Source organism: Diabrotica undecimpunctata, chromosome 1, assembly GCF_040954645.1.
Source record: "Diabrotica undecimpunctata isolate CICGRU chromosome 1, icDiaUnde3, whole genome shotgun sequence".
Classification (NCBI taxonomy): domain Eukaryota; kingdom Metazoa; phylum Arthropoda; class Insecta; order Coleoptera; family Chrysomelidae; genus Diabrotica; species Diabrotica undecimpunctata.
Genome location: NC_092803.1, coordinates 82,912,771 through 82,984,859, shown reverse-complemented (window position 1 = coordinate 82,984,859; position 72,089 = coordinate 82,912,771). Strand labels below are relative to the sequence as shown.

Genomic DNA, 72,089 nt, shown 5'->3' with positions numbered 1-72,089 from the left:
GATGTCCCTTATTTTTTCAAAGCCTCTTTCCCCTGAATTCAAGACCCTTGCGATCATTTCTACCTCTCTTTCCATAAGTTTTTCGGGAGAGAACTCCTTGAAGTCCACCTGTGTGGACACGCTTGTTGTCTCCTTCGTCCTTGCCTACTCGCCGGTTTTCTTTAATATCCTCCGTTTTCCAATGCTGCAGAGAGCGACTTGTCTGAAAGTGCCCTCCAGGTCTTCGGTGACTCACTTAAGCTTTTTATTTGCATTCTTAATTTCGACCTTCGTGTTTGTATGGCAAGACATTAGTTTTATTAAACTATTAGTAACTCTGATAAGTTTCTCCATTGACCTTACCATACCCGTTATTTTGGAGCTCTTCTCCTCCTCCCTAGCCCTTTTCTCTTCTAGTGAAGAGTTTCTTTGCAAGGTTGCCTACTCGGAAAGATCCTTATTGACCAGGTCTCTATGCCTGATTGGAGATCTTGCAATATATGCCCTTTTTCCAAAGATTATAATTTTCTCCTTTCTCTTTTCCTCTTCGCTGAGGACTGTTTCTTTGTTACCTTCACCTCTGATGAATCCATGGCATCGCATTCATAGCTTATTCCATTTGCTCTACCACTTGTGACTTGCTCCACTGTTTCTTCGTTTTCTTTTTTCTGCCTGTTTAAAAACGTATCCATATAGTTCCTATCAGTAGGGATGAATTGTACTGTCTGGCAAGGTAGTGCACCCTTACCCACCGGTTCGCCGGTTATCCGAGGGTTCCGTTTATGGCCGTCTAACGCTAGTCCATTCAACACGTAGGCACGGATCTTCTGATACCGTTTGGTTGAGTTTTTTTTTATCATGGTTTACTTTTTTAAGAAGCAGCAGTGTCGTTTTATAACCGTGATACGCCGAATTTATGTCTATTCCTTTCTTTCAAAGGATTGTGTACGTACCTAATAAATCGATAAATGCAGTTAAACGTTTAAGTTTTCTTTGAAAGCTAATTTCAATATGTATAGTTAATGGTATGATAAGACATGATAAATACAACTTCATTTTAGTTTAAAATCTGTTCTTGAGCTGGATCAGTTTCACGTATTATTAGACTTGAGTAGGTACTGTGTGTATAAGTTACATATCAGGAGCCTTCAAACGGTAGACAACAAAGAATATTGGGAATCAACTTAGTTATAAATGTTAAAATATTAAAAATATTAGAAAACAAATAAGAGAAAAAATAAAAATAATACGAATTTTTATAATACTTACCCATTAGGAAATGTTATCATTTCAGAATCATTTATTTTACATTTCTCGAAATGTTATATTTGGTGATAATATGTGATAGCTAACAAAAATAGGTACATTTAATCAGTAAACATTATCGTAAAAATGCAAATATTAATTATTGTTAGTAGATAAGAGTATTAAGGTGAAAAATAAATAGATCTAGTAAGAATGTAAAAATAATATTCTTTGTGGATAATAATTTATTAATTAGAAATATTAAAATTAAACTGTTATTTCCATTTAAAAGTACCTACATAGTCGGATTCTGACATACATTGCTCCAAGAAATTAACGCACTGCTTTAGAACTTACCATAAAACATGAAAATGTTTACTTTTGTAAAACAAACAGATTTGGTGATGTCCTCGCTAACCATCTTTAATGTTCATAAACTTAACACAATCTTAAAACAATGAAAAACAAAACCGCTAATTCTAAAAATTTAAATTGCTCAAATTTTTTTTGCTTAATAAGACGTATTTCGAACTCTACGAACATGCTACAAATAACAGCTTGGTATCGACGATTTCACGTATCAACCAGTTCTTTCCAAATTTTAACAAGACGTTGTTCCAGTTCCTACAGAGTGTTTAGTTGATTAGAAGAATTCCACAGACGTCTACTAAGCAAGTCTCAAACATTCTCTATAGGATTGAAATCGGCACTATTCGCGGCGTATCCCATAACGTTGATTCCATTTCATTATCGTTTATGAAAACAAAATGTTCACTAATATAAGGGGCAAATGGCAGAACATAGTCATGGTCTCGTTCCTCACATGTTACACTGTGCATACCGTTTGTTCTGACATCGGTATACACGAATACGCCTATCACAGTTTGAAAGAAAGAATAGACTTTAATCTGTAAACAGCACTTTATTCCAATCAGTCTTCAACCAATAGACATGATTTTGGATGGACAAGTTACCTTCCTGGAGACGTTGGCGGACAGTTTCACAGCTGATTCGAACGTTATGAACATGTTCAAGTTGGGATTGTAATCTTCTGGTAGTTACAAATCGTTGTCTTAAGGTATGAAGTCATAAAAATGGTATTGAACAGAACTTACAAAACCACTATTTGAGCTCACTCTTCATTAGTAAAATTGCTCGATTCGCGTTGCATTTTCATTATAACAATAGCAAAATATTAGCAACAAACAGGAATAGTTCACACAACGACTTAAAAATGACACTAACTTCTTATTGACATAACACATTTACAGCTATTTTTTTGTTCCTTAGAAATCAGTTAAAACAAAAAACAAACAAGTAACCTGATGAAAACATTTCAAATACATGGTACACTTCCCGTCATATAAAAGTGGTACACTTTTTTTTCCCAAAATGTAAACCTGTGTTCAGACTGGACAGAATGGTCCGTGAATCAATTCGTTGTTGCCATCACAGATAACGGAATTGCACAAAATCTAAATATATAAAAAATAACGTTCAAAAATGTATAAAGTTTTTAGATAAGTATTATTTTTATCATTAACAACAAAAAACCGTATCTAATAAATTTAGTAACCAGAGATAGGGTTGAGCTAATATCCAAAATGTTTGAATGATCTTTAATCCTAGGGTATTGGCACAGGGAACATTGGAATGCATATACTGTAATTTTATACTTCAATTACCTACCGAACGCGAATTGTATTTTGTGTCAATAAGTTTAGTAACAGGCAAACCACCAAAATTAAATTATTATTTATTACAAGAACAATAAATGTGAAAAACTAACATTATACTTTATCCTACGTATTATAAACTATAAAATATCCGGGACAAAAAAAAAACGCTTTTCAAAACGCGACAGATACAATCCAATATCTCACTGTAATGTTTTATGATAATAATTTAAAGTTATGTCTAGATTGATTATTTATCATTATTTTTGAATTGAAATATTTTCATAAATTATAATAAAACACAAATCAATGTGTGGGTACTTAATTGAGATTATGGAAAATTATAATAGTAATAGGAGAATTTTTTAGGATGCATGTAAATAAATGTGACTGACTGATAGTGAATGTTCGATAATGTTTTAGTTTTTAGTACACTCAAAACTGGCGGTTTGTCGCACAGCCCTGCTTTTAGCTGGTTTCATATAATATTTTCGTTGAGCTGGCAACAGTGCCCTGTAAATTAGAATGACACATGTGACAAGACCAACGTACACAACTTAAAAAAGACGGTTTTTGGTTATAAGAGATGTACCAGTTTTTTATGACGCGAACGGTACATTCAATTCGCCCCGTGCGTGACTGACGCGACACCTACCTCCTTCATCTGATAGTTTTGGACCTCCCAATTTGATGTTAAACTTATGTTAAATACATACGAAATTGACAGTTATTAATAATTAGTTTTTTTATTATATTTAGCAGTTTATGTACAAAATAAATGTAGTATTAAAAACTGGATTTCTAAAAATTCATCATAATTTATCTTTTCAACCCCAAATGGGAAAGAACGGGAAAAATCTAGTACATATTGGCAAATCAAGTTTTTCATAATAATCAATAATAGTAAAAGTTATGATACAAAAGCTAAAGTCAACAGGCAGGCTGTAGTTAGCTCGAAGCCTTATGAAATATCATTTAAGGTAAATTATTTAAATTTTCCAATTTCAATTGCATTATGCGTAAAAAGATAGGTCCAATTTTGTCATATTTCGCCGCTACGTACGCTCTCATCGTTTCAAGGTACCTCTACCATGGTTACGCACGGAGCGAATACAATAATAAAAACAATTAAATTTAAAACAGCAATCAATCGCTTATTTTGTCTTTGTAGATGGTGCGTTAATTTCTTGGAGCAGTGTATTAACAATCAAGGAAAAGATTATAGACATTTTGCTGCCTCATGATAAATCCGCCACCATTATTTTGCAACGTTAGCCAAGGTAGTAATCTTGATTTTTTGTGATTGCCTCTAATTTTTCCTGGGGTACGAGCTTTTCTCACTCTTCTGGTTTTATTGTTTTAATTTTAGTTCTTTGATTTATATGCTATTACTATCTGCTAAGGTTCCACTGCCCTTGCATCTACATAAACAATTATTATAATAAAAACCATCCCTCTAGTGTGACTTTGCCAGTCTGAGACTGAGTTTGTCACTATTGTACGCAAGACAGAGATGGGTATGTTCCCATTCCACATTTCTACAACAAATCATTAGATAATATGACTCAAACCGACAAGATAATTAAACTTAAAAATAATAGCAATAATTTGATTCTAACGTTGCAATTAGTACCAGAAAATAGAAGTCGTTTATTGAGCTATTAAATATTTCTATAACATATTGATTATAGACAATTTCCCATAATATACTAATTATCCAGCATAAAAAATAAGTTATAACTGACTATTTAAACGCAGCCCCAGATCCCAGGGGCATGACAAGGTACCTTCTTTCTATTTCACAGAAACACATCTTACATTAAGTGTTTAGTTTAGCCAATATTAAGTTAATATATTAAAAAACGACAAGTTCTCTGATGCAAGGTTAACTTGAAGTCAATCTAAATGGTCAAGGAGACTACATAATTATTTTAATGATTTGTTTGTTGTTCTTACGACAAGTTTTATTAAAAGAACGATTCTCGTTCTATAACGCTTTTGCACTACTAAATAAATAATATAAAATTTTATTAAACTGTAAACCTCTTCCCCAAAAATCCTTTATATTTACTAATGAATTGTTACTAATATTGTTGATATATTGATGAAAATAATAGGAAGTAATAATACATAATAATCATTTAAAAATAGATAGGCTAAGAAAACAAATTTCCAACGGTTAGCAGTGGATAGGAAGGGTTAATAAAACATTTAAAAGGTCGAGGCTCTAGTATGGCTATTGTTTGAGTGATATTGATGATAATAATAATAATGATCTTGTTGATAAGTACTATACCATATGAAAAATCATTTGTAATAAATTAAGACATACTTTATTTGTGGTATATTAACGCTAGGAAATGTACCTGTTTTTTTTTAATATTTATGTTCTGGTTAGTTTCTTGCTGAATAATTGTGTTCTACACAATTCTATATAGTATATAATTATGTATTACTTAAACGACCAAATTTTTGTCACTAATTTTGATTTTATTTTCATCTTTATTTTATTTATAATAAAATTTACATTTGGTTGGTCAAGGTAAGCAGGTAAAAAACCAACAAAATTGCCAGCTGTGGAATACACAAATTGGACAAGATAAGATTAGAATTTACAAGGCCATAGTCGGAAGCATCGCTGTATCACCAGATAGGGAAATAGATAGTACTTTAAATTTTTATTTTACTATTAACTCGCATTAACATTTTTTTATTGTTTAAAACCTTCTAAACATTTGGCTCCTTTCCTTAGATATATATATATATATATATATATATATATATATATATATATATATATATAGATATATATATATATATATATATATATATATATATATATATATATATATATATATATATATCTATATATATATATATATATATATATATATATATATATATATACATATATTCCGTGGATGTGTTAGTTCTTGCTATGAAAACCTCAGTCTTCTAACATTATTCCCACAAATTGGTTGCATTGCTCCTGTAGTGATCATTTCCAAGTTCCAAGTATCCATTAGTATTAAGGCATATGGATCTTACTCCATCTAAGAGACAAATCTACTAATCAAAATGATTGAGCTCTAGTGGGACTCTTTCCGTGTTATCGAGCCCTAGGTGGCTTGGTATGCTGGAGTATCTCTCTAAAATTTTCGTACATATCTGGACGTCGCAAAGAGTACAGCTTTCGGCAGAGTCTTGTAGAGATGTTCACTAAGATCCGGCTGTTTTATGTTTTCTAGGAGGTTTTTCGGAATAACAGTAGTAGCAGATAGAATAGCAAGTATTGTCTGGGTACTTTCCAGTCTCCATTGTCTTTTTATTTGTGTTTCTTGATCTCTGTACTTGGCGATCTTTTCATTCATCACGCAGATTATTTTTATTTGCTATCTTTCTGCTTGCTTCAATATTGTACTGTCTATTATAAGTTGTTCTTTATATTCCTAACTCACAACCTTTCTGTTATTCTATTATGTAAGATTTGTTATTTTGTGTTGCGTAAGATGTTTCTATTTTTTAGGTAATAAGTGATGTTATTATTTTGTATAATGTTGGTAGGTAGGTGATATGCCTTTAGTTGGCAGGATTTTGTGTATTATTATTCTTTGGTTTATATTTAGGTTTTACCTTCCGTAAGAAGTAATGTTGTTTTGTGTAGATGCTTAATAATATTTGTTATACATGTGGCCAAATGACTGTGTGTTGGTGTGAAATGTTTGTACCAGTAGTTTTGTAGTCCAGCTACTGCTGGGATTTTCCAGCTATGTGTCTTCTTTGTTTAACGCCTGGTAGCCCCCCGTAAGATTTTGGATTTTTAACAATATATTTCCGGTAATTTTTAGTTGGAATAACCTGATATTTCCTGATGTCAACCAATAGTTCGACGCTGTATTGTCGACATATTCTTGGCTGATCTTATTGAGATCATTGCAGAGATTTATTTATCCAGGGGCACATTTTTATTGCTTAGTCAGGTGGTTTATGCGCATTTCTTGTTCTCTTAGTTTAAGCGGCGTTGTGTCATTTACTGTGCAAATTGCGCGATGTAAAGTAGAAGTCTCAGCCTATAAGCTCTTAAATTAGCAACTTGCTTATCCAGTTTCTCTCCTATCTACTTAAGTGCTCTTCGCCCTAGATACCAAGCTAATGTTCTCTCTACTGCATTGTGTGGATGATGTTTTTGTGCCTTTGTGAGAAGTGTTCTTACTTTCAGCTGAAGACTCTCTTTATCCATTTTTACCCACTTCACAATACCAAATGAGTAGCTCAGCGCGGAATAGGCGTACGCATTTAATGACTTTAACAAATTTTTACTATTGACCAATAAAGCTTTGACCAATTCGTACGGACTCGGAAGTTAGTTCGGTTTTTATTTGTTTATGGTCAATTTTTCGCGCTTGCTTAACTTTAAAATATATGTGCACATAATTTTCACCCACTGCCTCAATGTTTTGGCCATCTCCATTACGAATTAGGCATTACGAAATCTCCAACCTGAACCTTTCCTCTGACTATATTTAGCATACGGCACTTGTCTAGTCCAAAATGCATACTGATATCATTTAAGAAAGTTTCTACAGCTTTTATGATCTAGGTGGTTACGAACGAAAGCCATAAATTTGAAATCATTCATATACGATAGATAATTAAGCTTCGCCACCAGAGTATTATTAATTTTGGTGCTAAATCCAAGGAAGTCAGAAGGAAGGAGTCAGGAAGTTCAGCAGCTAAGATCGTGAGTTCATCGCTAAACACAACCATAGTAGACTTAACTGGTCCCCCTGGAAAAGGCCCCGGTTAATTGGTATATCTTCAATTTGGATGTTTTCACCTGGTATATGATTGAAGGTAAATTTTAGTCTTCCATTTTATCATTATATGCTTTGAAAAGGTCAATAGATTATCATTGAATTTATACGTTTTTAATATACCTATAAGCCATCCATGCCCAACTGAATCAAAGGCCTTATTGTAACAATATAGGCAGTAAAAAGGCTCCTTTTTCGGTGTAGGAATGGTTAGAGATGGCAGAGTAGACAATGAGTTATTCTTTGCAACCCGTGGAAATCTTAGCGCATCCTTTTTATTGAGGCTCTATGATATTGTTTCACAGTGTTGGTAATTATGCCGGGCTACACAGGATATGACCAACTTGTACAAAGTTGGAAGACAAGTAATTGGGCGGTACTTGACTGGATCTTAAGTGTTATTTTAATTCTTCTGTATTAGATAAGTGGTTCTCTGTGTAATAAGAGATAACATAATTAATCAATACTGACAAACACTCATGATCACTCCAAAACTAACCAGAAGTTTTGAACTCCGTCTCGTCCAGGAGATTTTCAGTTATGAATATCTTTGATAATATTTGAGATTTTTTTAGCGGTGAAAGGTTCGTAAGGAATAATATTGTAATGTTGACAGTTCATCTGCATCTTTAATTTGTTGATTTCCACAAAACTACTGAAGTTATTCTTGGCTTGGGTATGATTTATTTGCATTTTCTATAGTGAAATTAAGATTTGTATAAAACGTCTGTTCTGCATGGTCAAAAAGTATATTGTCGCATTTTTGGTTGTTGCTTCCTTTGTATTTCCTTGGGCGGACTGAATAAACGAAAAGTTTTTGTTTTAATATGTCCAGGCATTGTTGAGGTGTGTTATTTTCTTGATCATGTTGTGAGTGTCTTAGGTTGGTCAGCAATATCCTATTCATATCACTTAATGATTTTTTTACTTTCTATTTCTCCCGCCTGATCTTGATAATACTACCATTTGCTGTTTCTGCAGAGTAAATCAGCATATGCAAATATTTTAATGTATGTACTTCTACCATATAATTATGTAGTATTTCAGTGTTTACACTTTATAACAGCACACCTAGTTTCTTACAAGAGTTTACTCTTGTTAGCGTTGGACAGCTAAGTGGGTTTGTTTCACTAAACTCTTGTATGGCGCATGCCATTTTGTTTACCAGGCTATCACGCAACTCGTTATTGTCCTGCTGTGTACTATTAGGTTGAGTTTTTCTTGTATGAGAAGCTTAGGAATCTGTTCATTAGGGATTTCATAAGGGACTTGGTCTACAAGTAGCCCTTGGTTATGAATCTCCCGGTCGACTTCACTTCTGATCATATTGCGTCTACCCTCTGGGATGAGATTATTTCTTATTATTACCCGGTATTGATTTGCTACTCGTACTCTCCAGTTAAGATATTTCGATTTCTGGGTGCTCTCTGCAAAATGCGGCATACAGCTATTGTCGACAGCCGATCGTTTCTTGACCAAAGTTTGTCACCTTATAATAAAATTTTATATCAAAATATTTTTATTCATCGACATAGTCCATTTCATGCACTGCCTCGGTCGTCCCGCTTGAGTGAGTGCCGTCTCATATTTCAGTGCAGCACCTTTAGTGAGTGGAGCTCTTGTTGTTGTTTGGCTCTCTTGTAGTTTTTAATGTTGGGCTGTAGCCGATTGTCCTCCTCAACACCCTACCACCGACGTCTCGCATGCTGTCACGATCAGCGCCGGCTGGTGCCGTGCTCTGATGATATATAGGCAGCGACAGTAAATATAAATTAGCATGCACTATTTTTATGAGTGTGCATTTTATACCTACTATCAGGTGTCAGTTTTTGTTCCTTGACAGGTATCCCTGCCACCCTCTAGGTATTGGCGCTACAAATACCCAGAGAGGATCCCCTACGGGAAAGAAACGGCAAATTTTTTATTTTGGTAATTAGTTTAAATATAACCGGTTTTTGGATGGTTGTGTGTGTTTCTTATTATTATTATTATCAGATATTCCATGTTATCGAGTCTTAGGTGACTATATGATGAAGTATCTTCCAAAAGTTTTTGTATGCATCAGGATATCGAGAGTATCACAGCTTTCGGCATGGTCTTATATAGTTGTTTATTTAGACCCAGTTTTTTATGTCTTCTAGGAGGTTCTTCGGAATGACTTAAATAGTAGAAAGAATAATAGGTATCGTATGTGTACTTTCCGTTCTCCATTGTCTCCTTTTTTGTATTTCTAGATCTCTGTATATTAAGAGACAAAATAATACATGGAACGCACGGACCAAGAATATGTAAAAGAAAAGTATGCAAACAGTGAAAACCAGCAAAAATACATTATATATTTGAAAAAGTTGAAAGGTTTGAATATCTAGAAGCAATTATAACACGAAAACCAAATACATAAACGAAAATTTGAAATGGAATTATGAAGGGGAATAAGTGTGTTTGTGCAATAAATACACTATTAACACGTTCGCACCTAACCTATTGATACTAGACGTTCCTCAGAAACGGATATGGGTTTTTAGGTAAAAAACAGGAATATTGGATTAAAACTCGGACACATGGATTAGTATATAGATATTAAAACATTTTTTTTGGTTTACTTAGCCTGTCAGTATACTGGTTGTCAGGATATAGATGTACGTTTTTAACTATATACTAAATACCAGTATACTGGCAGGCTAATCTAGACAAAATAAACAACAATAATCGCTGTATAATTGGGAAAAAAATTTCTCGTATCAATTTTATCATTTTTTTTATTACAATAGAAACATAATTATCATTCTAAACTTAAAACTATAAGAAATAAATTTATTGTTTGACTTGTGTATGGAACAATTTGTAGCAAGGAACTATGCATAGTCCTGGTGAGTCGTGGCAGCTGGGACAATAATAACGGGACCTTTTTCGGGCATTTTGCTTAGTGCAATATCGGCACCGTAACATACCACTTTTATTTTTTTCCGTGACAGGAACTTGTTCTGGGTAATGCATTTTGTTTGCAGTTGTTTGTACCTGAATAGCCTTGTTATTGTCGATAAGGTCCATTACTATGCTCTCACGAAATTGCAAAAAAGAAGTTTTCTTATTCGATGCTCTCTTGTAGATGTAAAAGCTGTTCCAAATGCATATGTCTAATAGATGGAAAAACAATTTTCTATACCACCGAAGTGTTTTTCTTGGTACCGAGTAATATGACAACATCTGGTCTGCTCGATCTATCCCAGACATGTGCTTATTGTAGTCAAGCACACAATCGGGTTTAATTTTCGTAGCACCTCGTTTACAAACAACCTCAGTCATAACGTGCTTATGCTTTGTGCTGATCATTCTGACATCACGCTTATCTTTCCATTTAGTAACCAATACGGGCCCTTTACGTTTCCATACAGCATGTCCTTTCTTTAGCTTCTTTTTTAACATGTTCTTGGGGTTTCCAGTTCTGTCTTCTCGTAGAGTTCCAACAACGTGTGTCTTTTCCTTAAATAGGGCTTCCGCCAATCCTACGCAGTTGTAGAAATTATCCATGTATAAAACATGACCTTTTCCGAAATAATCCTTCGTCAACTCTTTGACAATATCCGCCGTTTTCCGGTATATACAATAATACTTAATATATATCCATCGTGTGTAGTGAGTTCGTATAGTTTAATCCCATACTTGTGACGTTTACTGGCTATGTATTGTCGAAAGATGAGACGACCACGCCACAAGATCATGGCCTCATCAATAGAGAGCTCTCTATTAGGGTATAGACAATTTTGTATATTTTTTAGAACTGCGTCCAAAATAGTCCGAATCTTGTAAAGACGGTCCTCAGTATTAACATCAGTATGGTCTACGAATCGTAGCATTTTTAAAATCCCTAGAAATCTATCGCGGGCCATAGTTTTTCCAAAAACAGGGTGGTAGTAAATACTTTCCCTGCTCCAGTATTTGGCAAGGGAAGGAAATTTTACGATGCCTCCCAAAACACACAAACCTAGGAATTTTTTGATTTCCTCATTAGAAACTTCTTTCCATACACTTCTTTTTCATTGAAGTGTTGTAGATGTGGATACAGTGGGTCGTCTATTAGTTTCACATACAATTGTGTTGATTATATCGTTGTTGAAAAGCACATTAAAATAATCTATGGGTTTTGCATTGGCCGGAAGAGTTACATTGATAGACGGTATTCCAGTAAAATCAAATTCTGTTACATCTTCTTCTACTTCACCCCAACCATAATGTTCATCTGAAATATATTTTGTAGATTTTTTCTGTGTCATAGTGGTATTTGTTGTCTTATTATGGCAAATATGTGGTTCATCTGTTAGATCAAAATGTTGTTCATTCCCAGATTCACTTTGATCGGACTCTGTATCTTCAGAACTATTTACACTAGTTTCGCTAAGATAAGTTTTATCAACTACAGAATCATCGTCAGAAAAATCGTCTTCGGACTCATTAAGATTTTCTGGGAGACTATCGAAACATTCTGCCTCTATTTTATTTGCTTCAATCTGTAATTCTTGTTCTGTTAACGGGCGATTGCTAGCATACTTTGAAAGTCTAGGTTTTTTCATACCACTTGGGCTAAAACAAAAAGAAAACAATTAATAATGCACAAACTATTGAACCACTCTGTACATAACTTTATTTTTCATCTAAATTTTATAATACTTTTAAGAACAATTAAAAAATTTCAATATTATTTATTCGTCCAAGAAACATTCAAGTGTTTATAATGGGGCAATAAAAAAAATCTTGTAACTAAATAAAGTGAACAAAATTTAAGAATGCTACATTTAACTTAAGAGTGAGAGGTTTAAGTTCATACAATCAACTACATTTAAAGTAAAATCATCTAAAAAAATAATAAAAAAATTATCAAAAGTGGAATTAGTTGCACAAGTGCTTTTAATTAATCAGTAACTAAATAACACTAAAATATTAGACCAAAATTATTTTGTTTTATTACTAGCACTATTATGACTTATTCTATAAATGATATTTAATATTTCTTACCCTGGAATATTTGTATTATCCATATTTCATCAATAAAATTCACCAATATCACCATATAACCTTAAAATTATCACGTGCTCTAAATGTGTCAATAAAATTGTTTAGGAACGAACTACCAGTATACTGGCAAAGATTACAATATTAGAGACTACATACATATACGGCGTCTACATCTCGTTCCTTTACTCCTGGTCTGTGTGAATATATAAAGCATTGAAATTAGTAGAGCTGTGAGCCAGTAAAGTGGTAGTCAGTATATTACGGAAAACTCGAACTACCAGTATAGTGGTAGTCAGGTGCGAACGTGTTAAGGAACAAAAAGGCCCTGGGAGGATGCACAATGGGTCAATTGTGGCCTAAGTGCTGTGAAACTTAACTCGCCCTCCCTACTCTACAGATACAGAAGGAACAAAAGGATACCAAAAGGCACAAAAATAAGATTTTGCAAAATGGTCATTAAGTCTATAGTATCATATGCCTCAGATACACGGACATTAAATAAAAATCTACAAGAAGTGGTGAAAATATGAACAATTACTATAAAAGGACGTAAACCAAAAAGTCGACTCAAAACAAAATGAAAAACGAAGGAAAAGAAGATCTAAAAATACTTAATAATTAAAATTGGAAAATAAAAGCAAGGGACAAGAAAGAAGAATGGTCAAATCGGTAAAGTCGTTCTCAATAGTTATGGCGTGACCAAGGGAATAGACAAACAGGAGAATATTAAATCGGTTTTCGGCAAGCAAGCCCGAAAATAGATCAGCTCTTTCATATAAAACAGATTTTAAATGAATCCTGGAAACACGATATTGGTAATATATTTGTTAATTTGAAATAGGTATGTGACTTAATAAAGAGAAGCCAATTATATAACATCTTTAGACGTTTACACGGATGACTTAACATTATATCACGTTAAGTGAGGAAGCCTACAGAAATATATTTTTTATAATTTAAAAGAGCGAGCAATGAGATAGAACTTAAAAATTAAAAATCAAATTAGAGTACAGGACGATGTTGAAACCGTAAAGCTGAAATTTAAAAAAGAATAGGTATTGCAAAGAAATAAAGCCTATTTCTAGCTGACTTGGCATATTCCACTCCAAAACTGTACATGGTAAATTAAATATTAAGGACTATGGATAATATGGCTAATGATAGACAAGAATAAAGTTAAGAGACTTCGAAAAAAAAATTTGATCTGATTTTTTTTTATTTATGTATGTGAATCTAGATATAAATATGAACTTTACCAATGTTTATATAACCATTTATTTAAGAATTCGCTGGACTAGATATAGTGAGGATGAATATTGACAAACTGCCGACAAAAGCTCTACAGTAAATAAGACCAAAAATAAGGCCATGTAAAAGATGGAAGAGCAAGGTAGCAGTGAATGCTTACAATTTTCTGAAAGTAACACTCTTCAGACAAGCTGTACAGGACTGCCAATATTGGAGGCAGAAATTACATGAGTCCAAGGTTTAATTTAGGATGTAGCAATATTGAAAGATACGTAGGCGGTTTGATCAGTACTTAGCCTCAGCGCCCGATGGCGTCACTATTTCCAGAGAAATGTACTATCGTGTAATACATTCGCGAAGATGGCCGATGTCAAAATCTCAGCCAAATCGGATTCGTAGTTTTGTTTTCACCACGTGGGAAATTATGCGTGTTCGCAAATTTTAGAAAAATAGAAAAGAGCAACATCATTCGGTGATTTGATTCTTGCTTTTGAGGAGAAATCAAATAGCGCTTGGTTGCTGTGTATGGTGACTTTTCTCCTTGGATGGCAAACGTCAAAAATTGATTGAACGAGCTTCAACGTAGTCCCAAATCGGTTTTTGATGAGTCACACCTCGGTGCCTCGAAAATGGCTGCCACGGACGATAATGTGACAAAAGTCGACAATATCGTATTGGCAGACCGCGAACTAAAGGTGAACGTGATAGCTGAGACAGAAGGTATCTCAAAAGATTGCATATGTCATATCCTGCATAAAATTGTGTGCATGAGAAAGCTGTTGTCACGATGGGTGGCGCATTTGCTCAATCCGGACAACAAGCGCAACCTTGAAACCAATTCAGAGCAAGGTTTGACCCTATTTAAACGTAATCCCAAACAGTTTCTACGTCGTTTCGTAACTGTCGACGAAACATTGATTCACTGGTATACACCAGGGACAAAAGAGTAGGCGTAACAGTGGACGACACTCGGCGAACGTGCTTCGAAGAAGGCAAAGACTGTCCTATCGGCAGGAAAGGTAATGGCCAAAATTGTCTGCAATTCACAAGGGGTGATCAAAATCGGCTACCTGAAGAAGGGCAAAACGATCGCAGATCTTTACTATGACGAATTAAGGCCTATTCTCACTATAGTGCCAGGCATGTGCTCGGCTTGTGCCCTGCTCGAGACCTGCAAAATTACTTTAACGTTATTTAAATGGGTTTAGCGACGGTCCGGTCTCACTATAAGTGCTCGGAGTGGGAACGGTCCGTGCCGTGCATCAGATAATCTTTTTAAACAATATTTTCCTAGCCCATGCGTGGCACATTCCTTGCACAGTTCTACATAGTGTGAATACTTCAGACGAGTTTCGACAGGCAAAATGGTGCGACCAAAATTATTTTCACATCATACAGATGAATTTTTAATAGAATTAGTTCGTGAGAGAAGTGAATTATACGATTTTATGAATCGACTGTATGCGGATGCAGCACATAAGTCTCAGGTATGGAGGGATATTGGAGAAAAAATTAAAATAGGTAAGTAAAACACTATATTTTATCTAGGTAATAGACCACTGCCGATAATATTTGAAACAAAAAAAAATAGTAGTAGGATGAAACTCGTTGGAAAAGAAAGATGATATAACAGAAATAAAAGGAAAAATAATTTACGGGCGATCTGAGTTCTTGAAATGGAAGGAGTAAGTTTTTAAGGGCAAAAACGGTTTATCGTGATTTCCGGCAAAATAACAAGTCATACAGAAAAAAGTTAAATAGTTGTAGGTAATAAAAATATCTACAACTTTTATATTGACACTTTTTTCACATAACCTCAAAATCTACGCGAAAAATTCAAGTAACCGATATTTGGTTTTTTATTTTCATCTTCTTTTTTATTTTTTTTACAAAGTTTGGTGAAAACTTACCTTTCTATGTCCCAAAGACAATACATTGTAATATCGAAAAAGCCCCTTAATTTTAAATGGAACAGTGGGTTTAGGACATAAAAAGGTTTAGTTTTCACCAAATTGTGTAAAGAAAAATAAAAAATTGTATAAGATAAAAATGTTCTTCCTCTTACAATGGGTTTCATCCTACATACTACTATTTTCTTTCACTTTTTACTTTTTTTTAAGGCTTCGGCACTAATCTATAAAGTATACAAATGTTTTTATTTATTATTATTTATATTAATGTTAGTTTAATGCGACGAGTAACAAAAATAAAATCAAAAGCATTCTCAACCATACGTCTTGTATGGCAATGTCTATAATTAAATATTCTTTTTTGTACATTGTTAATAGTTTGCTGTTCTGAAAATGGTCGCAAAAGATTTTCTTTTAATGGAAAAGCAGAGTTCCCTAAAATAACATATGAGACTTTTATGTCAGAATCGGGAAGAAATGTGGGTGAAGGTATATTAAGTTGTCCATTTTGTAACGATTGTCCTAAATTTGAGCTAGAAAATATGCCGCCGTCACTATTTTTACCGTAAGATCCGACATCAACACTTATAAATCTATAATCGGCATTTACTAGAGCAAGTAGAACCACAGAAAAAGTCTTTTTGTAGTTAAAGTAGCTGGAACTACTATTGGCTGGTGCTATAATTTGGATATGCTTTCCAACTAGGGCTCCTAATGCGTTGGGGAAATTCCACGACAACCAAAATTTTTTGGCAATTTGTTCCCAATCGCATTCTGCTGGTATTGGCATACATGTCTTCAATAGTTTTTCTATAATAGCACTGCAAATTTCTTGTATAATTGCGTGTACAGTGGAGTGTCCTAGACGGTAACTGAATGGTATAGTTTGGTACGAGTCCCCAGTTGCAAGATATCTAAAAAAATACGTATTTAGTTTTAACTGATTTTTTGTACTTTTAATGTTTTGCGTAAAATTTATCAATAACGGTATGTACTTGTTCGCAGATCCGGCTGACTGTAAACACAGATGGGAGGCAATAAGGGCCCGGTACAGAAAATTTTTAGCAAAGCACAAAACCAGAACCGGTCAATCTGCAACTGACATCAAATACAAGTATGGTGAATTACTTCAGTTTTTAAAGCTGCACATAAAAGATAAAGAAAGAATCTCGTCCTTGCCTGTTATTCAAGAAGTAGAAGATTCTGGTGATGAAGAAGATGGCGAAATTATAAGAGAAGAAGTAATAGACGAAGTCATTGAGGCCTCTGATGATTCTCAATCTCAGTCTGATTCTACTAAAACAGTAAAAGCCAAGAAGTCCCAAAAGCAGCTGAAGCCATTTGTGAAAAACACTAAACTTAAAAATAAGGATACGCCACAGTCAGCAAGTGGAATATCAATGTTTTTTATAATATAATAAGACCACTTTTTTGACAGTATCAAACTCACAGTTCGAAAGTTTTCAAACGTAGATAAACATTTAATTAAACAAAAGATTTTTATGGTTGTGCATGAAATGGAAACGAAATATCTATATTCACCAAAACAACAATCACAACCAATAATAAATGACGTTCAAACATCATCGAAATAACATACTTACACCTCAGAAGATCCTCCACTACCACATACATATATGATGCAAGTACCGCCCACATCACGACAGTTCGCCGCGCCATACACCAATCCGTATAGATCAATACATCAACCAACTTGTGAAAGGAAATCTTTTTTCACTTCTTCTTTCTCTTTCTAAATTTGAAAAAGGTACTCTCCAGGCAGAAATTTAAATCGAGTAAGGAGATCATCACCGCCACAGAAGCCTACTTTGCAGACCTCGGAATACGTAATTTTCAGACAGGTTAAAGAAGATGTAGTATCGCTGGTCAAGTGTATTGAGCTAAAAGTAGACTATGTTAAGAAATAAATTACCACTTTTCTAAAATTTTCTACACTCTCTTGTAGAATAAGTACTTCTCGGACCGCCCTAATAAAGAAGAAGCAGATGTATTTGAGACTAAAATAAAAAATTTTTATAATTAATACATATATTTATATACCAAATACTTATGGAAGTGAGCGAATATCAGACGAATGTGGAAGCAATATCCCATTACTATTATTACGCCATTTGGTATACTATCCACAACCGATGTGCACTAAAGTGTTGGGTTAACCAACTGACGCTGCTCATTAGTAGTTTTGATCTGTGTCTAAAACTTTTTCATTTATTAAATTAATTATCAACAACAATATCAGATACAGCCAATAGTTGCCTAGCAAATATACTTTTCTCATTCTACATCAAACTCTCAAACTAACTTACACTTAAACAATCTAGAAACACAGATTAAATATAATTCGATTTTAGATAAGAACATGAAAATTCTCCAAATAATTGACACCCATGACAAACAATAAGATAAAAAAGAAAAAGGTTTAAACGTCAAGATTCAAAAGGAAAAGAAGTTCCAATTACACTCTCAAATAGGTTTCAGCCACTTCTACAGGAAATCTCCGTAAATAATATGAATAAAAATCCACCAATCTTAAAACTCCCTCCAATTTTTATATATGGCGTGAATGACTATAGAAAAATGATAGATAATTTAGCTCAAGCGGTAGAAGTAAAAACTTACTTTACTAAAACGTTAACAAACAACACAATAAAAATTTTACCAAAGACAGCTGAATCCTACAGAATACTAATATATCACGTACGAGAGAAAAAAATCGTCCGCCAAACATACCAACCTAAGGAAGAGAGAGCATATAGAGCAGTTATTCGAGATATACATTACTCCTTTCCGATAGATGAAATAAAGGCGGAAATCCAGAAAAAGGGCCATAAGGTAAGGAATGTTACAATTGTCAGACACAGATTAAGCCGTAAAACATTACCATTATTTTTTGTGGACCTCGAGCCTCAAACGAACAACAATGAAATATTTGAACTACAGTATATACAACATTGTGTCAAGAATACGGTCACACTACAACGTACTGTGCAAAACCATATAATTGCGTAAAATGCGCTGGATCACACAATACAAAGGACTGCAAAAAACAAAAAAACACGCCAGCAACTTGCACTAAATGCAACGGAGATCATCCTTCTAATTACAGAGGATGTTGTGTGTATCGTGAACTACCTAATGTCAGATAGAATGATAAATCAAAACAATTCAACACTCAAAATCCTGTCAACAGTCCCAATGTAAATATACCTACCCAACATCATGCTCACAATTTCAACAGAATCAGTTATAGAGATGTTGCCATTAGAAACATAAATTTACTGAACAAATTAAAAAATATGTTCTTTCAACTCTGAAACCAAAATAGCATGATTTCAACCATGTTAACTACAGTCATTAACAAAATAGCTTTCAAGTCACTATGAATTGCGTCGTGGAATGCTAATTGCATTTTAAACCATATACTAGAGATATCACTGTTTTTAAAAATGTATAATATTCTATAAATGTGTAATATTCTATTAATATCTGAAAGCCATGCTATACAAAGAATTATTATATTACGAAAAAAATCAAACCAGCAATCATTAAAATCGAAACAAACACCTCTCTCAGTGTATCATCGGTCTACAGCTCACCTAGACATCCAATTTGAAGCGAAGAGTATCATGATTTCATACAAACTCTTGGATCCTAATTTATAATGGATCCCAGATTGATCACGCCCAAAGGTCGAGCATTAATGAATTTCATTCAACAAAATAACTTAAGATACTTATCAACGGGAGAGACTACATACTGGGCTACGGCTTCCAACAAAATTCCAGATTTGGTAGATTTTCCTGTAACAAAAGGGATAGCTGACATCTATAGTGCAATAGAGTCAAACTTCGATTTAACATCTGATCACAGTACAATAATAATACCTTTAAGTACACACATAATATGGAGAACACCACCACCCAAACTCACAACTAAATAAACAAACTGGGATGTTTTCTTCCAAAATTCTGTAAATACAAAGATTAGACTAGATATTAGGACAAAAGAAAACCAAGAAGTAGAGAAAGCAGTAGACCATTTAACAACAGTTTTACAAACAACAGGATAAAAAGCAACACCACAGCGCCAAATAAGTGTGCAAGAAAACCATAATATCCCCCTCCAAATAAGAGAACTTGTAGCAGAAAAAAGAACAGCTCGACGCATATGGCAACAAACGCGAAATTCACTAAAAAAACGTACCTTAACAGAATAGGTCATAGACTAAATAGAGCATTACATGAAGAAAAAACCGATTTTTTTCAGTTTTATGTTTTGAACCTCTCACATGGAGACCACTTTATATCTCAAGCTATTAAAAAATTTAAACGACCGACAATAACAAATTCACCTTTAAGAAAAACAGATATGACCTGGGCCCGCACAAACGCAGGAAAAACAACAGTATTCGTAGAGCAACTTGCAAGGGTATTCGCAGCACCAGATACTGATAACGTTGAAGATGATGATATAAGAATGTACCTCGAAACTCCATGTCAACTATCTTTTCCTCTGACAACATTTACTCTCCGACAGAGGTTCGGCAACAAATAAAAATGCTAAATCCTAAGAAAGCTCCTGGCTATGATTTTATAAAAGGAGAATTACTTCAGAAGCTACCAAGAAAAAATACAAACAGCATACTACGTCTTCGATACTTTCCAATACAATGGAAGTTACTATGATTCCGAAACCTGGTAAGCCCGCAACGCAAGCAAATTCATATCGCCCTAAATTATTATCGTATTACATAAAATCGAGCAAGTTGTTCCCATAAACGAAATTATACCACAACAACAGTTCGGATTTAGACGTGAACACTCAATCATCCAACAATGCCGCAGAATAGTAAATATAATCGAGGCGTTGAGAACCAGAGCTGAACATCCTGTTGAAACATTAAATGGAGAAAACTAAGAATAACAAAAACCGGTATTTTAAAGAATTTTTTGTGGCTTACATAAAAGTGTTAAATTTTTTAAGTATAAAGCACTGGCAAGAGTAGTGGGTATTTTGTAACGGATTGTCCAAGAAAATGTGTTTTTTTTTGTATTTTTACGTAACTAACAATAAAGCTATTCCATAGTTATGTCTATTTTTAATAGGACTATTCTACATGCATAGAAGATTTTCTAAATATCAAAGCGGATCAACCCACATCAAAAATAATGTGGGTTGTTCCGCTTTGGTATTTAGAAAATCTTCTATGCATGTAGAATAGTCCTATTAAAAATAGACATAACTATGGAATAGCTTTATTGTTAGTTACGTAAAAATACAAAAGTATATAAATTTAGTCCAAATCATCTCCTCGCACTGAAATTTCGTCCTGAACAGTATAGGAGGATTTGAGATCTTTATAAAAGTCATGATAGATCGGTGGATAAACTGGGACAATTGCAACAGGTCTTTTTTTTGGCTGGAGTTATAACATTTCCATCAGGATATAAAATTGGTAATTTATCCTTTTTTTAAACTAATGCTGTGAATTTTTAACCACTCGACTTTCGTTACATCCGCCGAGACTTTCTTATGTGTAGTATTTTTTTGCAAACAAATTAGCTGTTGAAAAGAAATTTTCGGACCCCATTTCTATTACATGAAAAGGATTTCTAGTTCTTGCCGTGGAAATTACATTGTTCCAATCTTTAGGATGAAAAATGTTGGGGTGATATTTTTTATTTTTCTCGATTAGACCGAAGTCACGGTCACATGATATATAGGAATGTCCACTAACTAAAAAGTTATGCTTTATTTCTTCAACTAGAAAGTCATCCGATTGCACCATATGAATACACAGTAAAACCATTTTAATATTTCTTTTTTGATCACCGCAGCCATCGGAATACATGATAATTTTCTTGCTTCTAACACAATTTTTAATATAATGGATAAGACAGGAGCCGACTTCCTGAGCTCCTCAAGACGCAACGGATTCATTCCATACATACATCATAACTTCTTCAGACTGTAGATTGTGGACGCCCAGACAATCGCCTTTTATAATATGTTATTTCTGTCGATAATACTGGGGCGGACAGTGTCTTCATAAAATCAAAGGCAAAAACAGTGGTGTCGTCTTTATCTGTTGTAATTTTTAAATCTTGTACCATTGATTCTTTTGGCTGTTTTGCTTTTCTCAGGTGAAGCTCTTGTTCAATTTTTAGCTCTTTTTTTTCTTTGTAAGTTGTTTTTGTTGGTTTGTATTTGTCTTTTTCATAAATCGCATTTTCTACAAGAATCAACAATCGGAGCATGAAAGTGTAAATCAAACTTTGTATTAAAAATGTTTCAAAATATGAACTCGGAAACAGGATCCTTTGTTGATTTCTTGTATTCATTAAAACAAATAAGAATGTTTAAATCAGAAGATAAATATTTCCTTTCTGTTTTGTGTCGTGCATAGTGAAAAATATATAATGGTATTTTTTCAATAAAATCACAAACTGCTTTAACAGTTTCGGGTGGGGTTTTATTAGCAGGCGGATGTCTTCCACGTTGGTCTGTTGGTGGAATTAGATCCTGTTTTTTCTTCAACGTTCGATCAAGTTTACCATCGCTGACGTTCAGTACTTATTTAAATAGTATTTTGCATATTTTGATCATGTCGTGGTCGTTGCCTTCATGTCGTGTGAAATTTTTGGATGTTCTCAAAACTTTATTATTTGAATTCCTACTACTTTTACTTGGCGAAAAAATAAATGCACTTTGCAAGTCGATACTGGCAAGACCATAAAACTTTTTTTTTTGATCTGCTCTTGACTTTCGGTGTTCAACAACTATGGCAATTTAGTTTGCAGCATGAATTTGCTGAAGTATGTATTATAGCCGGAACAATCTTACCTTTAGTGCTTGTGTACTCTTTTCCACTCGCCCGTAAAAACTTACATTTGTTTTTTTCCAGTTATTCTCGTAGCGTATGCGTTTCTTTGATTTTGGCTTGTCTTTAAGATGTTCTGGACTTACATGTTGGGAATCTATTTCAGTATTACTTGCAGACTTCAACTCTGAAGACACATATTCGTCCGAACTACCATTATCTTGGTTCTGTAAGGGTTCACTGTCAGATTCAGCTTCTAAAAATAATAAAAAAAATTATATAGAACTTTGAGGCAAATGTGTGAACAAAGTTTTTAAATAAAGTTATTTAAAAGCATATTTATTAAAACTAGCGATTTTACCTACAGAAAAAATCCTAACAGTATTAAAACCACGTATTTTACTGACCGTTATTTTCAAAACTTTACTTCACTAAAAAAAAAAAAAGTAATAATACATACCTTCAATTTCATGTTGATGGGAAATATTCAGTTTAGACGTAGAAGCCATTTTACACCTTTTTTAGGCTGTACTGTGTAAAAAACACTTTCAATGTCAGCAAATAGTACTCCTCTCCTCCCCAGTCCTAATCCCTTTTGAGATGTGGTGACACCATCAGACCTTTACATTTTTTTTACGATTTCTCTCCATCCTTCTCTGTCCTGGGCTAGTTGTTCGGCTTCATGTAACCCTTGGTTAATTAGTATTTTTGTTTGATCTACCCAACGGCTTGGAGATCTTTCCCTAGGTCTCTTTCCTTTAAGTCTACCCTCGACTATCAGTTTTTCCATCGTACCTGTTCTTCTAGCAATGTGCCCAAAATACTGCAAATATCTCTGTTGTATTTGTTTAAGCAATCTATCCTTTACTTTGGGTTGTTCTAATATCGATACGTTAGTGCGACGATCAATCCAGGATATTCTCAACATGCGGCGGTATACCCACATTTCAAAAGCGTCCAGTTTATTTTTATCCGCTTTCTTTAAGGTCCACGTTTCGGATGCATACGTCGCTATGGGAAAAATGAGCGCCCTTACTAGCCTTAGTTTTGTGTGTATTGTTATGCTGGAATTTTTCCAAACTGCTACCAATTTCACATTGCTGTTCTAGCCATAGTCAGCCTTCTACGTATCTCTCTGTCACACCCTCCGTCATTTGTTATTAGGGACCGCAGGTATATGAAACTATTTACTACTTCAAAGCCCCCAATTTCTTTAATGTGTTGAAGATTATTCCGAGCTCTGTCTACTATCATGATCTTTGTCTTACTCCTATTTAGCTGTATGTAGTCGATATGTTTTGCTTTTCTCCTCTAGACGTCTCATTATGTCTTCCATTTCTTCTTGATTTGCCGCGATTATTAAAGTGTCATCTGCATATCTCAAGTTATTGATTTTTTGACCTCCTACTGATATTCCGCCCTTCCATCCCTCTAGTACCTTTCGCATAATGTGTTCGCTGTAGATATTAAACAGAGTTGGCGAGATTATGCATCCCTGCCTGACACCTGCCTCTGTTCTGAAATGATCGGAATGGGTGTTGTTTATTTTTACTGTGCACTTATTATTTTCATATAGACTTCTGATTAGTTGAATTAAGTGGTGGGGTGTTCCCATTTCCACTAGTATGAACCATAGCTGCTGCTATTTGACTTTATCAAAGGCCTTTGTGTAATCCACAAAGCACATAAGCATAGTATTGAATTCACGAGTTTTTTCGATTAGCTGTCTGACATTAAGGATGTGTTCTCTTATGCCTTTTCCTGAGACAAATCCCGCTTGTTCTTCTGATATCTGAGGCAATAGAAAAGCTTTTAGTCTTTCATGTATTACATGAAGTAGAACCTTGCTTGCATGGGATGTTAAGGTTACCGTTCTGTAGTTGCTGCAATCTAGCGGAGTTCCTTTTTTGAATATAGGGATGAAAGTGGATGTGGTCCAGTCGTTGGGCCACCCTCCGGTTTCCCAAATCTTTTTGCAGATCATATCTCTCTTTGTCAACCATTTTCCATCCACTCCTGAATGTAGGTCTCTCCCAATTGCTTCCATCTTTCTCTATCTTGCGCCAATCTAATCCACTGTTTGCCTGCCACTGTTCTTATGTCATCTACCCACCTTTTTTTGAGGTCTTCCCGTGCTTCTTGTTGTCGTCCTTGGTCTCCATTCTAGAATTCTCCGTGTCCACCTGTTGTCATTATATCGGGCTACGTAACCTGCCCAGCGCCATTTCATTTTTGCAATTTCTTCCACAATATCCCTAATCTTCGTTCTACGTCTTATCTCGGTGTTTCTAATCTTGTCTCTTAGTGATATTCCAAGCATGATTCGTTCCATTGCTCTTTGCGTTGTTTCTAATTTTTTAGCAGATTTTTTGGTAAGGGCTACTGTCTCCAAGCCGTAAGTACAAACTGGTAGTATGCATGTGTTATACATCTTTTTCTTTAAGTTTACAGGAATGGAGGTGTTTTTCAAGATATATGCTAATTTGCCGAAAGCGCCCCATGCCAGTTGTGTTCTTCTTTTAATTTCAGCATCTTGATTTGGTTTTCCTAGTTTGATAACATGACCAAGATATACATAATGTTCAACATTTTCTATGGTATGATTATGTATTGTTATATTTGTCTGGTCTCGGCTCAGTATTTTTGTTTTGTTGTAGTTCATTTTTAAGCCTACCGCTCCTGAAACTGCATTTAATTGTTGTAACATATCACTTAGTTCTTGGATATTATCGGCTATTAAAACTATGTCATCTGCGAATCGCAAGTGGTTTAAGTATGATCCGTCGACGTTGATACCCTTATTGTTCCATTCTAGTTTCTTCAAAATGTCTTCTAGAGCAAGGGTAAATAGTTTGGGAGAGATGGTGTCTCCTTGTCTTACTCCCCGTTGTAGTCTTATGGGATTAGTTTTTGTGCTTTCGTCCAGCTTTATCTGCATGGTGGCATTTTCATATATGTTTTTAATTATGTTAGTGTATCTTGAATCTATACGTGCATTTTCTAGAGATTCAAGCACTGCCCATAATTCGATGGAATCGAATGCCTTATGGAAATCGACGAACGCCATATGAATTGGAACATTATACTCGGTGCATTTTTCTATCAGTGTTCTTACGGTGTGCAAGTGGTCTATGGTACTAAAATGTTTTCTGAATCCAGTCTGCTCGATAGGTTGATAGAAATCGAGCTTATGTGTTAGGCGCTTGGTTATGATTTTAGTTAGTAATTTATACAGATGTGAGAGCAAGGATATTGGTCGGTAATTTTCGATGTTTGCTTTGTCTCCTTTCTTGAATAGTAAAATGACTTCGGAGTTGTACCATTCTTAATGAATCTTTCCTTCATCAATTACTTTATTAAATAAAATATTTAATACCTGTTCTATTTTTCTTCCACCGATTTTCAACATTTCGACTGTAATTTTATCCTCTCCCGGACATTTATTCGTTTTTAGTTGATTTAGGGCCATTCTTATTTCATAGTCGGTTATGTCCGGTATTTCTTCTGAGCCGGTGTTAATTATTGTTCGTTCAGTACGTCGTTGTTGTGGTTGTGTATTTGCCGAGTATAATTTAGTGTAGAATTTTTCAATGGCCTCGCTTATTTCCTTTCTGTCTCGGACGGTGACGTTTTTCTCATTTTTTATTTCTATGATTTTTCTTGTGACGTTTGAGTTTTTTGCTTTGAGTACTTTCATATTGCAGTTATCTTGTATTATATTTTTTATTAGATTGTTAGTATAGTTTCTATGATCGTTCCTAATTTCTTTCTTCGCGTTTTTGTTTAAACTTTTGAAGCTGTCCGAAGTTCGATCTGTTCTGTTTCGTCTGTCTTTTAGTAATTTAATTGTATTAAGTTGAAGTTTAGATGTTTTGGCTGTTTTCGTGTTTGAGCATATTTTCTTAACCGATGTTGTTACCGTTACTTTTATTTTATTGGCTAGTCCGTTTATATCCATTTGTCTCAGTGTCTCTACTGATTTTAGTCTTGTGCTTAGCTCTTTTTGGTATTCCGTTTGTTTTTGAAATAGGACATCGGTGGTTGGGTATCGTTCTCGTTTAATAAGTTTGTTTCGTTCTACTCTCGTCTGTATTTTAATATTCGCTCTAACCAATCTATGGTCACTTCCGGTATAGAATTTGTTTAGTACTGTCACGTCGGTGCATATGTTTTTTTATTGGAGAGTATATAGTCTATTTCGTTCTTGGTTTTCTTGTCTGGGCTGATCCATGTCCATTTACGTTGTTTAGATTTTTTAAAGAAAGTGTTGAGACAAAATAAATTTTCGTTGTTTAAGTAGTTGTACAACATCTCACCTCTTTCGTTCCTGTTGTCCAGCCCAAAGCGACCGATCTATTGTGTGTCGCCCTCTTCTTTTGTTCCAATTTTTGCATTAAAATCTCCTGTGATTATTACGAAGTGTGATTTTTCTTGGTTTCTTGCTGTTGTCAGATCCTCGTAAAATGATTCAGCTTCCTCGTCTGTTGAGTTTCCTGTCGGTGCATATCCATGTATTATCTGTAAGCTGTATCTGCTGTTCAAAGCGATGACAAGATATATGACTCTGTTTGATACTGCACAGAACTTCGTTACGTTATAGGGAGCTCGTTTGTTTATCAGGAACGCTACACCGCCTATGTGATGATTTTCTACGGAGTTTTTCTGGTATAGGTGGTGACCAGATTTTAAGATGGTACATACTTCTCCTGGTAAGCGAGTTTCACACAGTCCAATTATATCCCATTTGATATTTGAGAGCTCTTGTTCTAGTTCGTCAAGGTGTTCTTGGGTCCTCATAGTTCTTATATTGTAAGTGGCTATACGAAGCAATGATCGGTAGTTTTTCTTATTTGATTGCAGATCATATGCATAACATTTACTCCGATATCTCCAGTCTTTTTTAAAACTTCTGCGGTGATCTGGTCTGCGCCAGGAGATTTTCTATTTTTCAACTTTTTGATTGCCTTTTCTACCTCTGACTTTAGAATGTTTGGTTCTCTCTCTGCAGTGAATTTATCGTGATTTGCATTCTGGGGATCAACTGCATATAGACTTAAATAATATTTTCTCCATACCCCCGTAATCCCTTTCTCGTCATTTATAATATGTTGGTTTTGATCCATTATTCTTTGTGTGATTGGTTTAAATTCCCTGGATAGATATCGGACTTTGTTATATAGCTCATGGGATTCATACCTGTTTGCATGTCTCTCTAGTTCTTTGCATTCTTCATTTATATGTTTATTTTTATCATCTATACATGCTCTTTTAATTTTTCTATTTAACCTTGCTAATTCGTTTTTGTTGCTGTCGTTTTGATATATGAGAGATTTGATACTCCTTCGATCTTCGTGAAGTTACAGCGTTTTGTCTGTCATCCAGTGATTTCTTTTGATAATCTTTTTTTCGGTTCTGGTTTTTTCTACAGAAATTTCTATGGCATTTCTGAAATCTTTCCACATTTCTGCTGGATTGTCTTGTGTGTTCAACATACTAGTTTCCTTTAATGCATCTCTAAATGTTTTCGGATTTTAAATCTCCAGTCTATTTTGATTTTGGTGCGGCATTGTTCTTTTTAGATTCATCTTGAAGCCCTAATAATTTATGATCGGATCCACATTCAGCTCTTGGTCTAGTTTTTACGTTTGTAAAACATGTCTCCCATCTGTTTCTAATCAATATGTAGTCGATTTGGTTCTTGTATTCACCATTTGGGCTGGTCCATGTCGATAAACGACGGGCATGATGTTTAAACATTGTGTTTACAATGGCAAATAGTACTATCATGTGTTAATAAGTCACTGATAATTTAAAGGTTAAACTGGTATTCCCAGAAACCAAAGCAGAATATGCCATATAGTCCAGTCCGGTTCGCAAGTATTGTTGTCTTAAACAAGATGGACCATCCTAATACATGCTGTCATCTGTTGTAGAGTAGAGGAAATTCATATGGTCCACTCTGGAATTTACCTAAGGAAAGTAAATGTTAGGTTTAAAACCAAACTTATCTAAAATTTCACAAATTTGTGGGATGGTCCGTTCTGGTTCTCAACACATCAATTAAAACAACTCTTGAAGAGAAAAAGTTTTGCGCTAGAGTGTTTCTAGATATACAACAGGTATTTGATAGAGTATGGCATAAAGGTCTCCTCTACAAATTGAAATTACACCTAACAGACCAACTATACTTTATACTAAAATCGTATCTTACTGACCGTTACTTCTAAGTCACAATTGAAGATAGCTACTCAAGTTACCACATCATACAATCTGGCGTACCTCAGGGTAGCGTTTTGGGCCCATTTCTGTATCTGATATTTACAGCAGGTGTTCCAAGCAGCAATGATACCTTCTTACCTACTTTTGCCGATGACACGGGAATATTGGCAGTGGGTATCGACCCTAATGTAGTATCACAAAAACCACAAAATCACTTAGTCAAATTACAAAACTTGCTTAAGCGATGAAAGATCAGTGTTAATGCTAGCAAATCAGTACAAATTACTTTTATGGCAAGAAAATCTATATGTCCACAAGTTTATATCAATAATACTCCCAATCCTATAAAACCAGTTGTCAAATACTTGGGATTGCATCTGGATGAAAAACTTACATGGACAACGCACATTAAAAAATATGAACTGGCTATTTAAGAAAACTATACTTATATTAGTTTGGGCATATGGAATACAACTATCGGGCTGTAGTAAACCATCAAATTCGAAGATTCTTCAATCATTCCAATCCAAAATCCACGCCAGAACTCGTGGCTGAAAGACCTGAGGAGATGGTTCGACCGCTCATCCGCAGAGATCTTTCGCGCAGCAGTTTCCAAAACTACAATTGTCATTTGGATCGCCAACCTTCGAAAGGAGACGGCGCAATGAGGAGAAGAAGAATCCAAAATACTCCGTCTAAGCAAAGCTCCATGGTATGTATCTAACCAAATACTTCACAATGATCTGGACATCCCATTACTTAAGGACATAATGAAGAATCACTCAGTAAAATATAAAAATCTCACCACTGTTCACAACAACGAACTAATAAATAATTGATTCATCCAACCACTTGCCGAAAGAAGATTGAAGAGAGTATGGCCAGAACAGATACCGCAATAATACTTAGAGAACCGTCACTGGACGGTACCTAACTCACGTTAATTTACTTACAGACTATATACGTATTACTCTGTGTATAGAGTAGATTGTAAACATGTAATGTAACAATAAAAGAAATATATCAAACAACGACAACTACGCCAAATAGAAAAAATGCAGATCTCGTGGCCATTCTGAAATATATGATAATAATTCAAAGCACTTTTAAAGCTCTCCTTTTTGGGAAGCAAAATTTGGATTTTAAAGGCATTCATCAAATTTTGATTTATTGCACAATAAATGCAAAATTATTGTAAGTATTTTTTTAATAATATCAATAAGCAATAATCTTCATTTATCGTTTTAAATTTATTTAGAATCGACTAGTACGCATATACATAGTAGTAAATACATTGTAGATACTTAGAGTTTTATAAGATAATATCAGATAATAGTATATAATTGTGTTGTTATATAAACGAATGCGTGTGTATTTAGTTAGTTCTATCTCCAGTTTCTGACAGTGCAGCGATTCGAGGTAACCGAGAGTTAACGAGGAAACAACCTGAGAGGTTCATTATTTTACCATATACCTAATTTAAGTATCGGTGTAATTTGTTATCCTTTCTGTGTTAAGTAAGTTATTATAAGTACCTAAAGGTAAGTTCATTTGTGATTAAAATGTGAAATTAGCAGTTTTACATAAAAAAAAAGAATAAAAATATTTTTGAATTATCAAACTTCGTGTGCTAACTCCACAGAAAGCAATAAGTTATTTCATAAGAATATCAATATATTAATATTGTTCTGAAGCTATTTTCTTGTGGCATTTTAAAATAAAAACTATTTAAACGGGAATAAGCCACAATTAAAGGTTAAAATACGTTTATTGACGTTTCAATTTCCACTTCGGAAATCGTTCTGTTTGTATTTTGAAACGATTTCCGAAGTGGAAATTGAAACGTCAATAAACGTATTTTAACCTTTAATTGTGGTTTATTCCCATTTAAATAGTAATTAATCAATATATTAAGCAATTCTAAGAATAATAATAATGTGTGAAAATAGTTTAGTTAATTTGTGGAAAAAAAATGTTTTTGGCTTTTTAAATATCTGTGTATCTATATATATAATATATATATATATATATATATATATATATATATATATATATATATATATATATATATATATATATATATATAGAAATGATTATTTCGACCAAAAAATAATTTATAAATACGTTGGAATTATCGGGTAAATTGGTCTCTAATGAAAATCTTTCTTTTTTCTAAGATACTCAATATTTCGCTATTTATTTGATAGCTTCCTCAGGAGTAAACTAAAACAATTTGAACATTACAAAAAATGGCGTACAAATAAATTTAAAAACACTCACGGAAATTAAAAGATTCCGCAAATAAAAAATGACGTTGAAGTATGTATTTGAAATATTGAAGGTGAAGATTAAATTGTCTTAAGCACGTTCGTTACAGCAATACGTCAAAAAATTAAAATTACTTCAAATGTAAAAATAAAAATAAAAATTCTAACGTTTCTTTTATTGTTATTTTAATTTTTACATTTGAAGTAATTTTAATTTTCTATCGTATTGCTGTAACGAACGTGCTTAAGACAATTTAATCTTGACATTCAATATTTCAAACACTTCAGTGTCATTTTTTATTTGCGAAATCTTTTAATTTCTGTGAGTGTTTTTAAATGTATTTGTACGCCATTTTTTGTAATGTTCAAATTGTTTCAGTTTACTCCTGAGGAAGCTATCAAATAAATAGCAAAATATTGAGTATCTTAAAAAAATTTTTATTAGAGACCACTTTACCCGATACTTCCAACGTATTATATATATATATATATATATATATATATATATATATATATATATATATATATATATATATATATATATATATATATATATATATAATATATATATATATATTAATGTTATAATGACGTAATCGATGATTTTTTAAAATGTAAACCAAGGTTATGGAATACCTCATTTGAAAGGTCTCCTAATCGTCTTTGCAACGATGTAATATACGAATTTTTATTTTTACAGGATTAGCCAAAATTATGTACTTATTCAAGTATGATGCAAAAGAATAGAATAAATTCTTTATTTCACAAGCACACGGTTTAAAAAAGTGGAACAGTAGGCAGTATTGTGAACTGGCGCAAAGCTTCATACTATTTTTTCTGTGTTTTTAAAATTTAAATATTATTTTTAAAATTCAATAAAATATTTTGATTATTTATTTTTTACATTTTAAACAATTTCAATAAATTATTATGTTTGCTCCTAATGCCACCTGTTGACGTATTAACAAAGCAAACGTCCGTTGTTTACTTATGACTAACCTGTTAAATTCAGATCATATAATAATAATAAAATATAAATAAATATCCTTTGATAGTAAATTTAATTACATAGACTAAATAATATATTTCAAAATAATAATTGTATTTATATGAAGTTATTTTAAAACGAGAATATCATAAAAATTTAAACAGATGATTCAATGTAGTTAATCGGATAACATTTATAACTTTTCAATTTTGATAATCGTTTTGAATCGAATCATTTAGGGTCGATTGTTCGAACGCTAATCAAAACTTGATTGTAATCAAATATTTTATTAAAATCACATTTTGAGGTTATGTTGACTGATTTATTTTATTCAGTTTTATTATTTTGCGTTTTGATTTAAAATAAACCATAATTAAACTTTTTTCTGATGTTAATTTTATATTTTTATTTACAAATCAATAATAATAATAAGCAATTTTTAATAATTTTGACAGCTGCTGTGACATATTTGATTGTAAATAAATATTAAATTAGAATCAAGTTTTGGCCATTAGTGACAGACATTTTTTTAGTTTTTTACTTCTCATTTAATGTATAATATTTTGTTATTATAGTTATTTTAAATGCAGTTTTTAATTTAAACCACCTTAAAGTAAATATATGATGACTAGAAACGAATATTTTTTAACAACTCTTTAACAACCTGATGTCAACGAACTATATCATGTAGGGTCTATTATGAATCTTATATGGTAAAATGTTTAAAATTATATAGTTTGGAAATAACCTGAAATAAAATTGTTTTTGTCCTTATTTTAGAAACTGATAAAAAACGCTGAGGCGCGTAAACTTTTAAACTCAAATGTGCTTTTTTTAAACATTTAAATTGTATGCACAAAAATTTTAATCTCTAGCATAGTCCATCATGTTTATTATCAATGAAACACCCTGTACAGTTTTATGTTTTTAGAAGGTTCTTAACAACCTGATCTAATAAACTAGTTTTAAAATTTCACCTTGAAATATTCATAACAGATCCTACATAATATACATTTTTTAAGAATATAAAAATTTACAGGGTGATTCATTAAAATAAAGATGATGGACCGTGATAGACTTGCTTGAATAACCTTGTACATTGAAATTTAGTTTAAAAAGCGCAAATTAATTGAATTTAAAAGTTGACGTGTCCCAGCGTTTTTCATAATTTTCTAAAATAATAGTTTATAAGCTTTGTTGGGGGTGAGTAAGGACATACATGATAGAGAAATAACAGATCAAATACAGATAAACGAGAGATAAATAAAGGTAGATGATAATTAGATAACAGTTTAATAAAAGAATAAAAGGAAACACTGAATACAGCTAAACTGTAAATCTAAATGAGCGCCAATGACTCTTAATCTGAGAGTTATAAAAGACTCGAAATTAAACAAATTAAATATTAGATTAACATTTCTAACAAAGACATTAAAAAAGTACGTCAGAAAATATATCAACGAATTATAAAGGAAAATTATAAAATCGACATATTTACCAATTAGCTTGTAACATTTTTTTATATAATTAAAATATTAATTATTTTTATTCCTTTTACCCCCGTGATGATACGCTTATGTTCGGTTTACCGTCTTTAAAATTTTATTGAATGCCGGAATTTCCTTTCGTCCGAAAGGTTTTTAATCCTTTCCGTCTTAATCCGGGTTCTTTGTCATAAATTCGGTAATTGTCGTCGAACGCCGTTGTAATGTTTTTGGGGAAAAACCTAATCTAGGAGATTTGATATTTCATCACGTTTGTAGGTAGAAGGATACCGTTATGTTCAATGTTAATCAGAACTTTTTATCTTCTCAGAAATACATACAACTGGCCTATGATTTTTGAGGGGAGATATCCCTTCTTTTTCTTGGGTAATTTGGAAAAATTTTAGAGGAACCAAGCCACTTCTCGGTGGGCACTCGTAGAGAAAACAACTTCTCGGTGGGCACTCGTAGAGAAAACAACTTATCGGTGGGCATCCGTCGAGTTAGGACGCTTAGTTCACAATATCGTATCTGCTACCTTACCGTCTCTGTGCATTTTCTTTATAAGTGTGTATACACTTGCTTATTAGAGTTTTTTTATCTTACACTATATTAGTTTAAGTATAGTTGTAAAGCACCTTCAAGGGTAAATAAATTCAGTGTTTAATACCAGTACAGTATTAACTTCAGTGAATTAAAGCAGCAGCCTTCAGGAATAATTACTGTAAGTGACATAATTTTAATATCTCCACCTATCTGGGCAAGTAACATGGTATAGCATCATATCATCTCCCATTATCTGGACGTATCGAACGATCATACATGTCTTCAAATGTAATTGAGAGTAGCTACTGAATTTTGCAATCAATTAAAGAACATTCTATATTTTTTTTTTGTTTGTTACGAACCAAATAATCGACTTAACCAAGTGCGGTTTTTTTAAATTTTTATGTTTTCACGTCAGTAAACTTTTTTGTATTTTTGTAAATTTAAATTTTATTAATTTTTGTTAACTTTTGTGTTTGTTATAATTTGTATTCAATTTTATTTGCTATAATATCTCGAGATACGCCCAAACTTTATTTGTGCATGCTTGTGTTATACTTATATCTTTGTAAAGATATTTTCTAATTATATTTCTGCCTATTTTTATATGTATACCACCATTTTATAGTTGTTGGTGTATTTTTATTACTTGTGTTGCTTCAGCAGCGTCGTAATTTTGTTGTTGTTTAATATATTGTTATTGTTTTACGTATGTATTTTATTTGTCGACTCCTAACGAAGTTCCCTGATATATTTGCTTTTTACCGTTAAATATAACTAGACCTTTGGCCAGTAGAAAGATCAGGCTTGAGTTTCGTAGGTAAGTAAGTGTAATACCTTATATATTTATTTTTTGTTTATGTAGAGTGTTGACCAAATTTATTCAATAATTAACTGTGATATCTTTTCTTGGGTTTGGTCTCAGAACCTAAACATCTTTCCTTATCTCTTTTCTTTTCTAAGGTTTCTTAATTTTCTCCTTAAACCCCAAAAAATTAAGTGGCGCCCTGTTCCCTATCTTATCTTATCTTTGGTAATTTAACCCATCTATCTTTTTGTTCATTTCTGTGTCTTTTCCAATAGCTCTTATCGTATATTTACTTATTTCGTCCGTTGGACCCATTCCTGGTTTCAAAAGCTAGTTTCGAACCCACGACTCGCTCTCCAACAACCATCTGGCTGCCGTCCGCAGTGTCTCCATTGGTGACCTTTCTAGCACCATCCAAAAAAGGTTTCCGAGGTTACAAGCTGAAAGAGATTATATATAATTCAATAAAATCTTACTTCAGTTGTCAGAGAAGGAAATGTCACTGAACTTCTAAAAAACAAGCTGAATTTTGCCAAAAATATCAATTTTATGACCCCAAAAAAAGATGCAAAATAGTTTAGCACTTTTACTCCCGGGCTTCCCCTTAAAACCCCCCTACAGGAGGGTAAAAACGCAAAAAATCGATTTACCAATAATCTGTACACCGTAGAAAAAAAATGTTTTAAATAAAAAATGTAGCTGAAATAATTTTAAACAAAAAAATTTATAAGCATTTTTTATGTAAAATGGACCGTTCTCTTATAAACAACACTTGAAGCGACCATCGATTTTGCATGTCAGTGAAGCCCGCGAAATCAATGTTCAATAAAATTTGTATCATTTGCTCGGCAGTAAAAATTTGATATCTTTTGATCCAAATGTCCTCCTATCGACAAAAATCAAGGTGCGTTTTAAATACAAAGAGTGCAGCTTTCGTATGCAGTTTTTGTATTTTGCCGCAACTAAACTCAGATTTTAAACAGGTGTTAACTAAATAAACGTGGCATGATTTTTGCTATTTTTTAATATTCTCATGACATCAATACAATCTATCCCTTTCATTGACTGGCCACTATGAAGTTTCGATTACTAGAGCCCAACCTTTAAAACCTATAGCATGAAATTTTAGTTTTGAGTTTTGGCAAAAATGTCAGGCATTTGAAATGTGCTTAAAAAACGCTTGATTTAAGCTTTCACACAACAAAACATCTAAAACATTTAAAACTTTTGTTTTTATTATTATACTAGTACGTTTGTCAAATAATCAAAACTTCTGCAATAAACTACACCCAAAACCGTCTGCATTTCCCGTGACATGTGATCGTTTTTAATGTAAAACATTAAATTCTGCGTTTTTTATTCATATTTTAGATGCCTCATATTTGTTACCACAACCTAAAACTGAAATTTCATGTCATAGGTTTTAAAGATTGAAAATAGAAATTTTACTACAACTGAATTTTACCCCCCTTGCGGGGGTAAAAGTAGTAAACATTTTAGCATCTCTTTTGGTGTCCCAAAATTAATATTCTCTGCAAAATTCAGCTTGTTCGTATGATCTTTATAGGTCAAGTCTCTGACGACTGGGCTACTTCAGAAGAGTTGTATTATCAATAGTAATACCACTAGTGATTAAATTTTCGCGATAAGTCTGTCGCTTTACTTCTAAACGAAACTGAGTTGCTTGAAAACACCACGAGTCCGTAGGACGAGTGGTATTTTCTTTAAGAAACTCAGTTGAGTTTAGAAATAAAAGACAGACTTATAAGCTAAATTAAATCACAAGTGGTATTTTATTAGACTATTTTATGAACAAAGTTATAGGTCAAAAATTCAGTAGAATGAGAGGAAGGAATTTAATAATAATACATTTGATCTAGGTAACCCAAATCTACCCATTTTTTGAATAATTCACAATTAGTCATAATCATGAAATATTTATTATAACTATAAATAATTTGTTATAATTATTTTTTACCTATAACAATAAATAATTTATACACGAAAAAAATACATTATTCTCGACTATAATTATTATAAACATCATAAATTTCAAAGATTTAGATTTTCTTGTGTTACTCGGTATATTTTCTTCAATGTTTTGGTTTATAACTTCGTTTGAAGTACCACCGAAACGACTCATTTTGACGTATACAGCTACAATAATTTTTTTGGCAAACGTCAAACTTTGCTTTGCGATCGGTATCCATGGTTACGTCGTTGAAAACACGAAGCTGATAGACCAATCAGAATTGAAAGACAGTTGGTGTTTTCGCGATAACACAAGCTGTCTTTGGTTTGTGATTGGTCAGATTATGTGAAAATTTTAAGATGAGTGAAATAGTCATTAAAATATTATTAGTAAATGCTCAAAAAGAAATTAAAAACAAATACATGCTAATTTTAACAATGAACTAACATGTATTTATTACATACTCAACAAACAATAATTTACATGTGACCATATTGTCATTAACTCATTAATAATCTTATAATCAAAACAGGTTGAATTCAAAGAACTGAAAGAAACCTAACACGCAAATTAATTTAATTAAAACTTTGAACATCTCAACGTATCAAAATGATAATTAAGTAAATATTTGACTACAACCTGAATCGAATCTAAAAAAGTTTTTCAAAGTTACGTTACAAAATAACATGTTATACCAAGTAACATACTTAAAAAAATAAGGAAATTACGTGGTGTTTATTTAACTAAACCATATACCTACCATAATAATTAAAGAAGATTAGAAATAGTCTCATAAAAACTCTTAATAATGACTCTAATTGATAAAAATTTGTGTTATTTAAAAAAAGTTCCGTAAGATAAGATAAATTAACAGCACACAAAAATACCAAAATCATATTTATGACACTTAAATTATGATAAAGTCACTGACCCCTCAAACAAACATATATGTTCGGAGTACAATTAAACCTAGAGCTAAGATTAATACTATTATAAAAATTAATATTAAACTCACCAGTCTTCCGGGTTGAACCGCGTCGATATCCATTGGGCGGAGCTTTCGACATCCCCTCTGATGTCTTCTTCAGGTCTTCCGAAGTCTCAGTAGTGAAGTGACTAGTGAGTGTAGTAGTGTCTGTCGGCTCGGGAGACTGAGACCTCGAAAGCCCTAAAGAAGTCATCAGAGAGGATGTCGAAAGCTCGGCCCAATGGATATCGACGCGGTTCAACCCGGAAGACTGGTGAGTTTAATATTAATTTTTATAATGGTATTAATCTTAGCTCTAGGTTTAATATATATATATATATATATATATATATATATATATATATATATATATATATAATATACATGTGATAATTTTTATTTATTAATTTTTTAATCAATATAATAATTTCTTTACCAAAGTTCAAACACGTTTTCAAAGGTAACTCTCAAACAGGTTTGAGATTTACCTTTCTTCTCATCAATATTTTATATACACAATAATTATTCCTATTACAAAAAAATCATTAACTAGATGTTTTATCACAATTCTACCACAGGCTGGTATATCATTATTGATGGCAAAAAATGATTTCTTGGTAATCTAAATGGAATTATGTAAAAGACAACCATAAATTATTTTTTTTTTGTTGCTATTAAATGCGAATTAACCTAATCTTAATATTAATATCATATATTATTATTATCTTAAACCTAATATTAATATTATATATTAATTATCATTAACAACTAACCTACCTTTATAATTAATTTTCATTAACTAAAAAAGATAACATTTCCTTGCTTTTCTTAGATACATCTCAATAAGGTATAATAATACATGAACAATATAATATAATTAAAAAAGAAAATCAAAATAATATTTCCCTATACTGGGATTTAATTTCATTCGTTTTTACCAATGAACCTGAACGACATAAAGATTCATGGGAACTACTTGAATTTGTCAGCGCATGCGTTATGGCTAAAACAGAACCTCACTTTTAAACTTTCTAACAATTAAAAATTTAGTTGTTGCCGACAATTCAAAGAATTACCTCCTTTTAAATGTAGTTTCATTGGGTTTTTCGATTAACCTTGGGTAAACCTTTACGTTTTAAGTTCAAAGCTACCATACATTTCATACCTTAAAAAGAAAAAACTTTTTTTGCACATAGTAACAAAAAACACCATTATGTTACTAGCAAAGTTTTTTAATATTCGAACTCTACAATTCTAAGTTACGGTAAGATCAATAATGTTTTTAATAGATAATATATGGTAGCTAATTATTATTTATTCTCTTTCAGCCCTGAAGAAGCCAAATTAATTCTCTTTGGCGAAAACGTTCGGCGAAACGATACTCATTAGAGTCATTCTTGCAGATTTCCCCAATATTTAAGAGTTTACTATTTAACTTATCTGCAAAGATTAAATTTCTTTTCTATATATATATATATATATATATATATATATATATATATATATATATATATATATATATATATATATATATATATATATATATATATATAGGTAGACATTGCAAAAGATATGATCGTTGATTAAATTTAAAATATATTCAATAGTTCAACAGCAGAGGTTTGATCGGTCAATAATTGGCAAATGAAAGTCGTCAACTACTTCATTTATTTATTTGAATACGTTTCGCTTTTATTTTTAAAAGCATCATCAGTTCACTACAAATAGAAAAGATCTTAGAATATAAGTAAACAACGAACAGGGTTCATACTGACAAAAACAATTTGTAGGTTTTTTCTAGATGTTATAAAAACTCTACGATAACTTAACATTAAAAGTTACTAACTAAACGAGAAAAGGAAACAAAAAACACAAGAAAAACTGTAAGAGGGTTTTCAGACGAGGATACTGTATGCGAGATACTGTATGCGAGATACAGAATTTTCGATGGCGGCTGTATCGGATTCACGGGCATGCTCGTCAGTATGAAAATAGTAGCAGTGCAGTGCGGTTATATTTTTGGATTATGGATATAAGTGTGTTATGCTGTGCTAAACATATTAAATAAAAAGAAACTGAAAAGACGACGTAATTTGTGGGTTCATCCTATTGTAGAATTAAGAGAAACCAAGGGAACGTATAGTTTGCTGTATCAAGATTTAGTGCAAGATCCATCGAAGTTTTTTAATTATTTTCGAATGTCTGTGAAGTCGTTTGAAGAACTTCATAAAATTTTGGAAATTCAATTGAGTAAAAAAGACACAACTATGCGTAGAATTATTTCATCAAAAGAACGGCTTTCTATGACTTTTTAAAGGTAAAGTCTATGACTTAAATTTAAAATAAATATGTGTACTTATCTCCAATTTGTAAATTGTTTACCTCGCCCTAAATAAAAAATGACCGTATTCCTTTTACAATAATGTAGTTTGATATTCGTTAAATAATCAAAATTCCAATTAGCAAACTTTTAAAACTAAACTGTATACGTATGAAACAAAATATTAAACTATTCTACTATGTATTTATAATAAAAACATGTTTATTTCTTACCATATTCATTTTGCTGTACTGCAGTCATGGCCTCAAAATTGTCGCTTAGAATTTTCGACCCAGCACTGCTGCTTTTTATTTCTATTGCAGTAATCTGGCGATGCTGTATCCCATAGACAGGGATTTGATTGTACCAAACAAATAAATTTGTCACTATCAAATACAGTACGCTCCATTATTTAACTATATTCAGAAAACACCGTCTTTCTTTCGTTGCTCATTCACAATTATTCGACAGAAAATCGCGCGTCTATGGAATGTGGTGCAAAAGTATTCGTGTCTGAAAGCGTTCATTTAACGTAATGTTTCTTCTGTATCTGGGATACGCATTCAGTCGTCGGCGACAGGAGGGTACGAGATACTAAATTCGGTATCTCCGGCTAAAGCCCCCTTTCAGACGGGGATACTGTATCCGAGATACGCGTATCCGAGACGCAGATATTACATAGACTCAAATGGAGCTTTTCACACGAGACGCGCGAGAGATACAGTATGCGAGATACCGAATTCAGTATCTCGGACTTTCCTGTCGCCGACGACTGAATGCGCATCCCAGATACAGAAGAAACATTACGTTAAATGAACGCTTTCAGACACGAATACTTTTGCACCACATTCCATAGACGCGCGATTTTCTGTCGAATAATTGTGAATGAGCAACGAAAGAAAGACGGTGTTTTCTGAATATAGTTAAATAATGGAGCGTACTGTATTTGATAGTGACAAATTTATTTGTTTGGTACAATCAAATCCCTGTCTATGGGATACAGCATCGCCAGATTACTGCAATAGAAATAAAAAGCAGCAGTGCTGGGTCGAAAATTCTAAGCGACAATTTTGAGGCCATGACTGCAGTACAGCAAAATGAATATGGTAAGAAATAAACATGTTTTTATTATAAATACATAGTAGAATAGTTTAATATTTTGTTTCATACGTATAAAGTTTAGTTTTAAAAGTTTGCTAATTGGAATTTTGATTATTTAACGAATATCAAACTACATTATTGTGAAAGGAATACGGTCATTTTTTATTTAGGGCGAGATAAACAATTTACAAATTGGAGATAAGTACACATATTTATTTTAAATTTAAGTCATAGATTTTAACTTTAAAAAGTCATAGAAAGCCGTTCTTTTGATGAAATAATTCTACGCATAGTTGTGTCTTTTTTACTCAATTGAATTTCCAAAATTTTGTTAAGTTCTTCAAACGACTTCACAGACATTCGAAAATAATTAAAAAACTTCGATGGATCTTGCAATAAATCTTGATACAGCGAACTATACGTTTCCTTGGTTTCTCTTAATTCTACAATAGGATGAACCCACAAATTACGTCGTCTTTTCAGTTTCTTTTTATTTAATATGTACCACAGCATAACACACTCTTCTACATCCATAATCCAAAAATATAACCGCACTGCACTGCTACTATTTTCATACTGACGAGCATGCCCGTGAATCCGATACAGCCGCCATCGAAAATTCTGTATCTCGCATACAGTATCTCGGATACAGTATCCTCGTCCGAAAGGGGGCTAAAAGAGCACTATTGTTTATTTAATTTTGACCGATGGCTTCATTTGAATGTTGGTTTAAGCTTTTTCAGGTTTTAAGGGTCAAACCACACCAATCTTTTTAATTGTTTTCTATCCGTTGTAGGATGTCATAATTTCACATGTGGCTTGTTTTCATACATGTGTTTATTTGGAATGCAGAGAGGTACGATTATCGAGGGAATTGGTAAACGAAAAGGGACCGAAGGGGAAACGTAAAAGGATTCATTCCTTCTTTAAAAAAAAGAAAGAAAGAATAATAGGAATGAAGTTAATGTCGTGTAAGGGTTTTTTTTATTTGTTATTTCTTTTGTATGATGAGAGAGTAATATATCTGGCTAAAGTTGTCGATGTTGGTTCTTTTATTCAGGGACGCTGGATGTTTTAAAATTGGGCATATTTCAAGGATGGATCGCATGTGATAATTTTGTTGTTTGCACAGTATTTTGGTATTCGTGAAATCGATACTGTGTTTAGTTGAAATGACATGTTGTGCAAGGGCACAAGATGGTTTAGAAATCCTAATGTCGCTTTTGTGGGACGTTAGTCGACCTTGAAGAGAGCGGCTGGTCTGGCCAATGTAGCAGGAGTTGCACTCTGCACAGGGTATATGATAGACGATCTTAGTTTGTTCTAGAGGGGCCAATGGAGTTTTTGTCTTCGAAAACTTTTCTAAGGTTCTGGTGTTTTGAAAACAAAAACTCCATTGGCCCCTGTGCAAAGTGCAACTCCTGCTACATTGGCAGACCAGCCGCTCTCTTCAAATTAAAATCAAAGAACAATTTCCGACGTGGAAATCAAAACGTCAAAATAATCTATAAACTTGTGGCTTATTACCAATTAAAATATTAAATAACTTATGTAATATTTAAGAAATACCTTATAATTTACTAGTAGATAAAAATTTGGCTTCTAACGTAAAGCTCAATAACTTACTGCACTATAATGAGCCGTGCAGAATACAAAAACCTTTAAAAACTATTGCAATATTTAAAATAGTGCCAGTAGAATGGTATCCAAATATTATGGTACCTATAAATAATTTTTATGCATTTTTTTTTTAGAATAAGTCACGACCAACATGTTGCAATTAATATTAGTGGCTGTAGTGATAGGAGGCCTATTTTACTACTATGGCGTTAAGCCCCTAAGCTATTGGAAGGAAAGAGGTGTAAAACAGACCAATCCATGGTGGTTGTTTGGAGATAACTGGGGAGTGGTTCTTCAAAGAGAATCTTTCCCGGATATGATTGCTAAGGGATACAACACGGCACCTGAAGCTAGGTGGGTAAATAAATTTTATGACATTAACGTTTAATCAATACAATATTCTTTATTACTAAATCAGTTCACCAATGTTAGATGCATACATGTTAAAATAAACTGCTACATAGAAATATATACATACTTACATATATATATATATATATATATATATATACATATATATATATATATATATATATATATACATATATATATATATATATATATATATATATATATATATATATATATATACCGGTAAATTAGGCGCCACCCCTTCTGGAAAATAACCAAGCCGCAAGCCCTTATTAATTGATGCCGTACTGCTCCACCATAGGCAAATCAGACAGTACCATATTCTAGTCCAAGTTGCAAGAACATTTATAATTTAAACTACGTCACTCTTGTTATGGGCCTAATCTGCTTGACTGTCTGACCAAATTTTTGAAAATGTGCTGATTCATGATTTTACTCTTGATCTGAATGGATTTGGTTTGTGATTTTTGTAAATAATCCAGTCCATTTTGTAGAATAATTTATTGCCCTTAAGATAATTATTTCCGTTACCAGTTTTGGTGAATGCTTTTACACTATCCATAACTACTGCGTATCCTACAATTGTACTGTTTCATGAATGCTTTCTTTTTACAAACTGAAACATTGTCCGTTACGTACAATTCGTATTTTTTCGGCACCACCTTTTTAGATCTACTTTGCAATTCCCCAAATAGAACTATTCTCAAACCTTTTGTAACCTCTTTGTAATGTAAAAGTGTTTAGTTAATACACCGTCATATAACTTACACAATATTTCTGACACTTTACTTTTACGTACAATTCAGATGTAACTTAAATTCCGTACCATCCTTATTTTTAAAGATCTATAAAGGGCATAATCTTTCAATCTTATGCAAATCTGTTTGCTCCAATAGTTTTAACTTCTGGACTGCAGGAACTTATATCTTGCTAGATTACTCGTTTACTTTTACACTTTTTTCATACATGGATTAACTTATTGGTCATCTTGTAGCTGTTGAGGTTATCACTGATCGTTTTTGACGACAGTTCGTAGCACATGGCAAAGATCTTTCTCTAATTTTAATCTTGTTCGTTTTTGCGTGCTTTATTAAGGTTGTTGTGTGACGTTGGAGAATAATATTGCAAAAACCCTGTCTATCATATATGATATTCTAAATAGTTGTTCTGCTTATCTTATCTAATTCTATTATCTGACATTTTTGAACTAAAAGTCGTGTTGTCTACCAGTTTCCGCTTGTCCCCAGATTTTTCTTATAATTATTTGAAAACGAGTATACCATCTTCTTCGTAGTGTATATCCAAAATATGCTTTCTTTCACGTCATTAAATACAATAAACCATATTACTTGGTGAAAAATTATTGTAATAATTGAATTTTATCTGAGTCATTTATATTGACAATTCAGACATATACATATATACATTTTAAAGTAGACCGTAGAGTATTTGTCACAAAAAATTATAGCATTATATATATATATATATATATATATATATATATATATATATATATATATATATATATACAGTGTATATATATATATATATATATATATATATATATATATATATATATATATATATATATATATGTATACACTGTTCAATAAATCAAATAATTTTAATGTTTCGATTTTTGTGCTAATATGTTATTGTGATCCCCGGTATATTGTAAAATTTATCGAAAGAACGGTAAAAACGCTTGTGTTTTTACCATTTGTTTTAGAATCTTAGTATATATAGAATAGAAGTGACTGTTTTAGAATCGTTACTCTTCGCGAAGAAGGATACACTCAAGTAGAACTCGCTGAACGTTTTACCGTCACCCAGTCAACCATTTCAAGAGTGTTAACACGTTTTTTTGTTACTGGAAGTAACTCGAGAAGAACCGGTCAAGGCAGTAGAAGGGTTACAACTCCTAATCAAGACCGGTTTTTGACACTTCGTACACTGAGACAAAGGTTTGTTACCAGTACTTCTCTACAAAATGAATTTTTGGATCGTTATAACTTTAAAATAAGCCAAAATACGATTAGAAGAAGACTTGCCGAAAACGACCTACACCCTGGAAGGGCACCAATTGGCCCATTATTGACCAGAGACCATAGAAGGCAAATATTGCATTTTGCTCGTGAACATGTTGATTGGAATAATAACGATTGGAGGAGAATATTGTTCACCGATGAATCTAGGTACTGTCTTTTTTCTGATGACAGGAGAAACCGAGTGTATAAAAGGCTTGGGAACGCCATACTGTACAGTCCCCCGTAGGGACTGTACAGTATGGCGGCGGCTCGGTAATGGTGTGGGGTGGGATTAATTTAGAGGCTCGTAGAATAGATCGCGGTCGGCTTACATCGCAGAGGTATATAACAGACATTTTAGAAGAGCATGTCGTGCCATTTGCACCATTTATTGGGCATAATTTCATGCTTATGCAAGATAATGCCAGGCCACACACGGCAAGAATTGTGCAGCAGTATCGTCAGGAGGTTAAAATTCCTGTTATGGATTGGCCTGCGAGAAGTCCTGACCTCAACCCCATAAAACATGTTTGGGACATCAAAGGCAGACGACTACGACAACTACGCAATGCACCAAACACATTAGATGAACTGTTTTTGCGGTTGGTTAAAATTTGGGATCAAATTGAACAAGAAGAAATCAGAACGATTATTCTCAGTATGAGAGATCGTTCTCAAGCAGTAATAAATGCCAGAGGAGGCAATACTCGATACTAGTACATGGTACTAATATTTTCTTCAACTTTAAAAATTTCAATTTTTCAATCAGTCATTAATTTATAATGTTAGTTTGTTTAGATCAGTTGTTAGTTTAAATGTTTAGATTTATGATGTTATATTGTTAATTTTAATACATTTTTTGTAAAAAAAGAAAAGTTTTGTATTTAAGATGTTCTAAAACAACCATAAAGCAGAAAAGAGCAAACAAAAATGTTTTCATTACAACTCAAAATAAGAATGTTATTTAGAAAACAAAACTGATGTATCCCCGATATGTTACTGACTTACTAATAGTGGTATTTTCCTTTTATTACCTTCATCTTTTAATATGGGTAACCGGATCCTACTGCATTCTTCCGGAGAATTTGCTACATAATTGATGTCATTTAGCATAATTAGAGCCGCTTCTTTGATTTCTCTCTTTTTACCATCTGTTTCTTTTAAGACTATACTTGAATCGTTTCATTGAACCCTATGTTCATTTTCTCATGTTCTTTCTTGTCCATTGTGAAGTTTAGTTTAAGATAAAATAGATCTTAATATGTTTGTTGTTTTAGATGTTGTTGAAATGTTGAATTTATTTCCTACCTTTTTCAGTTTTTCTGATAATTCTTTTATGTATGGTATTGTTATTGTCCTCGTATTATTACTTGTCTATGCTGTAGAATCTCGTTCTAAGTTGTTCTGTTCTATTCGGTCAGTTCAACTGTCAGTTGTTGAAAATTTCCTATTGATAAACAGTAAAGGATAATCATTTTTTAATAAAACAGATTTTAACAATGTTTTTTCTCTAAGAGCAAATTTTATTTAGAAAAAGTAGTAATTTTTGCTCTATCGTATAAAGATTTGATGATTCTCGTTTTAATATTGCTATTTAGATTTGATTTTTAATTTAGATATCTGTTGGTATGTGTAGGTTTTCTATACACACGAGTCACATATTTATTATCGTTAGTATACATTATCTACATTTTCCCACCATACTGTGGGTTTAAAATTTTGTTTAGAAATAATATTTGTTGTAAAATCTTTCATAAATATATCGGCTAACAGTTGAAATAAACTAGAGCCGATTGCTATACAAAAATTTTGTTTATAGAGTTCATTATTTAGTTGAAAATACGTATTATCAGTACCTAATGTCAATAACTTCATAATAGCTGATATATTTAGTCTTCTTCTAGCTGCCAATATATCATCATTTATGGCACATAAATAATGGCACATTTGTAAATAAACTATTTATGTCAAAACTAAAATATTATTTGAATTAAATTCAATATTTGATAATTTATTTAAAAAATGTGTATTTTTTTATAAATGTGTCATTTTTATTTGCAAATGGTTGTTTAATATTTAATAAAAATGTTGACAGTTCACTACAAGGAGAATTCATGGTACTACAAATAGGTCTATATAATAGGTACTACAAATAGGTAGTTTTATATAAAAATGACACATTTATAAAAAATACACAACATTTTTAAATAAATTGTCGAATATTTAATTTTATTCAAATAATATTTTAGTAAGTTTTGACATAAATAGTTTATTTTTACAAATCTGCCATTAGATAAGACTTTAAACATAAGGATTTATTGATTTTCGTTTTAATACTGATATTGTGATTTGATTTGTAATTTAGATATCTGTTGGTGTGTGTTCGTTTTCTATACACCTAAAGACTCATATCCAGTATCGTTCTTAGCGATTAAAACATTCAGGAAAGGTAGGTTGTTATTATATTCCTTTTCATGGTAAATGTTCTTGTCTCTTCTTTATCGTTTATATCATTCAGAAATGTGTCCATTAACTCTAATCCATTCGGTCATAAGGAATACATCATTTACATATCTCCACCATACTGTGAGTTTTAAATTTTGTTTAGAAATAATATTTGTTTTAAAATCTTCCATAAATATATCAACTAATTGTGGAGATAAACTAGAGCCCATTGATAGACCAAACTTTTGTTTATAGAATTCATTATTTAGTTGAAAATAGGTATTATCGGTACATAATGTCAATAATTTCATTATAGCTGGTATATGTATTTAGTCTTGTTCTAGTTGCCAATATATAAAGATTTTTATATTATATATTTTTTTAAATTTTATACATAGACAAATCCGAAGATTTCTATTGACGAAACCAAAATTTAGACTGGAAGAGGAAGGACATAACTGTAATTTCTTTTAAAAATAGAGAATTTAGTAGATCTCAAATATGTAAACACGCATGGAAAAAATGAACATACGGTTCATGAAACGATTCAAGTATAGTCCTAAAATAAACAGTTGGTAAAAAGAAAAAAAATCAAAGAAGCTGCTATAATTATGGTAAATGAGACCAATTTTGTCGCAAATTCCTCGGCAGAATGTAGTAGGATCTGGTTACCCATATTAAAAGACTAAGTTAATAAAAGCAAAATACCACTATTAGTAAGTCAGTAACATATCGAGGATACAATGTAAGACCAAATACTTACCATGTTGGGTTAGTAATATAAGGATTTTTCCTCATGATTTACTATGGAATCACTAACAGGAGAATTTTACTGTCCTTACGGTATGTGGTTGTCTTGTTAAAAACGAATCACATGCTATAATTTTTTATCAAAGTTAAATTTTAAGTTAAAGTTGATTTCATGTAATCGAATGAACTATTTTACAATAAAGTCGTATCAGGAACGCAACTCAGCAATATGGGCAATATCAGTTTAATGTCGTCTACTGTAAATTATATAATATATTTATGAATTGTCAATATACATGAGTCAGATTAAATTAAGTTATTAGAACGATTTTTCACCGAGTATTAATTTAATAATGTTTGCATTTTGAGAAATGGAAATTAAAACGTCAATAAACTTATTTTAAATTTTAATTTTAGCTTATTCGCATTAAAACAGTAATTATTAAATTAACTTCTCATGTTGCACTCAATCGAACGTCTTTTCATAATCAATAAAACACAGCAAAGGCATCTTTGCGTTAATCTAGAAATTTCTGTAACATATTCAGTGCATACAGTACTTCTCGAATTTCCAACTCGTTTCTAAAACCAAAATGTGTTCTAAAACCAAATGCTATGGAAATATACGTAAAATATTTTGAAGCTATAGCTACTGTGTGCAAATCTTATCAGTCTATTGTCGCTCCATGTCGTGTGTCGGGCGTTGATTTTTTTGTTATGAATTCGGACTTCTTTTCTCAAACCAATCTTGTGGCATTTGCGACTTAAGTAAACGTGATTGAAAAGCTTGTACAATATTTCAACGTTTTTTTTTTTTCAAAACAAGTTTGATTAACTTTACCGGAATATTGTCAGAGTGAACAGCTTTCTTGTTCTCTGTCAATTTGGTAGCGTGTAGTACTTCCGACTTTTGTATTTCTGGTCCTTGGCCTTCAACTAATATCTGTGGCTCGTCTCGTCTAATATCGCTATATAGTTCATTTATGTACATATACCCAGTTGTTAGAATTTTTTCTTTATCTAATATTGTGTTGCCTGTAGAGTCAATTAATGCGATTTTCTTATGATACAGGCCGGCTATTTCTATAGCTTTTTAAAATATATTGAGCATATTTTTGTGTTCTATCTCTTTCATTTTAATGCATCTATTTTTCTCAAAAATTTACTTAATTAAAATAATTATTACAATTACTAATCACAGTAATAATTATTGCTTAGAAGAAGTCGCGTAGAATTGCCAATACTAATCTCAAAGACCGCCTCTGCTGGCTAATTTAATGAGAACAAACTGTCTGCAAAATAGTTATCTGGGCGGCGAACACTCCGTAAATTCAGTTCGTGAAATGTTTTGGCGATGACGACGTCTCGACTTATCTAATGCACAGGGGTACAATCAGGCTTTGATAACTGTCAACAACTCCTTCCTGGTAATTTCCCAGATTGTTGCTAAAGTATTCCATGACATGTTCCTTGCCGTCCTGTACCTGAAAAATCACTGTTCCGATGTCATTTTGACAAGGATCGCTATCAAAAACAGAAGACTTTTTCTGAAGGATATGCCAGGATTGGAGCCGGTGTCTAGTAAAGGCAAGCTGGCAGTCTGGCGTTAAGTCAAATGATAGCTTTCTCCCAGTCAGGATATGGAGAGGTTTGGCAACCTTTCCAAAATCTTTCACGAAGGTGGTAGTCAAAGCAGCTTTGGACATCATGTTTGTTTGTTGGAGTATTTTGTCCGGTTATGCTGCAAAAGAAGGATGATATGACATGATATTTCATCTTGAGGATGAAATATCATAACTTGAGGAGGATATCTCATGATCAAGAAAACTATATTTTCTTGGAAGGACTCGCACTTTTTGGCATATTTTTGTACGTGAGCGTTCCTAAGTCTGGTGAAAAATTCTTTCAAATTGACAAGTTGTTCGTCAAAATCTCTTCCGATGACCATGATGTCGTCGAGATATATCAGAGAGGTTTTCCATATAAGTCTTCTAAATACTAGCTCCATTAGCTACATTAGTATTGGCTCCATTTAAATGTGGTATAATCTGAATGAAATCACTTTGAATTGATAGAGCCCATCTTCAGAAGAAAACCTTTTCTTCTTTCTGTTTTTAAGGTAGATTGCAACTTGCCAATAGATACTTTTGAGATCCTCTATAGAAAACCATTTCGATCTAGCCAAAGCGCTAAGGGTAACGTCAATTCAAGGCAATAGATAGTTGTCTTTCTATTTAATCTTATATGGTCGACGCAGAACATTGTAGAGTCATCTTTCTTGGTTACCAACACCACTGGAGAAGATTACTCGATTCTTCGATATTACTCTCTTTCTGCATATTTTTAAGAATAACAAAACCTTTTTTTTTTGTTTTGCAAATAGGGTACGTATTGATGCCTGCCTTACGGGTTTGGTCATGTCAATTTTTATTCGATGTTAGAATAAGTCAGTGGAATCAGGTATTTTTCCTCTGAAGAAGATGTCATTTTCGTTTTTAATGAATTATTTTGCTTTTTGATATTAGGTCGCTGTTAGGAGGGATCTTTAGAGTAGAATGACATTTTTGACATCTACGATAAACTCATGTTCGGACATGATATCGACGCCCAGGATTAAATAATCTACTATGTCGACTATTAGTACCAATACTTCTATGTCGACGTGTTCCAGTTTTATTTTTACACATCTTTCCCCATAAACAGTTATGATATCCCCTGTCGTTGTTTCCAGTATGGGAGGTCTTGATATTGTCCTTATAAATAACTGGTTCAGGAAAAGTTTACTCATCTGATCTTATTGCTTAAGTATCGATGGTAAAATTACATTTGTGGCCTTTTAAGCAAGTAAACTGTCGCTACTTCGTCTTTGACGAAGCTCCCTGACTTTGGCTTCTAATTTTACGAACTGCGTTGCTATTGTAGAAATTCCTTGCCGGTCGATTTCCTGTCCTTTAATCTTGTACTTTGTCTAAAATCACGTTAAGGGTGGCCTGCCAATCCTCAATTGTAACACTTTGCCCATCCTTGACGTTATATTTCTAAAATTAAGAGGCCAAAATCCGGGCAGCGTATTTAGATCATCTTCCACTTCGGCAACACACTTTTCCTTCCGTATGTTTAAAGTTATTTTGTAAAATGTTACATAACAATTTGAATATATTCTAAGTAACAAAAGTTATTAAACTATTTATACGACATAGAGGTACAAGAAGAATTGTAGATAGTTCTTTAGTCAGTAAGTTGTTTTTCAGATTTTAGTTTCTTTATTATATTATTGAATGAAGTTTGTATTGATAATATTGGATCTTCAGGTAGCCGTAAATATGTTAGAGGGTCATTAAAAAATAACTCAGTTTTTTAACTACAGTCATCCGTGTTAAGAGCACAAGAGTACAACATACTCTAAAATAAGCAATTCTTGATTAGAAAAGAAAAAATTGAAAAATTTTTAAGTTCGCGGTTTGAATCGCCTTGTATATTAAATATTCGTCTATTTACAAAATGTTAAAGTTTTATTAAAATAGAAAATATTAAACTATTTGTTTAAGTTTTGTTTAATATTTTTAAATTTAACTCAATAGAATTATTGCAATTTTATTATTCATAAAGATATAGGATGTCGAATTGGACACTTTAAAAAAAATGGGCGTTTCAGGGCGTTATATTTAAAGTACGAAAGTTTTAGAGAACTTCTGGTATAACCGGAAGTGGTAGGAGGCTCTAAATATTTTAGAATAATTGGGCATATCCAAAAATCCCACCTCCTATAAAAACTGAGATAAATATTAATATAACTTTTTATTTCGACATTTTTTCATCTAACTCCTCATATTTTCTAGGTACAGTGGAATGTATCAATTTACTTTACCAACACTTGTAATAAAAGACCTAAATTTAATCAAACAACTCGGGGTAAAAGATTTTGATTACTTTATGGACCACCGTCCTTTCATCCCGGAGAAAGCTGATCCCCTATGGGGTAAAAACTTGTTCGCCCTTACAGGTAAGTAACTTATTGTAGAAACGATTTATACATCTACACACGATAACTATTTTTGTTAGATTATTTCTATTTCCATCCAGCTTCCGTCGTCCTCATTATCTCGTAAAATTGCTTGCTCATTAGTGAATAAAAATAGAAATGTTTGATTTTTCTTTTGAAGTGTTAATATCTTAATACTGTATTAGGGATTCGATATGCCCTTATTGAAATGTCATTTATCCTGTATGTACGGTAACTCTTAAATACAATGCCTGTATACTTTATTTGGGATCTTATCTGTCCTTACTGAAATCGATAGTTCTTGATGGAAAAATTATAGAGCCCTAAAACATGATATATACAGGTCCCCTTTGGTGTAAGAAAGAATTTTATTGAGAATAAAATGAATGTTATTTTCTACCCATATTCTAATGTGTGTTCTTTTTCTTAAAGGAAAAATCCTAAAGAAACACTTCTAGCATCTTAAAACATCCAAAATATTAGGATAAGAAGGTGCATAGTTTCCTCTTAATGTATATGTCCCTATTGACTTTTGGCTCAACATATGTTTTTGTTCTCCTGATAGCCCTAAAGTCTTGAAATTTAATACATATGTAGGTTCCTCTTTGTGTATGAAAGAACTCTTTTGAATTCGATATTAACAAGTCTTCTTCTTCTAATATTTTTAGGCGTTTTCTAGTCATATCCTTCAAACTTAAAACTTTTATTTCTCCTGGTGTAAGAAAGAACGCTATTAAATTTAGTGTGAATAAGTCTTCTTCTTATTCTTATATTCGACTGCCTTTTCTTTTTATTGAAGGAAAAGTTCCAAAGGAAAAGTTTTAAAATCGTGAAATATGTTTTGTTTACGTAAATTTCTCTTGGTGTAGGAAATTACCCTTGGTGTAAGAAATTTTTGGTCAACAAGTCTTCTTCTTCTTCTCATATTTTTATGCTTTTCTTTTTTTAAAGGAAAAATCCTGAAGTCTTGAAACTTTGTATACATATTCTTATTGGTTTTACGATGAAAAATTCGGTCAGGTTCTTTAATACTTATTTGTATCGATATATGCACATAAAAATTTATTCGATATGTTTTCGAAATTTTGCCATGATGCTGGAATGTCAAGAAGAAATATTCTTAGTCTACATGTATTGTCTATATGTTTGGAAACCCAGAAACAAATGTATTAATCTTAACGCAATAAAATTCCTTTTAATTATTTCTGGCTGTTTCAACATAATTAATTAATTGGGAATGACCCAGCTCATCATATTTATTTATATTTATTAAAACTCTTTTGTGTTTTTAGGACAAAGATGGAAGGAAATGCGACCAATTCTTAGTCCATCATTTACAAGCAGCAAAATGAAATCGATGTTTGTGCTGATGTCGGAATGTGGTGAAAATTTAGTCAACTTTTTTATGGAAAAAGACACAAATAATACAGAAATTGAAATGAAAGACACATTTACGCGTTTTACTAATGATGTTATTGCCTCCGCAGCTTTTGGAGTGAAGATTGATTCTTTAAAAAACCATGAAAATGAATTCTATCTTATGGGAAAACATGCAACAAATTTCAATGGTTTCTGGAAGAGCATGAAGTTCTTTGGATATATGCTTATACCAAAAATATATGAGGTATGTTTTCTGTTCTAATTAATAACATTCCTTTTTGAACATGTTCTTACTTTTCTTTCTCTTATTTCGCCCTATTTACCCAGCTTGACTTAGCTGGATCTGGTTTCTTGGACTGTTTTCCAATTTTTCTTATTTTATATAATAACATAACATAAAAGTAACCCTTGCTTCTTTAGTAATTTACTTTGTCATTTTTTTTTTGTCAGCGTTCTCTTTCTTAAATTAGTTTATTATTATAGATATATTAACTAGCAGGGAGTACACGAAATAATGAGTGGTTGATAAAGCTGAAAAACAAGATATAGAAAATAGTGAAAAAAATTTAATAAAATTCTTTAAGGACAATATGAAAAGAATATGAAAGAAAAAAGATTTATAAATCAATTCAAAAACTTACGTTCTCTTATTTTTTTAAGAGTAGATAAGAGTGAAATTTCATGGGCGGCTAAGATTGTATCAGAGCTTAATGCTAATTTTTTTTTATTCTTATTATTGATGGTCCACAGACCACAAACAGAAAAAATATTTAAAGAGTATAAGAAAGACGGTTGCCAACAGTTAACAAGAACATCACGAAAAAGGTCTAAAACTTAGTGGGACACAAGTAATCTAGGTGTATGAACTTTTGATATAAAGGTGAAGTTACTTTCAAAGTGTACAATATAGTATTGAATACTGTTGAAATAATATTTTCATAGTCTTCCAATTATCAGGAAGAATTTGTGGGACTAAAAAGAAACGAACCGTCCACTTGGCCATTATTATCACACAATATATGAGTGTATGCTTGTAGTGACCTACATGCGACGAAAAATGACATTTAGTTCACTATGTTTGTGGAGGGTTCCTGCTCAACAGTCATACAAAAAAATTTCTACATGGTTTACCATATAAAAGATATGTAGCAATAATATGATGAAAGTGAAGAAAATAGCCTAATTTATAAACCATATAGATTTAAAAATACAATACATTCAGGCTAAGTTCATAAAAAAACCCAAAATAGGTCAGTTGTGTAAAAGATAAAAAAGACAAAAAACAATATACCTATTACCTATTATATACATATTACATACAATTATATTATTATATTATATTATATACAAATTACCTATTACATCGTAATGATGTAAATTAAAGTACTTTATATTTACCTTTTCGTAACATTATTTAATCGGCTTTTATTTAGCTATAAGTGACAAAAAAATCACCAGCAAAAGGACAATGAATATAAAATATATGTATATATATATATATATATATATATATATATATATATATATATATATATGTATATATATATTTGTATATATATATATATACATTTGTATATATATATATATATATATATATACATATATATACATGACGCTTTCTACTCAGAAAGCATCATCAGTTCATCTAAAAAGAACAATATGAAAATCCAAACATCCATAGAGAAGTTATTACATGTGTGTTACCTTAAAAAGACATGTAGCAGTCAATGATATTAAATGTGTGAAAACGCTTACTTAAATGGACATTTTGAGATCAAGTTGTATAAACAATTAATTGAAACTATGTACAGTTTACAAATTAACAAAACAGCAAAAGAACATGTGATAATCATACATGTATATAAAAATTTTTTGTAAAAACCTTAAGTAAAAAACATTATTATGAATATGTAGAGAACTAGAAAGATCATAAGACGCACTTCCAACAGTATATTATTAATTAAATTTAATTTTGACTTTAGGTAACATTATTGAATAGATTTAGATGAAATATAATATTTAAAAGTAAAATGAAGTTACCAGTCTTTAGCTTACTAGGTGTCGCAGGTAAATGAAAGCAACAGGTATAACACCCACGCCAACAACGTGAAAAGACAGTGGCCTTGAGGTCAAAATATGACAGAACAGCAAGGCTAAATACCAACCTCTAGTGCAATAGAGCGGTACATTTAAAGAATATGATAAATTTTGGTGACAACTTGTCAGTAAAAAGCCAAAAAATGAAAGGAAATGGTGGTTAAGATCACCATTTTCCCCCCAGTGATTGGTTGAGAAAACCAATGAACAAAGCAAGTGAGGTTAATCCAAAATATCATATATTATAAAATCTACGTTGTGACTGGGTAGCCAGCCAACAGGTGAAGATTGATTCAACTTCCACAGTCCAAGGTTCATAGCATTTGGAACTGAGAATGAAAAAGATTCTATGAATCAGTTTCAATTAAAAAATTTTACTAAACAAGTCAATCAAAAAAAAAACAATTACTTAATATATGTAAATGTAATATTGACAAAATAATTAATAAAATGTAAGTTGAATGAATCTAAGTTAAATAAAGAAAGAAAAAAAGTTATTTTATGTATTTTATTTTTATTTGAAATTATTAAATATGAAAATATGATAACAATACCTTGGGGGACAATTTAAAGTAAACAACATATTAAGCCTAATTCTGTAAAATTAATGCATGATAAATTTGACTCAAGTTACTACTGTCAGTTAGTTCTCTTATTAAGAGCATTAGGGTATTTTAGTATTGAACACATTTACAAAAACTGTCTTTTGACGAGATTGCATTCATTGCCAAGAATCTTAACTTCATTATTAAAGTTCACTTTTTTCTTAGTGTTAATAGCATGTTGGGCAAGAGCACAAGTATGCTTAGATAAGTTGATATCAATGCGGTGTGTCGTAAGACGCCCTCTCAGTGATCTCCCTGTCTGACCGATGTAACATGAGTCACACTCAGCACAAGGTATATGAGAGATGACATTAACTTGTTCCAGAAGGGACAAGGGTGTTTTAGTTTTAGAAAACAAATTTCTGACAGTCTTAGCATTATCAACTACAATTTTAACAGGTATATTATTCTGTTTGTACAGTTTAACGAGTTTTTCAGTAACTTGAGGAAAATAAGGTAGAGATGAATAATGGGTAGTTGGAGTCCCAAGTACAGTATTAGGCAGAACAGTGTTATTAATGGAATTATTTGATATTATTTTAAGTTGGTCACCATTGGGTATGCCATTTAAAGAGGAACCATAGCTTTGTAAGGAAAGGTATTTATTAATAAGGGAGGATGGATAGGAATTCTCAATCAGAATATTTTTAAGTAATTAAAGGGATTCCTTTCGATTAACCGCATGTGTTAATCTATTTAGCCTGCAGCTTAAAGCTTTAATTAGGTTTAATTTATATTTAAAAGGATGACAAGAGTGGTAGTTGAGAAACCTATTAGAGGCCATTGGTTTCCTATAGCAACTTGTGGTTAAGGTGTTATCTTTCATTCTGATGACACGCATGTCTAAGAAGGGAATACTATTTGTGTTATGAGTCCTCAAGTTCAACTTCTTCTTTAAGTGCCATCTTCGTTCCGAAGGTTGGCGATCATCAGGGCTATACGTATTTTCGAAACTGCTGACCGAAACAATTCTTTGCTGCTACAGCTATACCATTCCCGTAGATTCTTTAGCCAGGAGTTTCGTCTTCTTCCTATGGACCTTTTTCCTGCTATTTTCCCTTGCATAATTATTCGAAGCAGTTCATATCTTTCGCCTCTTGTAATCTGTCCCAAGTATTGCAGTTTTCGTTTTTTGATCGTAAATATGACTTCCTTTTCTTTATTCATTCTTCTCAAGACCTCGACATTTGTGACTCTCTCGGTCCATGATATTCTCAGGATTCTGCGATACATCTACAGTTCAAATGCCTCTAATTTTTTGGTATCAATCTTTTTCAACGTCCATGACTCCATTCCGTAGAACAGCACAGAAAGTACGTAACATCTCATCAGGCGAAGTTTCATTTCAAGGCTCAAATCTCTTCCGCAGAACACTCTCTTCATTTTAGTGAAGAGTCAAGTTCAACAGTGAACTGTAAGTGAGGATCAAACTCATTGAACAAAGACAAGGTGGCCTGAATCTTGTCTGGGGGTAAGGCTAGTAATAAGTCATCAACATACCGCTTAATAAAAGGGATTTGGAAATCTAAAAGACCCAAACGGTCAGATACTAAATCATCCAGTACATAATTAAATAGGATGGGAGAGATTGAGGATTCCATAGGTGTCCCAAATATTTGAAGATAATATTTGTCGTTAAAGGCCAAAAATAGTGTCAAATACTAATTGCAAAAGTTCTGCAAATACATTCCACGATACAGGACTCCATCCAACCTAACTGTCCTGTATCCTGGGAGGTATTTGCAGAACTTTTGCATGTCATGAACATGTAACATTGGGTTAGCCGCTGAATATTAAAAGCTAAAGTGTACTTCTATCAACAATATCGTTATATTTCGTTAGATTTCTGTTCTTCTTCACTTCTTAAGACGAAAGTTGTGTGAGGTTGCAGCAAAAAGTTGTGAAAAAAAGAAAGTCTCGAGGTGGTATATATAGTGTTTTTGATATTTGATATTTTTTATTAACTTTATTTAACATTTTGGCATGATATTTATGTTTAAAAATTTAACAATTAATAAAATTAAAAAAAAAATTTTTACTTACCAAGGATGCAAAGGTTGGTTGCTAACAAGTACGCAATCAAACTGGTAAGTCAAATATATATTTTTAATACTATTATGTTTTTGATTAAGTGTTTCTTAGTCAATAATATTTCTTGGAAAAAGCAACATATCCTGCCGATACGCTGAAAAAAAGTGAATAAAAAATATCATAATAGTATAGACAACCTGTTTTATAAAGCTAAGCTCAATAAATTCTACTAAAATATCAATCCACTTTAACGACATGTCCTGCCTAAGCGTCTCCACCCAGGTCTTCTTTGGTCTTCCTCTCCTTCTTCTTTCACAAACCCGCAGATTAGTAATTCTTCGTATTGGATGATTAATGTCTTGACGTTGAACATGACCAAACCATCTTAGCCTATGCTCTCTCATTTTGGCAACAATTTGTGCCATCCCTTCCCTTAATATACTCATTCTTAATTTTATCTTTTTTTTTCCCATTTCACTCATTTATCTAAGCATTTTTATTTGTCTATGTCTATGCTACATGTTTTTTTGAGGTAACACATTTATATTGACTTTTCTATGGATGTTTGGTTTTTTATATTGTTCTTTTAAAGGAAAGTAAAAAATAGAAAATCACGAGGAGAGGACAGAAAATTTCTAAAGTACAGAGAACCAGATTTGATCAAACAACTATTAAAACTAATCTAAAATCCAAAAAAACAATAGAACAAAACAGAACAAAACATAATAATAAAATTAAAAACCAAAATTTTAACAAATAAACTGAATACAATTATAACACTAACATAAGAACAACAAGGGTTTAGATCGGGAAGATCATGCATTGATGCTATATTTATATTGAGGCAAGCGCAAGAGAAATCTTTTGAGAGAATAAAACAAACCAGCATATCTTTGTTTCGTGGACATTAAGACGGTATTCGATAGGGTTAAATTAAAACACGTTATCCACTTATTGTACGCAAGAGAGATGCCTCTAGGAATAATTAAAACGATCGAAAATATCTACCAAAACACAATAAAAGTAGAAAAAGAAATAACCGACCCTATTAAAGCTGGAAATGGAATGACACAGGGGTATTACCTGACTCCTTTATTATTCAACCTGATCATGGGTGAAATAATAAAAAAAGTAAGAACTAAAAAAGGATACCAAATGGGAGAAAAAACAAATTAAAATAATCTACTATGCAGAAGACGCAATACTACTCTCCCAAAGTAATAATAATTTACAATGTATGCTGCACCAATTTAATATAACCGTCAGAAAATTTAATATGTTAATTTCCCCAAGAAGACAAAATGCATGGTTGGTTATGAAAGCAAATTTACTAAGATATAAATTGGAGCTGGGAGTTCAGATAATAGAACAAGTGATGGAGTTTAAATATCTCGGCATCACATTATAAGCTACGAAAAGCTCGAAACTGAAATGGAAGATCAAGTGAATAGAGCAAACAGAGCCGCAGGTTGCCTGAATAAAACAATATGGAGAAATATAAATATCGGGAAAAAAATAAATGACAGAATTTACAAAACAGTTATCAGATCAATAATGACATACGCGGCAGAAACACGACCTGACACAGAGAGGACAAAAAGGATATTAGAAACAGCAGAGACGAAAGCATTTAAAAAATTGATGGTAAGATACTACAGAACAAAGCTAGAACTTTGGTGGAGAACATTTTAAACTGGGTAAGAAATAGAAGAGTAGAATGGAACGATTATATAAGCCGAGTGACAACAAGTAGAGTAGTAAAGACAGTAAGAGACGGTTCCCCAATAGGAAGACGATCAATATGAAAACCAAGAAAACGATGGAACGACAACTTACTGAAGGCACATTAAAAAACAGACAGAGTCATGTCAGCATAGAAAGCAGAAGAAGAAACATAATGTTCGGAAAGGATTTCGCCGTTAGTATAATTTAATCTAAAACTAAGATCAATAATAATATAAAAACTAATATAAACTCACCAGGCTTCCGGGTTAAACCGCGTCGATTCTTCGAGTTTTTCAGGGTCTCAGTTTTCTGATCACTCAGAAATTATTACACTATTTACTAGTCACTGCACCAGTGCTACTGGGGACGGCGGACGGATTATTTATACCGTCGATGATGAAGTGGTTTGGGTATAGGTTGGCGCAATGATTTCTAACGGCAAAATTTTGATAAGAATTTGAAGCGGACGGTATTTTCTTTATGTGAGGTCTCCATGCCGAAGACCATGTCTATGTTTCTTTTTAGTGAGACAATTTTGCCTTTTTTCAATCTTTATAGCTTCTCGGATAATATACATACATATATATATATATAATATATATATATATATATATATATATATATATATATATATATATATATATATATATATATATATATATATATATATATACTCGCTCAACCGTTTCCATCTCTCTCTGTTGTTCCATTCTCCATCGTTTAGTCCTCTCTTACTCATGGCGTCGTCTACTTCATTCCTCCAGGATTTTCGAGGTCGTCCTCTTTTCCTCCTTCCTATGGGGCTCCATTCGGTTATTCTCTTTATCCATCTGCTGTCGCTAGTTCTTCTTACATGTCCATACCACTTTAGTCTTTTTTGTTCTATATAATATGTTAGTATGTCTGTTTCTATTGATGTTCTTTGCTTTATTTCGTCATTACTTCTCCTATCCATTCTTGTTACTCTGCAGCATCTTCGCAGGCATTCCATCTCTGTTGCTTCTATCTTACTGCTGTTTTTCTTGTTTCGGATAATTTTTGGTTTATAAAAGCGGATGGGTACTATGGTTTTGGAGTTTTCAAAATCAATTTTGTGGTCTGTATGACGACGTTGGTCACCTGAAGCTTAAGTTGAATTGGAATTTAGAACATAAATGAAATTTTTATAAATCCTATTTTGGATTATATAAGGTTTGTTTGGCCTACATAAAATCGACAGCAGTCCGCACAAGAAATTTCATAAACTCCATGTTGTTTATTTAAAATGTTGTCTTTGATTGATCGGACAAGAGATAAAAGTTTTTGTAAATATTGTTTTTATTGATCTGGATTTAAAGATTATGTCGATTTTGTCAATGAAAATTTTAATGTAAGGAAAAAAATCTTTCGTATGATCAGGAGTTGGTCAGTACATATATATATATATATATATATATATATATATATATATATATATATATATATATATATATATATACATATACATATATATATATATATATATAAATATATATATATATATATATATATATATATATATATCTATATATATATATATATATAATATTCCAGAGAGTGTATCAGCTTTTTTTTTCTAGTTTTTTAAGGTGACATTATTTGATAAGCACGTTCGAAAATTTTTTATTGAATTAATTAGTGAAACAATAAAAATCAGAGAAGAGAAAGGAATTGTTCGTACCGATATGATTCATCTACTCATGGAGGCAAGAAAAGGAAACCATCAAAAAGAAGAAAAAGTTATAGATGCCGGATTTGCTGTAGTACAAGAATCGAATTTAGGTACGTATCTGTTTATTGATAACAAAGCTTAAAGAAGATAAGAAAATGTGCATTTAAAGTTTAATTCTTAAGTACTTCCGTTATAAAGTCATTATCTAAGTTCATTTAAAAGCTAGGTCAGTCACATAAAAGTGACATTATATTCAACAAGTCATGTATTTAAAAATGCAGTTTACCTAATCTAAAAATAACTTTTATTTACAATTAAATTTAATAGTTTTACATTTTTAAGAAAAAGTAGTTTCAAAAGAAATGACCGACTTAGACATTACCGCTCAAGCACTGATTTTCTTCTTCGCTGGATTTGAGACTGTATCGTCAACTATGTGCTTTGTGGCTTATGAATTGGCCTGTAATCCTGATATACAATCAAAATTAAGAGATGAAATACGTGAAACACTTGTTCAGTGTAATGGAAAAATAACCTACGAAGCTTTGTTGAAAATGAAGTATCTGGATATGGTAATATCAGGTAATACGTGTTTTTAAAACTTTTTTATCGTAGCATGAATCAATTTTTTTATTAAATATTTATTTGGGAATAAACTATAATAACTGTAAACATATCCTCCTATTACTAATTCATAAAAAGGTGACTCTAATACTAAATAAATATCGTCCAATAACAATTTCTTTGGATTTTTTTATTTGATACAGGTATTTACAACAAATTTATTTTTACAGCTAAAAAATGTAATTGTTAGTACCCAACATGATTTTTTCCAGTCTCAAAAGCTATCCATACAGCAATTCATTCCTTATATGATACCGTTGATTGAATAACCCATTTGGGTTATTCAATCAACGATGATACTCTCACAAGTGTTAAAGATGCAGAAAAATGTCCTGTTGGGATATTTTGTGATATCAGCAGGGCTTAACATACGATATTAACATACGTGTACAACAAGGCTCAATTTTAGGACCCACTCTATTTTGTAATAGGGAAACGATGTTGTGTCGGTTAACTCAGATGGATTTTTACAATATTTGCAGATGATATAAATGCTCGAATCAACGGATCTGATACCTATTTGGATGCCCAAGTAGAATTTTTGACTACACAAATTTTCTATTCATCCGACACCCTGTTAGGGTAAAAGGAAGGGGAGAAAGAAGGAGAAATTTTCTATTCAATTAAAAAAATTCTTTAATTTTAAATGTTACTCTGTTTGTTGCTAGTTTGTTTAGTGTGTTTGTTTACTTGTTTGTTTTATTAAATTAAATGATCAATTATACACAAACTGTGTCCGTCTGAAAGGAAATAAAGTATTTATTTATATATTTATTGGATTATTTTTTTCAGAATCCATGAGAAAATGGCCAGCAGCTTTAGCTGTTGATCGCGTTTGTACCAAACCATATACACTGAAACCAGAAACATCCGATGAGAAGACCCTTCACTTAGACATAGGTACAATAATCTGGTTCCCTGTTTTTTCCATCCATCGCGATCCTAAATACTTCCCAGATCCAGAACGGTTCGACCCTGAAAGATTCAATGATGAAAACAAAGGAAACATCAATCCTTACGCTTACCTTCCATTCGGAGTTGGCCCCAGAAACTGCATTGGTTCCAGATTTGCGTTATTAGAAATTAAAGTATTGTTTTTCCATTTGTTGTCCAATTTCGAGATTGTGCCTGGTCCAAAAACAGAAATTCCTTTGCAAATTTCAAAAAAACAATTCAATTTAACAGCAGAAAATGGTTTTTGGTTTAACTTAAGGAAGATAAAGAATTAGACTAATGTAACTATTTTAAAACACAATAAAATATGTTTGATAAAAAACAGTGAAAAGATGAAGAGTTTGTTTTCTGTTTGGACACTGAGGATCCTGGATCTTTATGTAAATTATCTGATCTTACTGTAAATTGTAAATTTTTTAACTTTATATATATATATATATATATATATATATATATATATATATATATATATATATATATATATATATAGACTTCGGCAAATATGCATATTGCATATTTTGCATATTGTGCATATTTTATGCAAATATTTCATATTTTGGCATATTTGTATAAAAGTTTGCATAAAGTGCATAAAAGTTCAGATTTTTATACTGTATTTGAAAATTTTTAAACATACCAATTTATTTCAATTCTTGTATAAAATTTTGTAGTCATTTTAATCAAGAAATGATCTAAGTACGTTATCTCTACAGGTACAAGACATTTACAATTTCAAAGAAGATCAATTTAAGTAGCCCTCAACATTCTTAGAAAGTCTCGGTCACTGAGGCATTCAGTTATTGGATAATCGCTAAGGGTTCGCTCATTTGCATTTTATGATCTAATCCCCAAATTTATCTACAATTTATTGTATCTTAACAGCAGGTAAACGGCTAATAGTTTTGTTCCTAATTTAGGGATTTTCCAAAATCTCCCAGTTTATTGAATTAGGTACCTAAACATTTCTAATTTGATGCTCAGATTTGTAAATCATTTTTGTTTTGATATTCAAAGCGTAAACACTCGTTGTGCGTAACAAAAAGGAAGATTGTGATTTTATAATGCCTAAAACAACCAGTGCTTCAACTTGGATTAAACCTTATAAAGAGCTGTCTATGGATATGGGAAAAATCTACTGTTCAGTCTGTGGCAAAATTGTAAGTATCTAATATTTTCTATTAAATATCTAATATTTCATACATACAGGGTGTTTCCAAATGACACTTACAACGTTTGACTGTAGATACTTCTCGAAAAATTGAACAAAACGATATAGTTAATGAGGGGTCAAACTTATTTTCTTTTCGAGATACAGGGTGTTAAAATTAAAAAAAATTAAATTCTTTTAGTTAATAACAACAATAACTTTAAAACCAATAAACGTATTTACTTGAAATTTAGTACTCGTAGGTTGTTTTTAAATGAAAAATAGCTTCCTTTAGTGAGAAAAAATTGTCCATGGTACAATACAATGGTGTGTATTTAGAAAAATGTTTCACCTTTACTTTTTTTTATGAAGTCAGCTATTCTAAAACACAATTGTTTTTATTGTAATTGAATTAACAAAAAAAAAACTTTTGTTGAATTTTAAAATAAGTTATATGATGTACTAATGGTTAGTAACAAAAACTAATTTGTGGATTAATACTGCATTTAAAACACTTAGCGAGTGTTTTTTTTCCAAACCAGTTATTTGATTAACCAAAAACACCTTGTATATTTTTATATTTTAAAGGTTGGGTTAAAATAAAGGTTTTTATTTTTATTTATAGATAGCATGTGAGAAGAAATTTCAGATAGACCAACATGTGAGAACTGCTTCACACATTGCAAAAAAAGGAAAAATAGGAGGAAAACATCAAACTTCAATGGCTAAATGTTTCCAATCTACTTAAAAAAAATTAGATGAGCAAGAAACTTTTAATGAAGACTTGTGTCGCGCATTAGTGTCTGCAAACATACCGCTTTCAAAATTAGCAAATGTAAATTTTAGTTCGTTTCTAAAAAAATATTGCAAACTTAATGTTCCAAGTGATCGGTCTCTAAGAGGAAATAATGTGAAGGGGCTATACTCGTCGGTGTTAATTAATATTAAGGAAGAAATTGCAGATAATTATTTTTGGTATTATTGGTGTTCTTAAAGAAGATACCTTACCAAAATCTCATCTTATTTCATGCCAGCAACTTGAGAAAACAAATGATTTAACAATTTCGCGTTTTATACAAGAAACATTAGCAACTTTTTTTCTTCCGACAACTATTCCTTCTAATAAATTACTCCTTATTTTATCGGATGCTGCTCCTTATATGGTGAAAGCAGGACAAAATTAAAAAATATTTTATATATATATATATATATATATATATATATATATATATATATATATATATATATATATCGGTTTCAAAACGTCTTGCGTCGTTGTCCGATGCCTAATTTCCACGAATTTCTATCATTCCATTGTTCTTCGGTCAAGTCTCGGGAGCTCATTGCCTTTGTTATTCCCTCCTTCCATGTTCTTTTTGGTCTTCCTCGTTTCTTACGATTTGGTGGTATCCATTTCATGGCGATTTTTGGTAGTCTTGTTTCTGGCATTCTTTGAACATGGCCATACCATATAAGTTGTTTCCTTTCTATGTCTGTTGCCAGTGATCCATCTACCCCCATCCGATTTCTTATTTCATCGTTTCTAATTCTGTCTGCTGAAAAATATTTTTCCCAGATTTAATACATGTTACTTGTGTAGCGCATGGATTAAACAGAGTTGCAGAGGAAATACGAAAAAAGTTTCCTCTTGTAAATACCATGATATCCAGTGTCAAAAAAGTATTTCTTAAATCTCCTATAAGAATTCAACTTTATAAAGAAATGCTACCTAACATTCCTCTTCCACCACAACCTATTTTAACGCGATGGGGAACATGGTTAGAAGCAGCTTATTTTTATGCAGATCATTTTGTTAAAATAAAGAACATAATTGATACGTTAACAGATGAAAGTTCCCAATCTCTATTGGATTCTAAACAAACTTTTCAGAGTAACTTGCTTCAACAAGAACTTCCATTTATAAAATCAAATTTTAGTTTTGTTCAAAAAACAATTACTTAGTTAGAATCACCAAAACTGTCATTGTTCGAAAGTACAGCATTAATAAAAGAATTTGCGTCATGTTGTCGGAACGTTAGAGGTAATATTGGAAAAGATATTTTAAAAAAATTTGAAGCTACTATGGAAAAAAATAAAGGTTGCCATATTCTTTCTGAAGTAGTCAGTCTTCTAGCTGGAAATATTTCGGAAACAATTAATTTAGAACCAAATGTTTTGGTTAGTTTGAAAAATGCTCCCGTTACATCAGTTGATGTTGAACGAAGTTTTTCCATATATAAATATATGTACTCAGACAGAAGCCACAAGTTTTTGTTAGAAAATTTTGAACACCACTTGGTCATTTATTGTTACCATAATTCTAAATAAGTTTATTCATACTTAAAAATGATGTAGTTACTTAAAATAAATGTAAATCTTAATGAATAGTAGGAAATATTTAGTTATGTACACTTTTTTTTTAAATAAAATTGTTACTATTTTACGATTTTTTTATTTATTTGTATGCATATTTTGTAAAATATTTGCATATTTTCGGGTAAACACGTGCATATTTATGGGCATATTTTCTACATTTTTATTTGCATATTTGCCTATAGTCTATATATATATATATATATATATATATATATATATATATATATATATATATATATATATATATATATATATATATATATATATATATATATATATATATATATATATATATATATATATATATATATATATGGATATGTATATATATACGTATATATATATATTGAAAATGTTGTATTTTATAATTTTATTTTTATTTATAATAAATGTTGTAATTTTAAAAATCTGTGGTTCGTTGTTTAATTTAATATATACCTCAGCTAGCTCAATTATGTGTTCTAAGCAATCTGTCACTGTGTGACGTCGACTCTGTAGTCTCCTGGTAGAGTTCAAAAAGAAATTAAACCAAAATTTACTTTAGACCTTTGATAAATTAACCCAAATGAAGCACGTTATTTATTAATATTGAACAAATTTAATATAAACAATAAAATTCGTCTGCAACTTGGGTTGCCTTTAAAAATTTACAAAAATAGGAATCGTATAAATCTTAATGTGGTTTAGAGTCGTGACAATAAAAATTTATTACAAAATGTGGAGACTCTATACAAGTACCTAAAAACTAAATAAATATTGCAACTTTATAAAGTGTTTAAATGAACTATAAAGAAAAGAAAATGAACACTTTATTTCGCTGACTTTTAACTTGCATTCAAATATAATCAAAATTTCAAATGATCCCCAAAATTATTATCCAACCTTACTTTAAAACAGTTCTGATTTATTTAAAGAAAACTAACTACTCGCAAAATAATTGGTGAAACTGGAATATCAATCCTCTCTTCGGAAGTTAAGGTACGTACTATTCTATTTTTATTTTAATGATCATTAATATTTTCATTTTTTTTAAGGCCTATCGCAATTATGTTAATTCATGAATTTTAATTTTCTCAATTTAAATGACATTTCTGTACTCCAATAATAATTTATAAGTTAAATTGTTTCTTTTACTCTCTGGAACAAATTCTGGATATCTCTGGTGTGGAAACTGTGGAAAAACTAAAATTCTCTTTAGACGATTTAAAAAAAACACTCCCGACCTATTCCACAATTTCAGGAACTCTCCTTTCAAAATTTCTTGTCGGCCTCCCCAAAATCTATCATTCGTTGCTAACAGCAACCAACGTTCTTTTTTCTTTTCGTCTTCTATTTTTTTTTTAACCATAAAACTGTCCTGTTCTGACACATTTGTCAATCCACATTAATTTCTCATAATCACTTTAATCACATCTAATTTGGGAATTTATAAAAAAAAATGTTCAGATATAAAACTTATTCTATTACAATGCTAATACAATTTATTCTTTTCATCTCCACATCATTGTAATTTCTTATTTAACAAAACCCCTCTTAATTTAGCTCCCATAGACTTGCTTGACAGTTTATTTTCTGACGTTTTCAAAATTTCTATGTTTAAATATTTTTTAAGAATTCTTCTTTTTTTGTTCTTTTTAAGGTTTAGACGATTCACCTATACACTAGGCAACTATACTATTCAGAAATTATTAACACTATACCAGGTAAGTCAAAATTAATTTATTTAACAATTTACTAATCTTTTTCTCTCTTTTATTTCAGAGTCGAACCCACATTGTGATGGCTTCATGAAATTCATGAACAACAAACTCATATAAAAATCCATTTAAGTTGTATCCTTTTTAACATATTGAAATCATTTCAACTTCCCCCCAATTTGGATTTTGTTCAGTGCTAACTATCAGCACTTACTAAATCTAAATTCTTACCGGTAAACTTAAATATTTTATTAATATTAACATAACAATAAACTGACTTTTATTAATAAGCATATCTCTTGAATATTTTTTTTTATAATTTACTCTATGACAAATACAGAATTCTCCAAACAAAATCTACAAATCTTTCACTAATTATATCAACTTCAGAATCAAATTTCCAAGTACTTTCCCAATTTCTTTACTTCTTTTCCTGTACTATTTTCGTAGAAATTCTTATAATTGTTCCCCTGTATACTATTTCATATACTATTTCAGTATCTTCATTCATTGCCGCATTATTATTTATTCTTTTTATATCCGCATATAATATTCATTTCATCATCTCTACATATAACTCTCTATATTTCATATTTCAATATTTCTTATAATTTTATTTTTCATCTTATTTCCGCATATACTATTTATCATTATAATATTCCCTATTTCCCAATTTTTACAAAATATCGATTTGTCCATAGTACTTTGCTCATTTATTTATACTTGTAACTCCTATAAATCTACTTGAAAATAAATCAACCTTTTATGTTTATATAAATTCATCATTATTCTGTACATCTGTTCCTAATAAATTATTTAATTATCAAATTTATCTCAAGATATGCTTATTTATTAATTATCCTTCTATTTACAAAACTTATATCTTATAATACCAAATTCGTGTCATAATATTGCCTACCCTTGTATGTTTATTCATAATACTTATAAATTCCCTCTATATTAAATATCCCTCTAATTTTATTAGTTTCTGGATGTCTTAGTTCATAACTGTTTACCCCATGTTCAGTACTAATGACATAAGGTCCTTCAAATGGCAAAAGTAATTTTCCACAGAGATTTTCATCCCTTTTAGGCACCTGTAGTGACCTGATAAGTACCTTCTCCCCTTTTTCAAAAGCAACTCTTTTCTTTCTCTTCTTATTGATTCTATTTACATAACGATTAGCATTTCTTATTAAATTTTGGTTCACCTTCTTCATTACTTCTTGAATGTCCCCTGTATTACTGATTTCCCAGGGTCTTTCTGGATACTTTCCAGACATTAGGAAATATGGGCATTGTTTGGTGATTCCATGTGGTGTCTCATTTAAAAATCTTTCAACTTGTGGCAAATTTTCCTGCCATAAATAATGTTGTCTAGCACACAAAATTCTTAAGAATTTTACCACCTCTTTGACGTATCTTTCTGCAGGATTAGATGCGGGTCTTCTGATACTAATGAAATTTAATTGGATTTTCTTTTCTTCACAAACTCTTTTTAATCTTGAACTTTCAAAATATGTGGCATGATCTAAGATAATTGTTTCTGAAGTACCTACTTCCTCTATGTATTTTTCTAGATAGTATTTTACGGTTTTTACATTTGTCCTTTCGCTGGGATATAACTTTACAAATTTTGTATGTATGTCAATTATTATAAAAATATTTTTGCAACCCTGTTCACTTATGGCTAAATTAGTGACAAAATCGATAGCAACTAATTTTAAAGGTCTCTCTGCAACTATGGATTTTGCTACAATAACATTGTGGAAATTCTTCTCCTTTGCTAACTGACAAATGGTACAACTTTTAGTGATGTTTTTAGCCATGGATATATCTTTTCTTGTAAAATAATTTTCCCTAAACAACATCCATAATTTTCTGCTCCCTATATGACCATATTCGGCATGTAGATCTCTCATGATTTCTTCTGCTAATTCTTTGGTTACGACATAAACTTCTATGGTTTCCAACTTCTTACACCATACTCCATTGATATTGATTGCTCTCTTCTTTTCTGCTTCTTCCAATCTTCTCTGATCTTCCAAGATTCTTTCTAACGAATACAGCCCTTCTTCATTCTTCATTCTGTTGATTCCAATTTGATATTTTCTTCCTTCACTTCTTTGTTGTGCTTCTCTGCTTAGAACATCTGCTACAATGTTTGACTTGCCTGGAATATGTCTAATTTCGAAGTCATATTCTTGTAACAAAAGGCTCCATCTATGAATTCTGTTGTTGGCAAACCTGTTTTTAAACAAAGTTGTCAGAGCAGAATGATCCGTTTCCAATACAAAATGTGCTCCTAACAAAAAAAATCTTAATTTGGTAACACAGTAGATCACACTTGCCATTTCTAGTTCCGTTGCTGAATATCTTTTTTCAAAATCTGTGGTTACCCTAGATACGAAACTTATAGCAACTTCCTTTTCTTCTTGTTGTTGTAACAACACTCCAGCTAATCTCTCACATGATGCATCCGTTCTTAGTATAAACTCCTTATCATACTGCGGATGATACACTTGCAAATTAGTTGTAAAAATTTGTTTTAATTGTAAAAAAGCTGTATTTCTTTCTGGAGTCCATTCCCATTTCTGGTTCTTCTTTAACAGTTCTATTAGTGGCACTTCCATCCTACTTAGGTCTGGAATTAATCGTTTAAAATAATTCAATATTCCTAAGAAACCTCTGAGTGTTTTGAGATTATGTGGTGTGGCAAATTCTTGAATCGTTTGTATCCTTTCTGGATCCATACTGACTCCTTGTGTATTGAGCACATATCCTAGATATTTGACTTCTTTTTGGTAAAAAGAGCATTTTTCCAAATTTAATTTTAAACCTGCTGTTTCTAACTCCTTCATTAATGTTTTTAGATGATCCTGATGTGACAACTCATCTTCAGAAAATACCAAGATGTCGTCTATGTAGTGGAGAATGAACCTTTCATATTTGTTCAGAATGGAATGCAAAGTTCTGACCAGTGCTGCACATGAACTCTGGAGTCCAAATGGTACCACACAGAATTGGTACACAATACCATCCACCATGAATGCTGTATAACATCTGCTTTCTTTGGCTAATGGAATAAGCCAAAAGCTATGCCGAAGGTCCAACTTTGAAAAAACTTTAGCTTTAGTGATTCTTCCAA

General features: G+C 31.9%; 1 protein-coding gene across 3 annotated transcripts; it reads left to right on the top strand.

The window, feature by feature from the left end:
* The first annotated feature begins 30,304 nt into the window (after positions 1-30,304).
* On the top strand, positions 30,305-64,058 carry LOC140450857 (cytochrome P450 9e2-like). Of its 3 annotated transcripts, none has more exons than XM_072544539.1 (7): positions 30,305-30,462; positions 43,153-43,372; positions 52,452-52,615; positions 53,908-54,239; positions 62,052-62,253; positions 62,486-62,725; positions 63,560-64,058. In XM_072544539.1, exons 2-7 carry the CDS (start codon positions 43,170-43,172, stop codon positions 63,994-63,996), a joined length of 1,578 nt encoding a protein of 525 aa, XP_072400640.1. In that variant the 5' UTR covers positions 30,305-30,462; positions 43,153-43,169; the 3' UTR covers positions 63,997-64,058. The 3 variants fall into 3 exon arrangements, with proteins under 3 accessions (XP_072400640.1, XP_072400637.1, XP_072400644.1); XM_072544536.1 differs by having other exon boundaries at positions 30,311-30,486; XM_072544543.1 differs by lacking the exon at positions 30,305-30,462 and adding an exon at positions 42,347-42,369.
* The last annotated feature ends 8,031 nt before the right edge of the window (positions 64,059-72,089 follow it).

Bases quoted from the DNA above. Each gene is read 5' to 3' on its own strand.
- LOC140450857 (XM_072544539.1), top strand. From the start codon at position 43,170: ATGTTGCAATTAATATTAGTGGCTGTAGTGATAGGAGGCCTATTTTAC. The intron at 52,616-53,907 runs GTAAGTAACTTA...TTGTGTTTTTAG, and splicing joins AAACTTGTTCGCCCTTACAG to GACAAAGATGGAAGGAAATG. The intron at 62,726-63,559 runs GTAATACGTGTT...TATTTTTTTCAG, and splicing joins TCTGGATATGGTAATATCAG to AATCCATGAGAAAATGGCCA.